Source organism: Danio aesculapii, chromosome 2 (assembly GCF_903798145.1).
Source record: "Danio aesculapii chromosome 2, fDanAes4.1, whole genome shotgun sequence".
Lineage (NCBI taxonomy): Eukaryota > Metazoa > Chordata > Actinopteri > Cypriniformes > Danionidae > Danio > Danio aesculapii.
Window position 1 is genome coordinate 22,458,441 of NC_079436.1, and position 72,089 is coordinate 22,530,529.

The 72,089-nt window shown below is 36.2% G+C and overlaps 5 protein-coding genes across 5 annotated transcripts in view; 3 read left to right on the forward strand and 2 right to left on the reverse strand.

The window, feature by feature from the left end:
* The first annotated feature begins 5,846 nt into the window (after positions 1-5,846).
* Positions 5,847-23,238, forward strand: septin2 (septin 2). The gene is made up of 13 exons (XM_056474832.1): positions 5,847-5,903; positions 6,010-6,051; positions 6,254-6,371; positions 8,047-8,133; positions 9,874-9,997; positions 12,631-12,765; positions 12,897-13,014; positions 13,094-13,195; positions 15,336-15,481; positions 16,182-16,304; positions 18,908-18,968; positions 19,041-19,120; positions 22,192-23,238. The coding sequence occupies exons 2-12, from the start codon at positions 6,028-6,030 to the stop codon at positions 19,110-19,112; spliced, it is 1,110 nt and encodes a 369-aa protein (XP_056330807.1). The 5' UTR covers positions 5,847-5,903; positions 6,010-6,027; the 3' UTR covers positions 19,113-19,120; positions 22,192-23,238.
* A 2,488-nt stretch (positions 23,239-25,726) lies between these two features.
* On the reverse strand, positions 25,727-46,275 carry stk25b (serine/threonine kinase 25b). Its single transcript, XM_056474813.1, has 11 exons — positions 45,915-46,275; positions 43,436-43,666; positions 41,971-42,027; positions 40,025-40,133; positions 39,767-39,924; positions 39,301-39,486; positions 35,090-35,235; positions 34,795-34,903; positions 29,651-29,722; positions 29,356-29,492; positions 25,727-25,996 (listed from the first exon to the last, which is right to left on the reverse strand). The coding sequence occupies exons 1-11, from the start codon at positions 45,942-45,944 to the stop codon at positions 25,957-25,959; spliced, it is 1,275 nt and encodes a 424-aa protein (XP_056330788.1). The 5' UTR covers positions 45,945-46,275; the 3' UTR covers positions 25,727-25,956.
* Positions 46,276-50,948: 4,673 nt separating this feature from the next.
* Positions 50,949-60,821, forward strand: bokb (BCL2 family apoptosis regulator BOK b). Its single transcript, XM_056474906.1, has 4 exons — positions 50,949-51,450; positions 53,142-53,270; positions 58,200-58,363; positions 59,966-60,821. The coding sequence occupies exons 1-4, from the start codon at positions 51,219-51,221 to the stop codon at positions 60,083-60,085; spliced, it is 645 nt and encodes a 214-aa protein (XP_056330881.1). The 5' UTR covers positions 50,949-51,218; the 3' UTR covers positions 60,086-60,821.
* A 1,125-nt stretch (positions 60,822-61,946) lies between these two features.
* Positions 61,947-68,774, reverse strand: thap4 (THAP domain containing 4). The gene is made up of 5 exons (XM_056474919.1): positions 68,634-68,774; positions 68,268-68,421; positions 64,263-64,372; positions 64,072-64,175; positions 61,947-62,568 (listed from the first exon to the last, which is right to left on the reverse strand). Exons 1-5 carry the CDS (start codon positions 68,656-68,658, stop codon positions 62,452-62,454), a joined length of 510 nt encoding a protein of 169 aa, XP_056330894.1. The 5' UTR covers positions 68,659-68,774; the 3' UTR covers positions 61,947-62,451.
* Positions 68,775-69,663: 889 nt separating this feature from the next.
* Positions 69,664-72,089, forward strand: part of zgc:161973 (uncharacterized protein LOC556635 homolog) — an 11,611-nt gene continuing 9,185 nt past the window's right edge. Inside the window, exons 1-4 of the mRNA XM_056474867.1 lie at positions 69,664-69,779; positions 69,874-69,975; positions 71,923-72,027; positions 72,088-72,089. The exon at positions 72,088-72,089 is cut by the window's right edge and continues 229 nt beyond it. Of these exons, the coding sequence (XP_056330842.1) occupies positions 69,670-69,779; positions 69,874-69,975; positions 71,923-72,027; positions 72,088-72,089 (319 nt within the window). The 5' untranslated portion in view covers positions 69,664-69,669. The remainder of the gene's footprint in view (positions 69,780-69,873; positions 69,976-71,922; positions 72,028-72,087) is intronic.

Sequence of the window (72,089 nt, forward strand, 5' to 3'; positions counted from 1 at the left end):
ATTACTCTGAGAACTGCAGCGTGTTAAAGAGTCACTGACACCTTCAAACCTCGTCCAGAGCAATCCTGCAGATTTCCTCTGCTCGGGGGATAAAGCTTGTGCTTATTTTAATCATATTTGCGAGCTTTGCTTTAATAGCTTTTGATGGAATATTGGTGGTAAAAAAAACTTGTTGGGGGAATGAAGGAGACAGCTCAAATCCTGAGAGGTGTCATGATCTATCCCAAGCCGCACTATTGGCCCTGTCAAATTAATACCAGCGATAAAGCTGGGCGACATTATTGGCTGCCTATCTGCAAGCCTGGAATCACAGCAGTCAGCAGTCAGTTAGAGACATTTGCAATAAGGCACTTCTGTGGGAAGCATTAAATACTGGCTAAAGATTTCAAATGTGCCACAGCAAATTAAACTGGGCTTTTACGTGAAAGGTGCCTTGTAAGCATTGCAATACTTACTCGGTAGGAGTTCACGGGATGTACAGAATGCAGTGATGCAGTTTGTTTGTTTTGGTCACATATCAGTGTCATATATCATTACGGTTTCATTTTAATATTTATTATTTTCAATACTCCTACAAGAATATTTGCTGCTTCAAAAGAAACTTGCTTGGATGCAAACAATAGAACATTGTCAGATGCAATTTTCTGTCAGATGCAATTCTCTCTCTCTGTCTCTCTCTCTCTCTCTCTCTCTCTCTGTGTGTGTGTGTGTGTGTGTGTGTGTGTGTGTGTTACTGGCTTTGATGGTTTTTAGAACAGAAATTTGTATAATGATAATGACATTGGTATGACCTAGTTGGGTATGACCCACCTACTAAGGTGGATTACAAGGACATGCCTTGTGTCCTCGTAATGTAAAACACTTAAATATCATACTTACCGGGGTCTTATCACATTCAAATTTTGCCACAGGTTTACTGTAGGGTTAGTTATAGGAGTACGGCCATATAATGAGTGTTTTCTTTTTTAGAATTATATTTTTTCAGGGTTTTTTCTTTATTTTATAGGACAGTAGAGAGTATTGACAGGAAAACAGAGAGAGGGGAAGGATCAGCATAGGACCATGAGGCGGAATCAAACTCGGGTCGCCATGAGCACCGGAGTTCATGTGTTGACACACTTACCACTACACCACCGGCGCTGTGTAGAAAGTGTTTTTTTTTTTTTATAAAATACATTATGCCTATAAAGAGTCTTTGTAAACCACCAATACCAATATGTGTGTGAGAAAGAGAAGGGGGGGGGGGGGGGGGGGGGGGGGAGTAAATAAGCAACTTTTATAAAAATGACTTTAAAAACACATTACTGTATCTTGTCTTATCTTAACTAGGATAAACATGTGTGTGCGTGCGTGTGTGTGTGTGTGTGTGTATTCTTGTATTGTCTTGTATTCTATGATAAAGATTTGAGGTATGATGTAATATTTGTTTATGTCACTTACAAGTTGCTTTAGTTCAGACTGCTCAAACATGCAATTTAGTCTAGCCTTAAGCCTTGTTTTGGAAACTGGAATAAATTCACAGAACAAGGTGCTGTTTTTATCTACTGTGTTTTCACCACTAGAGGTCCTTGCTAATCATAAGTTTTGTAAAAACAACAACACACAGGAAATGTATTCTCCTTATGATATCTCACCAAGCTATTTTCTTTTTTTTTCATTAATTTGTTTACACTAGGAACTAAGGGAATGGTTAATCTGTTTTGAAAGATCTTTATAACAAAAACTAAAAAAAAATGTGTTTATGTTATGTTTATGTATTTTATGTTAACACCCTCATAAACATATCAAAACGTAGATTAAAAAAAAAAAAATATATATATATATATAATTATAATTATAATTATAATTATAAATATATAAGGGGTGGCGCGGTGGCTTCAAAGCAAGAAGGTTGCTGGCTCGAACCTTGGCTGGGTCAGTTGGCATTTTCTGTGTGGAGTTTGCATGTTCTCCCCGTGTTTGGCTGGGTGCTCCGGTTTCCCCCACAAGTCCAAAGACATGCGGTACAGGTGAATTAGGAAGGCTAAATTGTCCATAGTGTATGTGTGTGAATGAGAGTGTATGGGTGTTTCCCAGTGATGGGTTGCAGCTGGAAGGATATCCGCTGCGTAAAACATATTCTGGATTAGTTGGCGGTTCATTCCGCTGTGGTGACCCCTGATTAATAAAGGGACTAAGCCGAAAAGAAACTGAATGAATGAATGTTTACACTAGCAACTGAGGGAATGATTAATCTGTTTGGAAAATATTTAGAACAAAATTCCCCAAAAATACTTGAAAAAAATATGCTATTGACAATGCCATTTTAGTTAAGACCCTCATAAACATTCAAAAACATGTAGAAAATAAGTAATGAAAAATTATAATTAAACAATAATTATATACAGTATGTATTTATATATATATAGATGCCAGAGGGAACAACTACATCTCTGACACCACACGCATGTGAAAAAATATTGCAAAACACAATTTAAAGAGCATTTGGTCTGGAAAATATTTTCTCTGTACAAAGATCTGAAAAGGGCTACGCGGTGGCGCAGTGGGTAGCACGTTCGCTCACAGCAAGAAGGTTGCTGGTTCAAACCTGGGCTGGGTCAGTTGGCATTTCTGTGTGGAGTTTGCATGCTCCCATGTGTTCGCTTGGGTTTCCTCCTGGTGCTTCGGTTTCCCCTACAGTCCAAAGACATGCGCTATAGGTTGCGCTAATTGAGTCAACTAAATTGGCCGTAGTTTATGTGTGTGAATGAGTGTGTATGGATGTTTCCCAGTACTGGGTTGCAGCTGGAATGGCATCCGCTGTGCTCTGGTTTCCCCCACAAGTCCAAAGTCACGTGGTACAGGTGAATTGGGTCTGCTAAAAATTGACTGTAGTGTGTGTGTGTGTGTGATGTTTCCCAATGGTGGGTTACGGCTGGAAGGGCATCCACTGCGTAAAACATACGCTGGATAAGTTGGTGGTTCGTTCCGCTGCGGCGACCCCAGATTAATAAAGGGACTAAGCTGAAAAGAGAATGAAAGATCTGATGAACATTTTAAAAATTCTGTTTTATGAACATTAAATTCTAAACATCTTAAAGACATATTGTAGATGTCTATCAGACAGGTGATGTCTAAGATGTAGGCCTATTAATGAAGATGAGCACATGCTAAAAATGTCTTGCAGTTGTAAATGCACACAATAAAATATAGATATCTCCCTACTTGTGCAAGACATAGCATATGCATCTACATAAAAAGTAGAGAATACTAAAGCACCAATTATAGAAAATTATACTAGACATTTAGCCAAAAAACATGTTGCAGCAATTCTATTACAGACCCTTTAAAATAAAAATAAAACTTCTGGCACAAAGGTAAACATTACAGTTGATTGTACATTTAACATACTAAGCTATATGACCAAAAATATATCAAAATGCCATATTGTTTAAAAGTGAAGCCAAAATATCTACGGCTTAGTACTATTTTACAAAGATTGCGTCATTTGAAGCCCGAATATGCGCAGTAGTGATCTTGAGCAGGGGGCGTGGTATTAAAATCCCGCCTAAACTACTGGAGAACCTCTTAAACGCGAACGCGCAATCATGCCTCACGTGACGTCCAATTTTTTTACATGACCATTTACACCTATACCACAGTCTCCCGCCAGGAGGCGACAGGACTTTTATTTTGAAACCAAGAGACTCTTTGATTTTGTACTTCACATTTGTACTCTGCTGTCGGCGTCAGTGAGAGTTCCGGAATCTCAGGAATTTGGGCTGTACGTCTCTTCAACCTCCTGCAGCAGCGACCCCAGGACTTTTCACGACTTAAAGGTAGACCTGATCAACATATTCTGTTTATTGCCGTGCCTCAGATCACAGGTCAGGCTTTATTTGATGTGTGATTTCTGCTTCTCAGAAGATTAGCGTGTCGCTCAGTGAATGAGCTCCGTTAACCGAGGCGTGCCGCTAATGCGAGAGAGAAATCAAACCACCACAGCCCTGTATCATCCGACGACCGTAATAAGCAGATTACTGAAAGTTTGTGTGTACAGTTTCACACTTGTCCCGCGGTTATACAACATGTTTGGAAACGTGTTTGTTTTCCCCCTTTGCAGAAGTCGGTTTCTGTTTGCATAACGTTACTAGAAGAAACAGAAAAGCTGCTTTTACATTTAGTAATGTGCCGATAAAACGAATTAATTTCTTTATATTGTTACAATTTAATTTCATCGTGGGGGGAAATTGGGGTTTTAATTATCCGAGTATTCACCAGAACAGAACAGAGTGGTTTTTATCTCTTCATCACCTGGAGAGCCGTTTTGTCGTGTTTCCTATGAAATTTTAAGACACTTGATAATCTTTGACTGCACATTTGATGTACAGTGATTACTCTCTGTCTTTCTTTGAGTTTTTATCATGTGGAATTGTATCAAGTTTGAACTTCAGACTGTCCTAAAATGTCACATATAAAATACTATAGTAATTTATGATAAATACTATAGTGTTTTGAACTGTACTATAGTAAAGTGTATTAGATCACTATTAGATCACTATATCATTTACAGCTCTATGCTTTAACTACAGTGAACTGATAAACCAATAATAAACACTGCAGTAGTAATGTTTTAGTTTTTACTACAGTAAACCGTAGTGTATTACAATATACCTAACTGTAGAACACTAAAGTGGTGTATTGGGTATTGTTGTTACTCTAATTGTATCACCACAGCAGATATAGAATTACCACAACAGATTCTAATTGAAGTACTTTACTATAGTATGGTTCAAAAAACTATATGATTTCTATAAATATCTATATTAATTTGTAACTGGGATTGTTTTACTTTTACTACAATATTATGGACTTTATGATATAAATTTCATTATCAAATAAAATTCAAATGTCAAGTTCAGACATGTTTGTGATTTACTAGATTTTAACACATTCTCCAGCTACAGTCTCTCTTTCGTTAGATCTTGACAGAACTATATGTATATACACACACACACACACACACACACACACACACACACACACACACACACACACACACACACACACACACACTACTTTTTAAAAGTGTATTTTTAAGACAATAACACACACATATACATCTACATGAACATTTTTTATAATGAAAATGCATCATTCTAGTTATATATATATATAGACTGTGTTTTGCCCCTGGTTCTCTTTGGCTTTTTCTGGGTTAATTATTGTGATCTTTCTTAAAATGCCAGCTGAATCACCTGTTTTGTCTCATCACTTTAGACATTGTCTATGACGTGTGTGAAGTAGCATCGGTTTCTGACATCAGCTGCAGATGTGAAGGAATGGCGGAAGAAAGTAGTTACGTTATCGATCTGTTGTATAAACGCAACATCACACGGGTAGCAGTGTGATATGGCTGTATGTCGTCACTGGTGGGACACTAAGGCATGCCTCCCACCTGTGCGAATGTACAGCTATATTGCACTGCTACTCGTGCGATGTATATAACTGTGCCTGGTTCTCCAAGAGTTAAAAAAAAAAAGTTTTTTACGTGGTAAATTTGAATTTTTATTATTATTTTTTGCTTATTTTAGTGTTTGTTTTGTCTTCTTTTATATCATGTTAAGTCAAATTGGAAGTTTGCAGAGGATCTCTAGTGGAGAACCACTGGTTTAAGTAAAGACAGTTGCACTTCAGTCAGCAAAAATATCCCAAATATCCTCTTAATTCAAATAAGTAAATGAGTAACGCTGCGTTTTGAGAGCTTCTACTAGTTTCTGTAAAAGGGCTGGTTTAGGTTTGTGGTGAGACTGATGCTCTCAAACAGGAACTGACTTCCTGTTCCTGTAGAGCTCTGAAACCTTCCACTAAATCGACTGCGATCTTGTGCGTGTAAATGTCAGTTGTTTCTCAACATCAATAAGGTACTTTTAAAAAAAACAAACAAACATTTTCTCACAAGATGTTCTGGTTCATGCAATGCGGTCACGTTTATGTAAATAACTCTTGCGAAAATGATTGTTTTCGCAGGTTTGCTTCAAGCTCAGAATGTCTCAAGCTGATAAACTGAAGGTAAGGAAATGAGAACATACGAACCCATGTTGCGCAGGGTTTTTGTATCATGTAAATATTTTTTGCAAAGAAATGGGAAGTGTTTAGGAAATAGCCTTAAATGTGTGTTTTTTTTTTTTTTTGATGAATAGATAAATAGTTCAGAGATCTGTTTATTAAGATGTATTAAATCAGTATGCTCATAGATGTGTTCTCTCTTTAGCAACAGGGACAGTTCACAAACCCTGAGACTCCTGGGTATGTCGGGTTTGCAAATCTGCCAAACCAGGTGCATCGGAAATCAGTGAAAAAGGGCTTTGAGTTCACTCTCATGGTGGTCGGTAAGTAGCATTTATGTGATGTTTTCATATAGGGGTGGGAGAAAATATTGTTATGGCATGGTATCGCAAAATCTTTTACGGCAATAACAGATGCCCATATTGATATATTACATTTACATTTTTATTGAATAATATAACTAATTTCTTTAAAGTTCACTAGATAGATAATCTACTAGATAGATTTTTTTTTTCTTCTTTTGATAAGCGGGGTTGGTAAAATAAAAATGACAGCATCACAGACAGGTGCATGTATTATTTATGACAGATTTTCATGTTTCATTTCAAGTGTTGGTCAGTTTGTTTGCTTGACAATTATATTTTGCTCTTCAGAATTAATACCGAAGTGAGATAAACAAAGTGGCTCCTTCTACATGGCAATACATTTAGGTCAATCTGCAAAATTTTAATCCAAACGACACAATTGTTGTTGTGCCCTGAAGTTAGTTTTTTCAATAACAGTGGGAAAACCTCAGTGGGAACATCACTGTACCGCATAACCAAAAGGAGGAGGAACCTTGCATGTAACAACAATGGTGGATTAAAAAGCTGTGTTTGTGCTGCAGGCGCTGCTAAGTTTAGCACTGTTACAATAAACACCTGGTAATGCTATTGCAATACAGATGGAAATGTTTCTTGCTGTTTACATTTTAGTGTGACTTAAACATATTAGGTTCACGTAAAAAAAAAATCACATGCAGAATTATAGATATGAATATTCTGTATATCTAGTTAGTAGTGTGTATAGTTGTAAATATCAGCTTGTTTAGTAACTGCTTAAAGGGGTAATGTGCTGCTAATGCCCAAAAACTACTTAAGTGGTTCTAAACCTCTATAAATTTCTTTCTCTGTTGAACACAAAATAAGATATTCTGATGAATGTTGGGGGAAAAGCAGCCACTGACATCCATACTAGGCACAAGTACTGTACAATGGAAGTCAATGGCGGTTTTTCTAGCAATTTTTAGTATTCATTTGTGTTCAACAGAAGAAAGAAACCCAAACCGGTCTGGAAGAAATGGAGGAATTAATGATGACCATTTATAGTAAAAATATTTTTATATATATCTCTATATCTCTTTAAAAGCCACAGTGTATTCCACTGTGAGATGTCACTATCTACAAACTTCAGTGAGAGCAGTTTTTAGTGTTTGGAGGGAAATCTTAATATTTTAGAGAAAAGAAACACAGTATTTCATGTTCGGAAAGGTTTGTATAGTGAAAGTGACTGTGGGAACAAAACTCTTTGGCAGCACCACAGGAAAGATGAATCTTTTTTTTTTCTGGGACTCTCCCATCAGCAATGTGTGTGTGTGTGTATACAGCTGTTGACACACACATGAGATCTGCCGTTGGGGGAGGGTGTCTGAGAGCTGCCCGCTCAGCAGAGCCCATTGTACAGTCATCCCATCGTCTTAAAATAAATCACAGAGGAATGCAGAACCTCCAGCCACGAGCCCTTTCACTGCTGCACAGCTTCAGCTAATGATGGACGACAGCTTGTCCAAGACTCAGAAATACAACATTGTCTAGATGTTTGCAGGAAACAATGAAGTCTGCAGGGTTTGCTTTTGACGTTATGTTGATTTATTCTTTGTGAAAATGCAGTGTGCCTTTTGAAATGTTTATTTGGTTTGATATGATTATTTTAGTGTCTTCCTCATTGTGTTGTTTTCAGGTGAGTCTGGTTTGGGGAAGTCAACGCTGATCAACAGTTTGTTCCTCACTGATCTTTACCCAGAGAGGGTCATTCCCGGTGCTGCAGGTGAGAGGTTACCACATGACATCAGATGTTTTTAGAAACGTTGTTCATGTAGAAGTCGGGGCCTGATATTTATTAGCAGAGCACAATATGCGTACTTGGTAAGCAGCATATGCTAGTAAAAATCTGTGTTTAACTCATAATTCCCTTATTATTGAAAAAAAAGTAATATTAGCACGTCACTTCACCTAAAATGTATTTCTTCCTTTTGTTTATTTTGTAGATAACTGACCAGCAAAAAACACATTAAAATAACGATACAAAATTAGTTACAAAAAAAAGCATTATTTCTAGAAAATTAGGCTAGATGAAGTCGTCTATTTTTTTTCAACGTTTCCTGTTGCTATTATGGGTTTTTTGATCAACAGAAACTCCATTGCTGTAGATGCTGAGAGTTGCTTAAAGCAGTGTTTCCCAACCCTGTTCCTGGAGGCACACCAACAGTACATATTTTGGATGTCTCCCTTACCTGACTAATTAACTTCAGGTTTTGGAGTCTCTTCTTATGTTCTAATTAGGTGATTCAGGTGTGTTTGATTAGGGAGACATTGAAAATGTGTACTGTTGGTGTGCCTTCAGGAACAGGGTTGGGAAACACTGGCTTAAAGGATAGTTGGTCACAAGTTTCTAGCTTTCTTCCAAATTATTCTTTTGAGTTTAACAGTAACAGATTAGAAACCAGGGGAAAATGAGAATGAGAAGGTGAAGAATTTTCATTTTGGTGTAAACAGTCCCTTTAAAATGTGCATTTAAAATTGTAGTTATGTGACAAACATTTTCCCAGTTGTAATGAGAATGATTTAAACATCTTTTGTTGGCAAAAATAATTAACAAAAGAAGTTTTCTTGCATTTTTGCTAATTTAAAGACTGTTAATGTTTGTCATCAAGGGGAAAAATAAAAAACACCATAAATATCAGGTTTGTATTTTAGGGTGTACTCACTCTTGGCACGGTTATCCTGAACCATGCCCGAGTGCAATTGTCCCCTCTCCCCCTGGGCCTATTCTCTCACTGTATTTTTAGCTTCTGAGCAGGAGCATGCTTGTGTCATTGATGCGACTGTTTAGTTAGGAAGAGAAGTGCTCTCGCTCAGGACAATAGAGATTGCTTTAGTTTGTTTTGTATTATTTTGAGTCGTTTGGGATGCGATGACGTTCAAATATTTTACTGAACAGATCCACCACTTTTAATGCTCGAAAGTTTTCATGAAAGTCGTTGTGCTGCATGTATTAAGAGGTGTGCTGAAGGTGCAGCTGACATGCAGTGGGGGCTTTGCATCTTTAATAAACGATGACAATTCGTGTTAATTGAATAGTAAGAATGAATAATAAATCCATATGAATCAGCCCCTTAAAAGTGTCATCGCCTCTTTAGTCTTTGCGTCTACAAGCATAACACGCCAAAGCCCAACCGAACTGTACTCCAGACCATCTCTTTCAACTGGACCAGGGCCGACCAACCTAACCATGCTTGTGCGCGATTCAAAGCACTCATACCTGTCAAACTAACTGGGAAATGGGGATCGAAGGAGCCAGGGCATGGTTCGGATAGCCTATTGTGAGTGCACCCTTAGTGGTGTTATAATTGTAATACTAATAATTGCAGATGTGGCTAAATGGTTTTTTGGCATTGGGAATGACACTTTTGCACTGAACATTGGACCAAAGTCTTTTTTTATTTATTTATTTTTATTTTTTTTATATAAGTCTTAACTGATGTCTCTTAAATGTGTTGTCAAACAGAGAAGATTGAGCGTACTGTTCAGATTGAGGCCTCAACAGTGGAGATTGAGGAGCGTGGAGTGAAGCTGCGTCTCACTGTGGTCGACACACCTGGATACGGGGATGCCATCAACAGCCAGGACTGGTGAGGAGGATTGCTATGATCATTAACCATACTATGAATGCTATTAAAATGCAGTGTAAACATACAGTCCTCATACAAGATGTGTATTGTAGGGCTGTACAATATTAGCATAACATCATAGGATGCACAATGTTGAGTAGGGATTATAGTTGACCTGGAGCTACAGATATTAGAACACGTGATATTTGTTGAGTCAGTGCTGAATTTAACCGCAATCAAAGTTTATCATTTGCATGTCTTTTCAAGGTCTGTGAGTGTACGAGCAGTTAGTATAAATTAATGTTTATTTAATTATTTTCCTTTGCTTTATTGTAATTATCAATGCTTGTAATTTGTTTATTAATTATTATTATTAGCATAAATCACTCCCGTACTGAATCATCCCAAATCAATCTACATTAATGAATTTTTTTCCAAATAGCGCTATTCAAGTCAACTGGAGAAATTGTATTTATATAGCAGAAAAACTAAATATCACGATGTCAGATTTATTCCAATATCATGCAGCCCTTGTGTTTTGTGTAATATGGGCTTTGAAGTTGTTTATATTTCAATACACTTAATTTAAAGAATTCACTCAAATTAAATTCTCACATTTTGTCAAAAACGATTACAAAAATTAAGTTCATTAACACTTAATTATAATAACCGTTCAATGCATAAATTACCGTTCAATGCATAAATTAAAATGATTTCAGTGTCACATGATACATATAGCATTTGAAAACAGCTTATTAAGATTATTGTGGATACTGTGATGTATATATTTTTTCATTTTGTGTTTGATGAAAGGTAAACTAAAAAGATATATATATATATATATAATTATGACATATACAGTTGAAGTTAGAATTATTTGCCCCCTTTTGAATTTTTTTTTTCTTTTTTAAATATTTCCCAAATGTTGTTGTTTAACAGCAAGGAAATTTTTACAGTATGCCTGATAATATTTTTTCTTCTGGAGAAAGTCTTATTTGTTTTATTTCCTGTTTTGTTTGTGCTGTGGCTGCCGTCGCATCATCCAAGTGGATGCTGCACATTGGTGGTGGTGTGGAGAGACTGTGATTGCATGATTGTAAAGTGCTTTGGGTGTATGGCCATACACTATAAATGCGCTATATAAATACACACATTACATTACATTACTTTGGTTAGAATAAAAGCAATTTCAGATTTTTTAAAAACCATTTTAAGGTCAATATTATTAGCCCCTTTGAGCTATTTTTTTCGATAGTCGACAGAACAAGCCATCATTATACAATGATTTGCCTAATTACCCTAACCTACCGAATTAACCTAGTTAAGCCTTTAAATGTCACATTAAGCTATATAGAAGTGTCTTGAACAATATCTAGTTAAATATTATTTACTATCATCATGGCAAAGATAAAATAAATCAGTTATAAGAAATGAGTTATTAAACCTATTATCTTTAAAAATGTGTTTATCTTCTCTCCGTTAAACAGAAATTGGAGAAAAAAATAAACAGGAGCTTATGTAGCTTATGCTAGCAGTAGCAATACTAATTGACATTGGCTTAGTTCTTCTTTTAGTCATATCAATCACATAGTTAATACATCTCTGTTACATCTCCATTATCACAACACGCAGTTAAAGAACAGCTTCAATCATGTTTTCCTCCTCCTTCAGGTGGTTGATTTTGTTGTATACAGTGCTTTATATTGCTGTTGGGTGCAAATGCAACAAGCAAAATGGTTCTTTGGGAACCGGTTCCTTAAACTGTAAAACCTAGAATGAATTAGTTTTGCAAATGTCTTTACTGTCAATTTAAATGAACATCTGATCAAGGATAGTTGGAGATTTTTTGAGGTGTAGTGAACTGTCTCTTTAAGAAACCTCTGGTGGCATTTAAGAACACTTTGGTGTGTTTAAGAGAAACATGATGGTGTAATCTGAGACCCGAAGATTAGAGAGAGCAGCAGGAATGAAGGAAGAGTTTTTCTGTGAGTTCTGGGAATGCTGCTCTGCTAGTGGAAGTGGTGAGACAGGAAACATGTGTGACCTCTTCCTGACTGCTCCCTGACCCACTTGAGCACAAAAACAGCAAAGAGAGGATATTGAAGCACTTGTGCCTCAAAAAGGAAATGTATGCTGTCACATAACTTTTATACAAGAGCTTTTGCCCTGGTTTTAAAACCAGACATCATATATCACTAGTAATGCCTGTTAAAATAATTTCAGCCATTTTTCTGGAAAGCCTGATATATTTATCATGTTTTTATAGTGGTGCTTTGCGCTAAAAAAGGTCCCACCAACATGTTCAGCTGTGTATTTTTTCCATGCAAAGATTCTTTTTTTCCTAATTGGGATTTCATATAGAAAAATGTATATGCCATGCCAATAAACAAAACCAAGTTGCTATGAGGTAAATGGACATTTTGAAAAAGGCTGTATATATATTCTAATGTATTTAATAAGGGAAAGAGCTACAATCCCATTTTGCATTGTGAATGACAATTTAATTAAAAGCAGTGGATAAATATAAGACCAGTAAATCCAAATGTTATTGTCAAAACAAAACAAAAAACGGTGGATTTCTAGCTTTTGCACTCTATATACTGTATTTCTCTCTGTTAGTGTTTAAAGACATGCTCTTTTCTTTCTTTGGACAGTTTTAACACCATTATCGCATACATCGATGACCAGTTTGAGCGCTATCTACATGACGAGAGTGGACTGAACCGTAGACACATCGTGGACAACCGTGTTCACTGTTGCTTCTACTTCATTTCCCCTCTGGGTCACGGGTGAGCGCTTACCTTTAACTAATAAAGCACATTTAGCACACCTCTACTATCACTGATGCGAGTTAAAGTGTTCACTGAGTTAGTGTGTGGAATTAAAAGGCTGATTGTTCTTGTCATATTCAACTTTCTAGCCTAAAGCCTCTAGATGTCCAGTTCATGAAGGCCATTCACAACAAAGTGAATGTTGTTCCGGTTATTGCTAAGGCTGATACACTGACACTGAGGGAGAGAGAGAGGCTCAAGCGCAGGGTAAATAATAAAAATGAACAGACATGATTTCAGAATTAGTTTGGTTTGTTGTCAATATGCATGTCTTTATGGGTTCTAGATTCTGGATGAAATCGATGAGCACGGCATTAAGATCTATCACCTCCCTGATGCTGAGTCTGATGAGGACGAAGATTTCAAAGAGCAGACCAGGATTCTCAAGGTATGTTGGGTTTATTTTTATTTTTTTTTTGGATAATTTAAAGCAGAGATTCTCAACTGGTGGGCCTCAGCTACCCTGCAAGATAGCTTAAAATTAACTTGTATATTATGCTATAATTATTTGATTTCATTAATAAATTGATAGTAGTAATAGCTTTTCCTGTTTTCTGTGATTGAACAGGCTAATTCGGAGTCAAAACAGCCTCACTGTTAATTACATAACTGTGGCTTAAATTTCCAACCGCTGCGCTTCAACTGGTACTACGTTCTCAATTGTATAAAGCAAACAATCAGGCAAATGTAAAGGTAACGATGATTAGAGTTATAATAACCAGCTCGCACGTGCCTCATGTCTGCGACTCGTACTGTATCAGAGTGGCACAAGTCCGTTGATTCAAAAACTATGCATGTTCTCTTTGTATGAACACTTTAAAATATCTGCATAGTTGTCCAAATTAACGTCTTGCGAGCGTTTTATAACTGATGCGCATCCGTACAGGAGGATCTAGTGAGACTCGATGGTGTTTCAGTAGTGAACAGCTGTTCACTTTTCCTGTCAGCAAACACCAGTAATGTCCAGCTACAAACCAAACCACCTTCAGATCAATGTGTTTCTACAGATTTAGAGAGTTTTTACTGGATTTTACATTTAGAGTTAGGGTTAGCTTGTTTATTTTAATGGATAAAGATCAATAGATGAATAGAAGTCATTTAAAGCAGCAGCTGTTTTTTTTGTCATCTCCTGTAGTCCTGAGACTCTGCATTTGTAAAGATTTGTTCAGGAGCTTTGAACCTGTCTGTGGGTTTTTTTTTCCAATTATTAAAATAGATAGATATATATATATATATATATATAAACATGCACAATGTTACGTATTTTGTTTTTTATAAAATTATGTAGAAAAATAAGGTAGTAATAAAAGGCAAAAGAAATGTTTTGCTAATAAATAAAGCTTTAAAATAAGCATTTTCTCTAGACAATCATTTTGGGCTTTCAAAAAAAAAGGTGGGCCTTGAAGTGGAAAAGGTTGAGAACCCCTGATTTGAAGTGTCCCACACCTTTGCTCTGATTGTTGAATGTGGAAAGAGGGTTAGGATTGCATAAAAAAGGGGAGTTTTATTGCACATAAAAGACAGCTAATTTGAACACCGTAAATGTGCACACACACGTCCAGACTCTGGTTAGATAAAAAGTGATGCAGTTTTCACAGTTGTTAGATGGATGCTTTAAATAATTAACACTAACAAAACCACATAACGACGTCCACAACTAGCACACTTGCTCACACTTGCTCATCAGAGTGACACACTCTGTTCAATGAAGTTCGAGCTGACACAACGTAGAGTGTTTCCTGGATCTCTTCCTGCAAATCGAAATAAAAAGTCAAGGCTTATTTGTACAACCAAAATGATTTACAGAAAAATCTGTAATGGGGCTGGAGCTTCACACAAAATATTTCATTTATCATCAAACTAAATACGGTGAGGGTATATTCACATGTTTAAAAAAAGATTGCAAATTCAAAAACGAAAGCACTGTTCAAAAGTGCATGTTTACAGCGCAGCATATAGGCTTTTAATATTAGCCTAAATAAAGTGTGCCATTAACCACTAAACTACAAACTGCAAATAACATTTTTGTGTGCACTTAAATTGATATTCACATATGTGGAGAGGGTTAAATCAACAGGAAGTGGGACAGTGTTTTTCCTCATAACAAGGCGATCAGCAAACCAGGCTTCTTCCAGTCCAAAATTCTCAAAGGTTTCTGGTTTAAAAAAAAATTCGCTACAAACGCACACAGCACTTTTGTTATTCATCTTCAAAACAAACAACCCATGTCTCTGTTCACAAATAAGGAAAGTAGAAGTGTCAGAAGTGACACTCTCTAGTAATAATCTCATGAATAACATTATAGTTACATCTCACTGTTAATAATGTGTGGTGATTGGATTTAATAAACTTTCCCATAAATAAATTTTCTTGTACACATTTAATTGGAGAACTTTTTGGCAATGTGTACCTAAAAATGTGTTTGGGGTCATAAGGATGGAACTTTTCAAATTTTAACCATTTGTGCATCATGTTATGATTTTTGGTGCAGCACCAAAGCAGAGAATCCTCTGGTCTTTCTGTCATAGGCCAGCATACCGTTTGCTGTGGTGGGCTCCAACCAGCAGATTGAGGCCAAAGGGAAGAAAGTGAGAGGGCGTCTGTACCCATGGGGTGTAGTGGAGGTGGAAAACCCAGAACACAACGACTTCCTCAAACTTCGCACCATGCTAATGTACGTCATTTAAACTGCCTGCTATTCAATCGTTCTAAAGTTCCCAATTTTGCATGACTGAAGAGGAGACCTTCAGTAGATTCCTGATTTAACAAAACAAAATGATCTATAATTATTGCAATATAATTTTCACTCAGTAAAATAGCAGTTTGCTAAATCTGTGTATGCCTGAAAGCTGAAATAATCTGCATTTCTCATTTGAGCCACATCGACTCTTTATCCAACATCGCAGTGATCACCACTATCATTTCAGTTGTGTTTGAGAGGGAAAAGTGCAGCACAACGTACAACTACTCAGTACTCCTGTTTTAAAGGGGACCTATTATGCCCCTTTTTAGAAGATGTAAAATAAGTCTCTGATGTCCCAAGAGTGTGTATGTGAAGTTTCTTCACAAACTACCATACAAATAATGTTTTATAACTTTTTGAATCTGCCCCTTTTAAGTTTTGATCCTAATTGTGCTATTTTGGTGACTCTCTTTAAATTTAAATGAGATGTAAATTTAAAGTGCTCTTTTCAAAAGAGGGCGGAGCTACAAGTACCTATTTGTCAGCATAGTGGCAGATTCCAAAAAAGAATCAGATAAACTTTGTTGTCGATTTATCAGGCCCTTCTGTTCCTCTCTGCCTCATTTTCACAGTGAGATGTTGTCCTGTTTGGTCAGTCACTGTATGTTGATATCTTTTGTGTCTTGTGCAGCACTCACATGCAGGACCTGCAGGAGGTGACCCAGGACCTCCACTATGAGAACTTCCGCTCAGAGCGCCTCAAACGGGGCGGCAGGTTGTCCTCCCATGGTTACATTCTGCCTCTGTCGCCTGCGTACGTACTGCTCTGCCTGTCTTTCCGCACCTCCTCCTCAACCTCCAGACAAAACCAGAGCTCTGAGTGTAGTCAGTATTTCATTTAACTGAAATATTTGAAAGAATACAAAATCCCTTTTCCCCTAGTATTGATACCTTTCATGATATTGATTCTATTTATCTTTATCCACAAAACCAATCTTATGTTGTAAGGGTATATTTTTGGGAGGAGCCAAAAAAACACTGTAAGAATCAGAATTATTGATTTTGATGTTGTGCCAAAAATCAATAGATTATTAAGTAAATCGTGTTGTATGGAGACATTTTGTAAAAAACAAAAACAAATTGCAAATCTATCAAAATCAAAATCAAATTCATTTTTTCTTCATTCATTTCTTAAATATTTTTTTAATTGTTCTATCTCTGACAAATATTGTCCTGTTCTAATGAAACATTGGAAATCTTATTTATTCAGCTTTCAAATTACGAATAACTGTCAATTAAATTTTATTTATTTATTTATTTTTTACAAATTTTAACCGGACTCGTTTTGTGGTCGAGGGTCACATTGGTTTAATGAACATTAATCAATACAAAAGACAAATCCACTGTTAGATGTACCCAATGAACATGAGATATAAGTAAGATCATAATGTGTATATTTCCACTGTATTTGTATTATTGGTAGTAATTAGCTTATTTTTTGACTGACCGTTTATTTGTCTTCAATAATTAACTTTATATAAAAGTTAGACTAGTATAATCAAAGGATTGCTGTGTGCTAAAGGATTTTAAATGCATGATGCAGAGGCAAAGAATGCATTAGGTAGTAAAAGCGGTAGTACAATTAGTTTAGTTTGACCACGTTTTTCAATTATGACTTTGGTCTCCCCACTGTGAATCAGTCACAGGCAGACAGAGCAAGAGAGATCATGTATGCAACACCCACAAATCTAATAGCTAACATGTATTAGTGAATATTTTTGAGCATCTTTGTGAGTTAATCTTCATCGGCTCCCTGGTGAAGTACATGCAGATGTTGTCCAGATTACCCTTAGGGGAAGCACGCTTGTTTCGAACTCTGATCAAAACTGACTGGAATTTGACTGAATCTGTGGATTAAACGATTTTATTACAAGCCCTCCAGCCAATCAGAATCAAGAATTTCAACAGTGCATGGGCTAAAATATCAGACAGTAAAAACCATTAAAGGGATAGTTCACCTCAATTTCAATTCACTAACCATTTTCTTAGCCACAAGTGATTCCAAAACTTTGAGTTTCTTTCTTCTGGTGAACACGAAAGAAGATATTTTGATGAAAGCTGTAACGTGACTTCTATAGTAGTACTAGTACTATGGAATGATACTATGTTAAGTAAAAAATAATATGGAAGTCAATGGTTACACGTTTTCAACATTCTTCAAAATACCTTCTTTGGTGTTCAACAGAAGAAAGAACCAGTAAATGATGTCAGAAATCTCATTTTTGAGTGAACTATCCCATTAACATTGAGTGTTTTAGTATTGTAATTTTAATTAATAAAGAATAATATTCCTTTATGCTGTATAAAATGGTGGATGGATATTTAAGGAATGAAATTGAAGTTTGAAATCACTCTACTATGAAAACACAACGGTGTAGCCTCAGATTATTTAAATACCGTCAGCAAATCTGGAATCATCAAGCAGATCAATTGACATAGCATATTTTGCATAGTCATTTCTCAGTTTTTGAATGCATATATTTAGTTGTATGATAGCAGGAATTAAAGCAGAAGCGCAGCACTGCTTTGCCTAAAGAGGTCTGGTGTAAGCTGGATGTGGTAAATTCAACAGTTGTGTGTGCAGTGATCTGCGTTCTCCGTGTGGATCAGAGGATATGAGGGGAGGTACTGCTCCTTCAGCCTGACTCTAGCACTGTTTCTGCTCCTCTTTTTCACTCTCGCTTACTCCAACACAGCTCAGCTCATCAAACACGTATATTATTAACTTTATTAACGTGTGTCTTTCCATCTTGCCTAAACTCTGCTTTGCTTTGCAAAACAGTTCTGCTGGTGCTTTACTAATACAGTTTTTGGCCTGTCATTTGTTTAATGGTGTATTCTAAAATTAGCATATGCAAATCTAGTATAATTTGCTGTCAATTTATTCACTTTTGTTTAACTAGCAAAAGTGAACCGTTCATGTCCCCATTTTCCTGTCATTTAAGCAGTTCAATCTCAAAAGCTAAACATGTTTTTATGATTTAAAAAAAAAGTTTGTTATATTTAGAAAGAAGTAAGGTCTTATCTACAGTCATTTAATTGACAATAATATTTTTCATGCCTTTCGTATATAAAACAAAATGTATATAATGAAGCTTCTTAATTTTTTATATATCTTCTGCTTCAATAGTTTAATATCTTTATAAAATTTTGAAATTAATTAATAATTTTAAACAAAATTAATTCACATTCCCTGCAAATATTTATAAGCATTTAATATTGATTGATTAATTAAATTTGACTATATAAAGAATTGACAGGCCTAATATTGATTCAATGACAAGAAAACATGAGTGATTATTTATTAATCAGTAGAGCCTTGTGTTTGTCTCTTCATACCTGCTCTGTGTCCTGCAGAAAGGCTCCGGAACCTGAGGAAATGGACAAGGACATGATCCTCCTGGAGAAGGAGGCTGAGGTATGGTTATAAGCTGCGCTTTAATAACACCACTGTTCTGAGATCACTGTATGACTTTTTTGTGTTTCTCAGCTGAGGAGGATGCAGGAGATGATCGCTAAGATGCAGGCGCAGATGCAGAAGCAGGGAGATGAAGATGCGTGAAAATCACGGTAGGAGTACAAAACACCTGACTAGCAAGTAGTAAACTCTATATTATTGATGTGGCAGATGGAATGGGGCCAATGTTGTCGTGAATGAATGGCTTAGCCTAGTTCACACTACAGGATTTTTAAACATCAGCAAATCGCTGTGCTGTTCACACTACATGACTTGATTTTGTGTCTTTTAATCGCTGCTGTGTTCACACTACATAAATGATACACAAGAGGGGGGTGACACACTACAAGACCTGACAACAACTAGTTTCCCAGCAGCTCAGTCCAGCTACCAAACCACAGCCAATGAAATGTTGAGGGAGGAGTCGTCAGAAAAAGCTGAACACTGCTTGGGTGCTGATGACATCACTGACAGTGTTTCAAGCTTTCAAGGAAGCATTTTAAAACATCGTCAGTCAGCTGATGCATCAGCGGATCAATCACTCATCTGGAAGGTTCGAGTGGATTGATTCACAGAGAGTTTTTAATTTTTGTAATTAAATAACTCTGAAATAAAGCTAACATATCTATAACACCCTGACGTTTCCTGAATATCTGTGTAGTTCTTTCTAACATTGTTATTTTTTAAGGTATAAAGCAGTAAAGAACTGAGCATTTCTACCTTTAATTACCATATTGGTTCTATGTGTTCTAGTGTCTTAACTACATATTTATAGGCTGTATTAGCAAAAAAGATAATTTTTTAGGGTAATGGTGTCATCAAATATGATGACAGACATTCAGAGCTTAATTTTATTATCTCAATAGAAGTTTTGAATGTAAATATGATGTGACAATATGACGTTTAATAAGAGAACGGTCAGATTGAGCAGTGTGGTCATTCTAATAGTTACAGAATTCTAGTTCCCCTGTTAATATAGCCTACTCTCGTGTCCGTGTTAACACAGAATGAGGCGAGTGCATCGATGCCCATTCTGGAAAATCACAGATGTTTCTGTTAATCTCCTGAGCACACAGGCATTCAGCTTATGCTGATATGCTCATTCATTGGCTGCAGCTTGTCACTACATCTGAACAGACATGGGGTCGAGTCGGCCAACTGCTCTGGAATATTCAGCATGCAAGATATTGGATTTCCGTTTGCGAGGTGTCGGCGACACTTCAGCGAGCCTCTTTGAGCGAGCGCCATGCTCCCGTAGATTTCTTCCCGATCACAGCCCGATCTGTCGGCGAGCTCGTTAACTTCCAAATCGGGCTCAAATCAGGCTTAAAATCCTGTAGTGTGAACTAGGCTTAAGTCACGCCTGGAGTTAAACAATTGAGTTTTGTTTGGAGCCAGATTGGTCATAAAAATAATACGTTTACAAAATATAATGCATACATCCACAATTCACATTTACAAAATCCAATTTAAAAGTTCAAAACTTAATTCGTAAATATACAAATCCAATTCATAAATTCAAAACACGATTCAAAAGTACACAAATCCAATTCGTAAATTCAAAACACGAATATAATTTCTGGGTCTGTCGGGAGCATTTTTAGCTTAGCATAGATCATTAAATGTGTTTTGAGAATAAACCAATCAAAGTCTCGTCTCCCATTCCCATGTCACACCATGGCACATTTGCTATTTACATGGCGGACTTTGTAAGTGGAAAAACTGAAGGGTTCACTAGTGAGAAAACGGTTAAACAGACTATCTGCAGGGTGAGGATAATGAACGAGCCTCCTCTATTTTGCCTTTGTTCACTTTCTCTCTTTCGTGGATAAGGAAACGTGTTGTACGCACAGACATTCATTAGCCTGCATAATTAATTTCATTTAAGTGCAAAGATTTGTTTCAAAACTATTTCTAAATTCAGGTCTAATTTCCAGCAAACAAATAAATGAACAATAATAACAAAGTCTGGTCAAAAAACTGAGTTCTATCCAAATACACATCATATGTCCCATATGGTCCAAACCTGGTGGACAAATTTTAGCTTGTTTTTAATAAAACAAATATAAATATGCATATAATAAATAGTAATAATAATAATAATAATAATAATTATAATAACATTATACAAAAGCAAGTTGTCATGAATAAACTGAAAAAAGCGATGAAAAAAGAGATGGAGGCAGTGGTTTTTATATTTATTTAGAAAATAATAATTTTTGTATTATTTTATTTCTTTAATTCTTTTATAAATTCTTTTTCATTTGTAAAGATATTTGTGTATTGCTGTACATCCTGTGTGTTTTAAGCAATGTGTAAGCGAGGCGCACAACTAACACGCTCTGCACTAAACTTTAGACCTGCTTTCAGCCGGTCTATTGCTCTGTCTATTTTAGCTTCTCAAAATAGCTACAATGCTCCTTAACACACCTCTTTTCTAGATCGAAACACCCATGAGTCCACAAAGTGGTGCAAATGAATTTGCTATTTAAACAACGTGGCGGAAAACGGGAAAATTAAGGTTGCGTTGGTCTGAAAATAGCAACACTTGGTGGAATCACGTCTTGCGCCTTATTGCGCCGGGTGTATGATAGGGCCCTGAGTCTTCTGTAGTTACATCGTGTACCAATACCAATGGAAAATTAAAGTTGATATTTTGTAGGCCAATATAGCGTAGTACCATTGCACCTGCTGCAGTCATGGTAAGGCAAGAAAGTTCATTGATTATTACGCTGGAATGAGAGTATAGTTCCTAAGCAGATAATTTTTTTTATTTATTTCTCTTGATAACAATTATAGTTTGCTGAGTGAGTTTTGGTACGGTTATCTTTCATACGGTTTAGGCCTTTCAAGGATGAATGAATCTGACAAAAATGCCAGTAGGCATCCAGTCCCTGTCTAAATGTGTGATTCAGTAAATGATTCATTCTCAAATGTCTCTTTTGTTTGGCAAAGCAGAAAAAACAGATAAGTGCTGAAAAATGTCCCTTTGAACTATTTTTTTCAGATTTTTGTCTTTGTAAATCTTTATGTAAAACTCTATGCAAACTGCACTTAACACATTTTTATGCAAAACACAGAGTAACTTGCATTTAAGAGGAAAAAATCCTCTTTGTACACTGAACCGTCCTTTATTTGTGTTAAACAAGCAGTTGTGGGCCTTTTTTGCATCTGTCTTTTCTAGATGCTGACTTGTTTGAGCTCGACCCATCTAGACACGGTTGGAGATGAGGAAGTGTTGCTAAATGTGGAGGAAGAGGAGAGACTTGGTCCCTACATCATCTTGCTTGCCATTTTCTTAGTTTCTTTCTCTCTTTTATAAATTCATTATGTTTGTTTGTTTTTTAAAACTGTATTGAGATTTGTTTTTCAAATACTGTTGCTAATATTCATCCAGTTATCTTTCCATTAACCTACAACGAAGAACCGCCATGAGTAATTAAGTAAAACTGTTGTTTTTTTTTCTGTTATGAAAGCCAAGTGCTGCTGGGAAGGACCATGAAGCACCTTTCAATAGTAGCGTAGCTCCAAAACACCTCAAAGGCATTTCTGTCCCATCTATAATTAAACAGACACTGTGAAAATACAAGCAGCTGTTGAATTGAGTCACCGTGGCGGATTTTGCACCTTGTTTTTGGAGAAATCATTTTATACTGTTTGTAAGTGTTGCCAGAGAGATTGCTGATTTCTGAAGTACTTCTCTCTTCCCTGCATGAAGTCTTGAATTATAAGTGCTGTTCCCCAAACGATGCAAAGCATAAAACTGTGACCCATGATTCATTCCCTGTGCCGTCTGATGAAGGAGACGAGGCTTTTCTCTGACCTTAATAGTCATATTGCTGGTTTTAATTGTAGCCGAGTGGATTCCGTCATGTATTTGCTGTCAGACATTGTTCTGGTTTGAGTGCAATGTGAAATTTCGATACATTTGTTGTGCTCTTTGACTTTGAAGCATGCTGAGTTTTTACCTTCTGTTTGGGATATGTGGATGAAAACTATTTTAGCGTATTCCTGTGGTTCAAGCAAACCTCCATATCATATTTCTGATTAAAAATGTTAAAATGATATCTGAAATGTATGTCTGTTACACAAAATCCGACTTGAAGAGAGTTGAGTGTTACTATTTGGTCATGAAATCTGTTGTCAACATTCCAGTCTTATTATTTTACTTGAGGACTTTCTATTAAACAATTATCTATCATCAAATAATAAACTTTTGTATTGAAATTGACATCAGGGGTTGGCTGTATTCATTTCATTTTTTTGGCGCTAAGGAACTCGATGGTATTAGATGGAACTCGGAATGACTTGTCAAAATGGTGGACTGGAAACAGGTGGACAGGAACTCGCGATGGCCGCTAGAGGTCGTGAATATACACCGATTGTACATGACAAACAAGGTTAAAGTATTGGCAATATTTTGAGATTTCTATCTGTATGTATAACTTTCACTACCACAGATACACGTTCTAATTTCTTAGTATATACAGCTAAACCCCAACATAGAACTGCATCATTTCATCAAACCGTGAAAAAAATAATAACAAATCTAATTGTCCCAAATTAGTAGAGATTTTAAATATAACTTGCTGAAACATAGTTCACATATATCAAAGCCTCGATGACAAAAACTATTTCAACAAAAATGTATCATTTTTGCTTAAAATATGTGATTGAACTGGAGTTTTTGTGGATATTTTTTTTACCGATAGGAAAAGTTCACCCTAAAATATCATTTTGTCCTCATTAATATGCTCTTTACTTGTTTAAAACTTTCATGAGTTTCTTTAAATACAAAAGAACATATTTTTGAATAATGTTGAAAACATGTAACCATCGACTTCCATAGTATTTGTATTTCCTATAGATGCAGTGGTTACAGGATTTTAGCATTCTTCAAAATCTTTTTTTTTTGTGCTCAGATGAAACTCAAGAAGGTTTGGAACCTGTGCGGGAGAGTAAAATTTCATTTTTGGGTGAACTATCCCTTTAGGGTCCTGAGTGTAAAATTGCTTTTGAATTTTTCTTTTTATGTGGCTCGGTGGTTAGCGCTGTCACCTCACAGGAAGAAGGTCGCTGGTTCCAGCCTCGGCTGGGTCAGTTGGCATTTCTGTGTGGAGTTTGCATGTTTTCCTCGTATTCACATGGGTTTCCTCCGTGTGCTCTTGTTTCCCCCCCACAGACATGTGCTATAGGTGAATTGAACAAGCTAAATTGGCTATAGTGGATTGATGTTTCCCAGTATTGGGCTGCAGTTGGAAGGGCATGTGCTGTGTAAAACATATGCTGAATAAGTTGGTGGTTCATTCAGCTGTGGTGACCCCTTATGAATAAAGGGACTAAACAGAAAGAAAATGAATTTTCTGTATAACTTAAAGAAAATGATTATTTATTATAAATGTTATGGTGTTAGAATTGGCTAAAATGATGGAAATGGAAATGAACCTAAAACAAGAACACAAGGATTAAACAAATACATTTCAAATTACACAAACCTTGATGTCAGGCTGTTTGAAAATGACCAGTAATAAAAAAACAAAGTAAAAAAAAAACAAGCATTTGTGAAAAATCTTGATCTCTGTGTTGTGAATATTTATTGTGCGGCTAAAAAAAAAATATATATATTGCAGTACAAGACAGAATAAATAATAACAATGCACATTTTTGTGAGTTGTTTTGTTACTTTATTATTTCGCAAACTTGCTGTTCTTCAACTACACACTGTGGTAGACCGGATCAGACTTTCAAATCAGGCATGAAAATTGCTTGAATATGCTACCACTACATAAATATGGACTCCATGAGGAATAATCATAATCCATTCATTTATTTTCTTTTCAGTTTAATCCCTTTATTAATCTGGGGTTGCCACAATGGAATGAACCGCCAATTTATCCAGCATATGTTTTTACGCAGCAGATGCCCTTCCAGCTGCAACCCAGTACTATAAAACACCCATACACTACAGGGAATTTAGCTTACCCAATCCACCTATAGCACATGTCTTTGAACTGTGGGGGAAACCCACATGAACACCGGGAGAACATGCAAACTCCACACAGAAATGCCAACTGACCCAGCTGAGGCTCCAACCAGCGGCCTTGCTGTGAGGCGACAGTGCTACCCACTGCAATCATAATTCAGTCTGATGTATTTGAGCTGACACTCGTGCTTCCATTCATTGGTGAATGGAGAATGGCCTTCTGCTTTCTCAATCTCATTTAAGATTTTAAGCAATGTTTCCAGAGGTGATCTAAAATAATGGCAGTCATGACATGGATATCACTTGACAAAATAAAACAAAATAATAATAAAAAAGAAATTAGCAGGATGTCCCATTTTCTTTTGGCTTACACAACTAACATTCAGATTTTTATGAAATGCTGGAATATAAATGCTGGAGTTTTCTTAATGTGCCTTCCTGATTAGGTTTCAAGACGCCCATTTACACGATTTCATAGAACCTGAAAAGTTTATATAAAAATGTGGTCAAAAGAAAACGTTTTTGATACAAAAGACTTCTGTAAAATAGTTGAGAAATCCAGCCCTTGTTTCCAGAAATCCACAGTTGTTTGTGTATGTTTTTAGATTTGGATATAGTCGAGTAAGTTCATCAAGCTATACCGTTTATTGATGCAAGACAAGCATTTCTTTATTTTAAATTCATAAAAAAAGTGTAACTATCCACAGATTGCTCCAATAACCACACAAAGACAATGTTTCCATAAACACTTTATAATAGGATTTTGATCTAACAGGTAAACACAGTTTGCTCAATGACATGGCTTTTTCTCTTAAATACTTTCCATTCTATAAAGAAAACTGTAAAAATATTGAATCATAACTAATTAAAAGATCTCTGGGCTGAGAGAGAGGGTGAGGATGGCCAGCTGTACTGTGGTCCTGATGGGGCTCTGATGGTTTGGGGTGGGACAGCGGAGGCGGAGCTTCACCGTGACGATGGCGTGGTGTTGCCGTTCAGAGCAAACCTGATACAAAACAAATGTAAATCAAAAAGCAGCAATCATGGCATGTGCTTCAGGCTTTCCAAAGGATACTCAGTACTTAATACTGCAGAAACAGCCAAATTAGTGAGAATTTTAAACCTAAATTTTGCCATTTCAGCTCTTCACTATTTGCCATTGAAATTTGGAGTTATTAAGCATTTGTAATTTTCAGTTGTCTCAATAGTTGACATTCCTGGAATCAAATTAGCATTTAATTTTCTGAGTTTTTAAAAACAGCAGGCATTTTAGAATATTTGGCCATGCACGCTTTGTAAGTGATCATGTTATTCACCTTATTCTTTGCGTACAAGCGGGCGCAGCCATTTGAATCTTTTTGGCTTGAGACTTTCGGTCTCATTCAATTCCATTCATTTTTAGAAGTTACAAACCGCTCGTTCTGCTGCTTGATGTTGCAAACTGATATTTTCTTATTATATGATTCTGCTTTGTCTGTATAATCATGCAAACACTTGTTTATAGAGAAAGTAGTCTGACCGTTTTCTGTTAATCCAAGTCATTTCTCCCATAAGTAGGCCCACATGAAATCTGTGCACACAGAAATCCACAGATTTCCGCAGATTTTTAGCCCATCATTGAGTCTTATTAATTTCTTATGTAAATGTGTGTAAAATTTATTCAGTTTTAAAATGAATTTCAGTGATATTAACAAATATCAAAATGTTCATTTGATTTATTTACAATACAGTTTGTAAAGTCATATTTCCTGTCTATTAGTAGATATGCTATATGTACACTTGAGTACATTTTTAGTGCTGTATTGGTACTTTTACTCCACTATTTTCTTCAACCTGCAGTCACTATTATTTTTTTTTTGTCTATGGGGATTTGGCTAAGTAGAAAAAAAATTCTGTCCAAAAAACAAGCATCGAAAGTAAATCGCATCATCACTGAACTACGTCAAGACACGGAGGCTTTATAAATGCAGCGGAGACCGTTTATAGATTGCATATCACTGATGAAAAAATGCAGGATGTCGACTGTATGATCATTGAAATCGCTAAACAGCCTTAAAGAATAACTAAATGCACTACAGAATGTTACGTGTACACATTTCTATATAAATTGCATGTAAACGCATTAACCTTTCACAGTGAAATACTCACTATTATTGCCCTTTTAAAAGCACTCAAGAGTAGTAAGGCAATAAAGAGTATTATTTACAACAGATACTTTAACTCTACTTGCACTACATTTTTGGGCAAGTAATGGTACTTTTATTTATTTTTTAGGGGCTTTTCACTTTTTATTGGAAGGGACAATGGAGGTTACAGACAGGAAAGTATTGGGAGTAGAGAGCGGGGAAAAAGGTTGGCAAAGGATCTTGAGCTGAGAAACAAATTGGGGTGGGCGTGAGCACCACAGTGCTACATGTCGGCGCACTTAACCACTACTGTACTGGTGCCGACAACACACTAATGGGTACTTTTACTTGAGTATGATTCAGTACTCTTTCCACCACTGTAAACTTGTTTTTGACAATGATGTAGGCAATCTAGAGATCGTTACAACACTAGCTCTCTTGATGTGGAGCGAAATCTAGTAGGGTTTTCAAATAATCTATAGTCTTATGGACGATTTCTTTGACCGTTGTCATCAAAGGAGCAATGTTGATAAGAATAGGTTATTTTTCATACTTGAAAAAAACATGGTGGCTCCAGAGACACGAGTCAAACAGGATCGACTGGCCTCCGCTATCATGGTCTGACTAACAGGTACTTCATTATATAATTTGGGATCATTGATGGATATACATGGCACCTTGGACAAAGTCCCTGCATTCCCAATTTTAAAGACAATTCAACTAATGGTTGTGTGGTTACAGCTGTCTTTATTTATATTCAGGTAGGGTCGTCACGATACTGGAATGCGGTACCTATCGGTAGTGATATTTAAAAAAATGTCCATTTCCCGCTAACATTTGAGCACTGTTGAACACGTTCTTAAACAGTGCTGACTTGCCATTGTGTTCATGTGCGCAACAGAAATAACTTTGGCCATGCAGGACATCAGTTCAATTAACTCACTGCTGTTTACTGAGTATAACCACAGATACAGGGACACTGGAGCGTTTTAAAGTCACGTCCATCAGCTAGTTTGTCTATAAGCTGACATACGAGCTGATGAATCGCAGCTTTAAAACGCTCCAGTGTCTCTGTATCTGTGGTAAACAGCAGTGTCTTCGGTGAACTGATGACCTTCACGGCCAATCGCAGTCATTTCTGTTGAGCACATGAACACAATGGCAAATCAGACGTGGATGAAGAGTCAATGGCGAATGATTTACATGTTAATTCAATACAAAAATGCGAAGAGACATCCTGCGGCGTGTTTGGCGCGAATGAACCGCTCTAGTTGGAAAATCTGAACTTCAGCCAGCATTCGTGCTGCGTTAACCAATCAAGAGCTTGCTCTTGTAGGGGAATGATTATGACATAGTGCCTGTTGTTGGTGTCCTGTGGGGAAATCCTCTTGTCGACGTTGAACAACAGTTCATCAAAGTGGGCTCGGCTCAGTCTGAAGCACCGCTGAAAGCCTCCATTATCCAGGTATAGTTTCTGGAGGAGTTGATGTCCTCACAGAACTGGTGCACCACTGAAAGGGTCTAGTGCACTCAGACACAACGCCGAACGAATCTACGCTGTTTTTTCAGCCTCCCTAAAGCACAAAGCACAGCTACTCTCTTAGAAAAAACCATGTTAGCCATTAAGCAAGAAGCTAGAGTCACCGGGCAAACAGAAGCCCCGGTCATGATGTAAATCCGCGTCTATTGTCAAGGGAATTTGTGTGTGAATGAAGTAAATTTAACGCTCGAACGAAGCACGTAAACTCAAAATGTTTACGCATCCATTTTAACGCGAATAGCATGATTTATCCAGGCGTGCCAAGTCTAGTGTGAACACAGCAATACAGCTCTAGAAAACTCGAAATAATGACCACAAGTCTCTCCTCCATCTTTAAAAGTCTCAGTAGACGTGATGACAATACAAACATGGTCACCTCAAAGGAAACCCCACCTCTGCTTACATTTGATTGGAGAATGAAAAATACGTGACTGACATAGCTTGCTTTTTCTGCTCAGAGTTGACTTTACAACATCAGGTTCACAGCACACAATGGCTATAATGTGAGCGGTTAAAGCAGCAGGCGGTTAAATCATGAGGCACACAGGGCGCATAAGCAGCTCACAAAAAACACCTTTGATTAAATCCCCCAGCCCTAACTTGAACCCTCAATTACAGTATAATGTGACAGATGTAGTCTTATAGAGTGCTCTATTTCCCAAACCACAGTGCTTTCCTTCATACAGATGTGTTGCTGACCTGCACACTCTCTCCATGATGTGTGTGACCAGGAGGTCAGAGATGCCCGGGCAGGACTCTTCTGCCAGATTGAAGGCGTTCTCCAGCTCCTCTATGGCACCCATTCCTCCTCCACACGCTCTCCTCTTCTCCTTCAGCTGGACAGCAGACACACACACTCACTTAACACTGCCATATATACAGCTTATCATACTTTACAGCTGCTTTATCTGATATCGCTTTGATAAAAGCATAAAGCTATCAGTGAGAACAACGCTCAAGCTGTCGGATTAGAAACAGGAAGAATGAGATTTACCTCTCTGAAGATCGGAGAGACCAGCGCTGACAGACATTGAGATTTGGGCTGTCTCTTTACCGTCTCAGCCGCCTGCAAACAAAACATTCGTGTTTATGTAGGGATTTAGAACATGCTGGTATTTCAGTATAAAGCTGATGCTGGCAAAAAAAAAGTAGCATTTTGATCATTTTGTTGTGTTTTTGACCATTTTTTAAATTGTTATTATCATTTATATTAAGTATAATTTTATAATTCACTGTTTCATAGTAACACAGAGGGTTGCCACAATACAATTAATTCATGTTCCGATACTACACCAGCTGAAGTATCGTGAGACCAAGTAGTATTGCGATACTGTAATTCATAACTTAAATCTATGATATAAAGACAATTGTCAGAAATACTATATTTTAATGTCATTTAAACAATTAAAAAAGAAATATAACATGACTAATAAAAAATTCTTTAGTTATTTGCAATTAAAGGATTCTTTAAGAGTCAAATTAAAAAAAATTAGCCCAAGATACCCAATTTAACTGCTATGGAGGAACTTGTTTTCTCTGATAAACCATTCCATAAAACAACTTCTAGAACATATGATGCTTTAATGCTCAGACAACCTTTGACTGACCCTAATAAGTCTACAACTAGATGGAAACATAATTCGGGGATAACGCTGAAAAATGACCTGTGGGGTCAGCTATGTAAAGACGGGGTTACCTCAACTTTGAACTTCAGATTAAGACTAATCCAGTTTAATTTCTTACACCAGCTTTATTATACTCCATCCAGATTACAGAAATTTAACAGTATTTCTCCCCTCTGCTTTAGACGTGGTAAAGAAGAAGGTCCATTTTTGCATTCTACATGCCCTAAAGTGAAGGTGTTGTGGGTACAAGTATGCAATATCATATCACAGATTTATGGAACTGATTTTTCATTGGATCCAGAGATATGTTTATTGGGCAATTATACAAATTCTAACCTCCAGCATAATCAGGCTATTAAACTTACTGAAATGTTATTGACAATAGCTAAAAATGTATTGCTTTAAAGAACAGTCACTGATGTACCAATTGGACTGTGGATCTCAGAAGTTTGCAACTTTATACCATTGGAGAAGATTACATATTCTTTGAGGAAAGGGTGAATTATTTAAAAAGATTTGGAATCCATTTTTGAACTATGTGAAAACAGTACTACATTATTTGATTTGACAAAATAGTTTTTCTCCATCATTTGTTTATACTGTCTCTCCCCTCTTTTTATTTATTTATTTTTATATACTGTTTTTGTATGTTTTACTTTCGTTTGTCTGCTGCTTAGTTTCGATGTGCTGTATTTAAATAAAAATTAAAAAAAGCTAAAAAAAAAAAATATATATATATATATATAATAAAAAATAGAAATACTACATTTTATATTTATAATAGTTCTACTTGAATTGAATTCATAATTCCCTTATTATTAAAAAAAATATATATTATTATTTGCACGCCACTTGCACATTTTTATGTATTTTGTAGATAACTGACCAGCAAAAAAGACACATTAAAGATACAAATGATACCAAACGAAAAAAACAAAACAAAAAAAAAAACATTATTCCTAGAAAATTAGGCTATATGAAGCGGTCAATTTTTTTAATTGTTTCCTGTTGCTATTTTGGGGTTTCCATCTATTGTTTTTTTTCTTCAGTCTTCTCAGGTAAGAATCCAAAGTAATTCAAAAAATTGTTGTGGTTGTTGTAGCTACTAAACCATATTGACAGGAACAGGAATGAACTGATTCAGATTTGAACTGAAGCGTCAGAAAACGTGCAATAGGCTATCATAAAAGGCATGAATTCTACAGTTTTGCCACCCAAAAGGGCTCCACAGACTATTAAAATAAATTTGTTTGTTGCACATGCGTGTGAGCATTTTAGTGACTTTTCCACGTGGAACATTTTGTATTGTTGATAGACCGTTAAGTATTTTGGCGGCATAGTATCACAATACGGTAAACCGTGCAACCCTAGTAACACAGTGCACTCACATGAAAAACAAAATTTAACTGGATACACAAATTATTTACTTGAGTAAAAGTACAGAAACCCTAATATAAAAAGGCTAACACTTTAGATCAGGGGTATCAAACTCGGTTCCAAGGGCCGCAACCCTGCAGAGTTCAGTTCCAACCCTGTTTTAACACACCTACCTGCAGGCCTGAAGCCTGAAGGACTCAATTAATTTGATCAGGTGTATTTAATTGGGGTTAAAGCTAAACTATGCAGAGCTCTGGCCCTCCAAGAACTTGTTAAATAACAAATCACACCATTTACTACTGGTTCATTACCTGCTTATTAATAAGATATTAACAGTTGATTAGAACTTATAAAGTATTATTTCATTTTACATCCCTATAACCCAATACCTAAACCCAAATATTATCGTACTAACTATTATTAAGAAGCCAATTAGTAGTTTGAGCTAAAAACTTAATTAAATTAATGGTTAATGGTTTGTTAATAGTGTGAATTGTACATTAAAACGGTGTTTCTCAACCACGTTCCTGGAGGACCACCAACACTGCATGTTTTGGATTGTCTCCTTTGGCGGTCACACCAATTACAGGTCTTTCAGCCTTTTCTAATGAGCTGATGATCTGAATCAGGTGTGTTTGTTTAGGTAGACATGGAAAATGTGCAGAGCTGGTGGTCCTGTAGGAATGTGGTTGAGAAGCACTGCATTAAAATAAAATTTTGACCAATAATAAAGTTTACATAAAGTTTGACTAATAATAATAAAAAAACTTCCATAAAAGTACTACTTTTCTACTTCTTTTCTATTTCAGTCAAAGAACAAAATTACTAGATTAAAGTAGTGTAATTAAGCAGTAAATTATTATTAATAATAATTTATTACCAAAACGTATTTGTTGATAAATACTACAAGAAATTAAATGATAATTCAAGTGTCCAAACTGAAAAGTGAAAGTAACCAAATAAACCACACAAATATAAAAAGGACTAAAACCAAAATGCCAGTAAAATTGCAGACAAACATAAACAACACAAAAAACACATAATGTTAACACTTTTTTTAACACTTAAGTAGAATGCCAAGCAAACATGCTAGTTTTATATCTGATATGTGCAACAGGAGCAGGGAAGATACAGAGGCATTCATTTGTGTTATTTGAACATTATGTTCCCTTTTTAAATAAATCTCTTCCCTTTTTAGACGCTAATACACATATATGGACATGTCCACTTCCAAGCACTTTATACAGATGTCTAAAATAGCTCACCCCGTTACAGCAGATTTACTTCACAAACAATACTGGACCTAAATTTAATCTCCATTTACAATAATACATCATAATTCAGCTTTAGCAACTTTTAAAAAAAGTTAAAGTCAGTAATAACGTTAAAATACTTTGTTACAGTCGACCATTGAGTATTATAATAATTAAGTGCAAAGTATAGTTTTAAAGTGGCTGAGAGAGATTAACGTGTTCCAATTTAAGAAAACACAATTACAAAAAATGCCAGCAAATTAAAAAAAGATCTTTATCTGTTTGACAGCACACGTACTGCAAATCCTCACAACACAAACACATTAAAAAACCCACGATGCAAACAAATTAATAAAACGCGCTGCATTTTCTCACAACGCAAACAATTAGCAAAAACGTGCTGCAGTTTCTACCAACATTTGCAAACACAACAGAACACAACGGAAATATTTCTAGGGGACCCTAAAGGGGGTCACACACTAGAAGCACCGCTCGGTTGCGCGCCGCGTAGCGCCATGCAACACCATACATTTCAGAATTCTAAACAGAAGTTTCTATCAGGGTACACACACCGGCGTCGCAAGTCAGCGGCGCCCAGCCATGACTCTGTTCATATTCCTGCCGCGCCACAGAGCGCCATCTGATTAGTTTCATGTTAAATATCATGCGAATGTGCGCGTCTGGTGTGCGATACTTTTAACTGTGATACTTTGACCTGCTTAAAACATAACAGACGCTGCTGTGCAATGACTATTACTCAGTAAAGTTGTAGGTGATCTTTAAAAGGCGAGCTTTTGTTTGTTTATTTTAACATCCTGATTCCCTTGTCTTTTGTATTTTATTAGCCTAAATAACCATAACCTAAAGTGTTGTGAGCATTAGCAGGCGTTTACGTAATTTTTTTTCATTGTGAGAAAATGCAGCTAATTTTTTTTAAATATGTATGCATTGAAACCATTTGCTGCACGTTTCCTAATTAGCTGGCGTTTTTTATAATTGCATGCGTTTTCTTCGATTGCAGCAGGTTAAGCTCTCTCGGCCACCGCAAGCTTGAGTCTTTTTTTCCTCTGAAACTACTAAGTATGTCTGAATTCAATTGGTTTTTTAGGACTTTAAAACCATTTAAGGAGGGAAGTGTGCAAAATTAGACACAAAGATGGTATTGATATGGTCATTTAGCGCAGCAGTGTAAATGCTGCTATTTAATGACATTAACAATAATCAAATATACTTTATAAGTAAAAAGACAATGGGATATCTTAAGTTTTAAAATCAAATTTAAGACCTTTACAAGCTCTAATAAAAAATTACTACTATGATTTTACAGAACAAACCTGTACAATCCCAATACAAGTCATGCATCTCAGACCATTTTCATGCTTTGCCTCAGATCATCATCAATTACGTTCGTTACCATTACGTTTGTGTCTTATGCAGCACGATCCCAAATTTTTAAGACGCAGTATAAAATTAATGCAACTTTTGCCATCCCCATCAATATCAGTTGCAAAGCAGTGGACCAATCAGAAGATGGGGCAAGCGTTGCAAGTTTCTCTTTACAGATGTGCACTTATAAACACAATATCATTAAAAAAAGTTAAATGCATAATGGCTGTGGGGTAATTTAAAATAATTCCTCTGAAGCAAAAAAAAAAAATTGGAAATCCATATTTGTTTTAAGAAAAATAAGTCACTTCACATCTATGAGTGATACATTTTGCTTGCATATATAAGGATTTTTAATGTAATATTCTCTTTGTTAAGGTATGAAAACAGTAAATATTCAAGGATTAATTTTGGTAATGTGTAATTTACAATGACAGATTAAAACCTCTGCTGACCGCACTTAAGTTTTGGGGTTTTAATGTTTTTAATGTCGTCACCTCTGAGTCTGTGTTTGTGTAGCCCTTCTGGAGCTTGTTCATGGAGCTGGGCCGAACTGTGGGGAACGTCCACACGGGACACTGGTCTCTATCATCACCATCTCCATCCCTGTTTGAGTAGAAGAGAAACAGAGAATGGTTTCACTTCACAGCTAGAACTCATGGGGATCAATATAGCAGAGCTCAAATTAAAAGGCCAGTGCTCAGGTAATAAGAAATGAATAATACATCATGATGAATTACAGCGCGGTTATTGATCATACAGTATATGCATTATAATGGATGGATGGCGTACATGTCAGAATCATCAGAGCTAGACTCGTCTCCATGACCCTCAGACTTCCAGCGGCGGTATCGGTCGATCAGCTCTGTCAGATAAGACGTTTTCTTGGTGTATCGCGTGATGAATTTGTGCTTTAATAACTCCTTGGCTGTGGGCCGCTGCAAAAAAACAGAACACAGTCATGTCATGCTCTGAATACAAAACAAGAAGATGGCCTCATTTAGGAAATATTGAGATGTCCAACTACAGCCAATGTTAATCGTGTAATACAAAATAGCCACACTACTGGTCAAAAGTTTGTCAATTGATGTTTTAGATCTTAAAGGGATACTTCACCCAAAACCTGTCATCATTTACTCATCCGCCACTTGTTCCAAACCTGTTTGAGATTCTTTATTCTGTTGAGCACAAAAGAAGATATTCTGAAGAATGTTGGGAAAAAATAACAGCCGTTGACTGTTTTTTTGTTCTCACTATGAATGTCGATTGGGCATTTTTTCCCAACATTCTTTGTTTTTTCCTCAGTAGAACATTAAAGTCAGTAAGAAATCTAAATTTATTATGCTAGCTCACATTATTAGTCTTAAGGTAAACAATTAATCTGTTCAAGTTAATCCATTGATAATACACTTTTGTAGTAGGTAATTTAAGAATTAATAGAAATAATTCTCATTTCTAGCAACCACTTGTGCATGCATTACCACTACATATTGGACCTGATCCAGTACGTCACTGTGCTACACACACACACACACACACACACACAATACTGTTCCCCTCTCTCTGCTCCCAACTTTTTCCCTTTTCAACTCAACTGTTCTATACAATAAAGGTTAAAACCATACCCGTCAACACTGGGATGTAAAATTATGGGATAATTTCCTATAAAACAAAAATGACCCCAAACTTCTTAATCTGTTCATTCAGAGGAAAAAAACTCACACCTTCCCACAACAACTCCCAAAATGACCCAAACTCCTTAATCTGTTCATTCAGAGCTGTTTAATTGTATATAATCCTAAATTAGCTTCACATTATAGAATATGTAGTATAGTTTGAAAATATAAAAACAAAATAAAGATACAGCCTCTTAAAATCAATGGCCTACACACAAATTAAACCAAGTTATAAAATCGTGCTCACTTTTTATTCACTGTATTTAAATATTGATTAAATTTATTTAGTGAAGAGCAGAGAATTTCTCATTTTGATCCATTTTTGTTTGATAACAGACGTGTCACTTTAAGAACGCACAAATCTATAATGAAAGCATTCGATTACTTTCATAATTGTTAATGCTCATTTAAGACAAAATTATTTGTGTTTAAAATAAAACACACCAGGACAGATATGTTTACATATTATTAAGTGTATTGGCCTGTTTAAAAACACACCCAAATCCCAAAGTGTCTATATTCGCTCCCCTTCAAATCGCGTGTACAGGAAGCTGATCTGTTTCTTTATTAATACGAACTGCATCCATCCGTCAGCACAGAGGTTGAGATCTATTCTTTTCACTTGTCATAGAAAGATCAAAAATACATGAAAAATATAGGAAAATACTTAAACAGGATGATAGCGGGATAGAATAGTATAATAGGGGAGAATGCAGGCAAAACTGTGAAGGTTAACAGGTATAGTGAAAACCAAAACTAAACTGATTGTAATCTTCAATCAAAACATGACCATTTGCTTCAGCGTTTGGAGTGGAAGCCCTTCTCTGTTGATGTCAGTTTGTTGGCATCAGCCATAATATTTTTAACCACGTCACTCTTCTCATTAGTTGGCCATGAAAACCCCACCCCCTACTTAATATTCTGTTTCAGTTGGAAGCACATCAACATACTGAAATAAAAGTCTAAATAAAAGCAGACTTAAGTAGATTTTTAACGGGGGAAAAAACAGACATTGACTCGAATGGTATTTTTCGTTCCAACTAGGGCTGGGCGTTTAATTGAAAAGTAATCTAAATCGACATTCAGAACTTATAATCGATCTACTTGGTCAATTTTTTTTCCGATTACTTTCCCTACCTTTGTGTGGAGTCAAGGCTTTGCAGCTACGTCTAATCTCTGCTCAAGTAGGACAATGGACCCATTCTTGAGCCTTATTTTGCACTACATTGACAATGATTGGAAGCTGCGCCAGAGATGCCTTAAGATGGTATATTATCATTTACATTAAAATATTTGTTTACAGAAGATGCAAGAAATGCACTGTTTAAAATATTATTTACAGGATATGCAAGAGTTATTTTATTTAGAAGAGATAATGCTTATTTTATACCGTTAATATAAAAAACATTGAAAATAATTAATTTTGTTTCCAAAAGTACAAGTTATAAGTTACAAGTGCTTTTTATAAGAAAAAAGTGACTGCTGGTTTCAGGAAATGTGTGTTTTATTTCAATTGTTCAACATTGATGTTCAATAAATAATCATAGATAGTAGATGGTGTGTGTTTCCTTCAATTATTTTAAAATCAAGTAATGCACCCTTCATTCCAAAATCTCTCACTTGTAATATGTGAGCATATTTACTGTACAAAACCTGTCAAACTATGAGGGCAAAAAATAAATAAATAAAATAATCGTTCATTAATCGTAATCGAGTTAAAATGTTCAATTAATCGAGATTTTGATTTTGGGTCGAATTGCCCAGCCCTAGATCCCACTATGAATGTCGATGGTTGTTTCTTTCCATTGTAAATATTGATTTTACAGACTTTAATCTTCCGCTGAAAAAAAAACAAACAAAAAATAAGTCGCCTACATCTTGGATGATTTGAGGATGAGTAAATTAACCAGGAATTTACATTTTTGGGTGAACTACCTCTTTAAATTCATGTCCTACTGTTTGTGGCCAGATCTTTCAAGAAAAAAACAATTCAACTTCTTCTAAGTTATGGCCAGTAATGTATAGGTTGTTTTCAATCACGTGGTTCTGGTGACAGGCGAAATTAAGATGGAGGGCAGGAAGTAAAAACTGAATGGGAGACAGAGGAAAGATCGTATTTTTGCAATTTATACCATATTTCAAAGGAGATATAAATAGAAAATAACCACATATGTTGAGCATGATCATTATATCATGAAGAGGGCTGAGTTTTCTACTGAACTAAAATATATTTGGCTGTCATCGAGGGGGTAGATACTGTATAAGCTTACGTTTCAATGAAAAATACTACAGTAAATATTACAGTATTTGGAAGCATACTATAAATAATTACTTGAAATAAACTGTCGTAGAATTTATATTGTTGCTGTGGTACAACACAACTGTAGTAATAAACAAATTATTCAATAGGCTTCAGTTTTCTACGTTATAATTATACACCATCACAACGCACAACAGTTTACACTAATGTCATTTATTACAGTTTATCAGTTTACTGTGCTACAGTACTCTGTAGTATTCATTAACAAATGTTGAGTTGTTCAAAAACATGCTCATTATGAGTTACTTTAGTTTTTCCCCATGCGGATATCCTCCAGACATCACGAAATAACAGATGAAAGCATACAAAAGCATGAATGCATAGTCTACATTATTTGTTTATTTTTGTAAGGGGTAAACAGTGCTCCACAATAATAACCGTCTAGTTTTGTCGCAAGGGCTGCATTTCTTTTTTACTCTGTCGATGAACTATCCATTGAATATTCACCGCTGCTGTGCATCTCGATGTTAACATAACGATTGTTTACTGTGCCGAAAGGCCAGTAAACACTTGGATTATAGCAAAACCAGACGGAGATTTCATTGCAGCGATTATGTGGCACGTTATTTATATTCTCCTGGATTTTGTATAAGTGTGGTGGTGTTTGTATCTGATTTTCATATAACACATTAGCATATTTATATACATAGCTAGGCCTGTATATAATAATTATTAGTGCTGCTAAACGAATCATCACGTTCAAAAACAGTTTGCACACATGGATGTATTAAAAAATGTTCATTACATGCTGCCTTTTACGTTTTTAAGCCAGTTTCTAGGACGTTCCCGCTTTATGAGCGAAAACTTTTGAAAGTTTATAAAAGCTGTTTGGCGTTTATCATTTTGGCGGATTTAAACAATTATAAACAACATAAAACAGAAACATTTTGATGTTCTGATAGCGAAGAATCACTTCCAGCTCTCCATCTGAGTCTCACGTGTTATCAATGACGTCATGTGAAAACAACCTATACTGGGAAATCCTTTCATATAACTCAAATACTCACAAAGCGAGGGTCTTTATTGAGACAAGCCTCCACAAACTCTTTGAAGGGTTTGCTGTAAGAGCCCTCCAGCGTTGGGGGAGTGTTCTTGGGAATGAGAAACAGAACTCGCATTGGATGCAGGTCCGAGTTTGGGGGTTCCCCCTTCGCCAGTTCAATAGCTGTAATTCCCAAGGACCAAATATCTGCCTGCAGCCAAAAAAACAAACCATCTTTGTTTAGGTCATGAAAAATTCCCACAAGTAAACGTTATATAAACATTGCAGAAAAAAAATAGCTGCTACTACGCTAAAATGTACTTGTGATTGGTTTCCATGCCTACCACTTTAAGAGAAAAAAAAAAAGCACTGATGAACAGTTTTACCACTCCAGCCTTTCTGCAGAACGTTTGCTTTCACAGCTCTGCAGCCTCATTAATATTCAGCTTGCTCTACTACACGCTCAGAATCATTCATCTGGATCTCCGCACCTTAAAGTCATACGCAGACTGTTTGATGACCTCAGGAGCCATCCAGAAAGGAGTCCCCACGAAAGTGTTTCTCTTGATCTGGGTGTCTGTGAGCTGTCCTGCCACCCCAAAGTCTGCCAGCTTCACGTCGCCCTGCTCAGACAGCAGCACGTTGGCAGCTGCGACGACAAGACATAAATGTGAATCATCGGCACTTAAATCAACTGATCAACCGAAAATGAAGCCTGATGGAGTAGGCAGACGTGTGGGTGATCACACCTTTGATATCACGGTGAATCTTCCTTTCCGAATGCAAGTATTCCAGTCCCTTCAGAATCTCCCTCAGTATAGTGGCGATGTACGTCTCTTCTAGCGGGCCTGGTTTCAACTGATATGGGTGGAGGAAAGGTAGAAGATCAATTTAGTTTCTGACTCCAGTTTTTTTTCTTCAGTAGAGGATTAAAGGATGTTTTTAGCTGAAACCTTTACTGTTAGCAGACACTAAAGAAGCATATACAAGCAAGAAAAATTAATACCCTTGGCTTCTGGCGATAATTTCTGTTATGTTATGAATAACCAGTTTCAGCTAAAATGTTCTACTGTAGACAAACAGATACCAACATTACATGAAGGGATAGTTAACCCCAAAACAGATGATTCTGTGATCATTTACTCTCCCGTCACTTGTTCAAAATCTATTAGAGGTACTTTCTTCTGTTGAACACAAAGCAAGATATGCTGAAAAATGCTGGTTGCCATCCATCCTAAATTGCATTTGAAAATCGACTCGCAGTGGCAAAGCAACAAGCGACCATTCACTTCAATGGAGATCGAGAGACTTCCAGCGACCTCTGTCTACATGAGCGACAGCGACCGCTGGCGACCAGATGGGCGTGTCGAGCGATACGGCAAAGTTGAGAATGCTTCAACTTTGTGCAAATGAAGAGCAACTTTCTTGACAGCCAATAAGAGCACCAGTAGAGCTAACGTAATCCTCTCAGATCGCTCAGAGGCTGGTTGTATTTGCATTGTATATACCCATCTACGTTTGACGCACGTTGCCACCCAGAATGACAGATAGCTACAAAGTCGCTGCTAGTGTGAATGAGGCTATAGTATGTCCCAAATCATAGCATATTGAAATGAGCATTTCAAATTTACCCTAAGGGTAGAAATTTGAAGCGCTGCTCAGTGCTTACTCTAACCACTATTATTGGCCGTACTATTAATACATTGCAGTTAGATGTGAATATGATTAGAACTACAAACATGGGTGAAAGTGTTTAACTACAAACATGGCGGACGTGCAAAGAGAACTGTTATGTGGAGAGTTTGGTAAAGATGTTCGAATGACTGTTACTTAATATTCAACCTACTGGAAAATATTAAAATCATGTTTTCCGCGTAATATTTTATCTGTAACAATTTTGCTTTTATAAAGACGTGTTTGGCTGTTAACTTCTGAATGAATAATTATGCAAGGAGGATATTTTTTTCTACATAAAATATTCGCAAATGGCAGATTAACCTGCTGATGCCTTTTCACAGTGGTGGAAAATAAAATATGAAAGGAATGTGGTTGATATGTTGAGATGATTGACGCGGCACCTAACTAAGTAACATAACGGTCCATTAATGATGAAGTAGTATGTCCCAAAGCTTTCATTCTCTTCTGTTGCACATTTAAAAAGTGTCTATTTGTCGGCGCCAATAGCCTAATGGTTAGTGCGTCAACACATGGCACTGAGGTGCTCATGGCAACCCGAGTTCGATTCCCGGCTCGAGGTCCTTTGCCGGTCCTACCCCTCGCTCTACTCCCCATACCATTCTGTCTGTAAATCTCCACTGTCCTATCAAAAATAAAGGTGAAATACCCTAAAAAAATATTATTTAAAGAAAAAAAAAAGTGTCTATTTTTTCTTCATGTAGTACATGTAGGCAAATTGGATTGCAGAAAAAAAAATACTATAGAAGTCGATGGGTCCCAGCAAGTAGCATTCATTAAAATAACTTATTTTGTGCTCAACAGAACAAAGAAACTCAAAAAGGTTTAAAACAACCAAATGATCATTTTTGGGTCAACTCCTTTAACCAAAATTTTTCACTTCTGGATAAACTATCCCTTTAATTTTACATAAAAACACACACACAATAATAATAATAATAATAACAGTAATAATAATAAAATACTCCAATAGGTGAAGAGCCGATGTAGTTCTACTTACAAGATCTAAAGCGGAGCCACCTCCTAAATACTCCATAATGATCCACAGCTTAGTTCCCTATAGACAATGGTAAAAATAACACAAGCACCATTTTTTCAAGTGTCACATGACATTTGTTGCACATGGAGTTCATATTTCAATATGACGAACCTTTAACATTCATAGAAAATTCCATTGCACACAAGGTTATTAATAGCACAAATTATAAATGGTTCTTTTATGCGTTTAAAACAGCCCTATTTTGGAACATTTGTTTTATGCTAACTTCCATTCCTGGAAGAGCTTATTAGGAAGTATGTAAACAGAGGAATGTATAAAAAAAAATCAGAAAATGTACTTCAGGCTGAAACAGGATATTTATTGTGATAAAATAAAATGTTATCAATGAGAAAGGGAATGGATTGCGGTCATAAAAAAAGTGTAATGTCGACAACAAATATAATCAAGATTTTTAAACAACATTTTGATTATTGTGCTTTTTGGCTGGTTTAGGTCTGTCATTGAAAAATAAATAAGACATTGCAGTCATACTACCCATTTCCCGCTAACATTACGTAAACACAGCAGATTGGCCAGTGTGTTCACATGCACCTGCTCAACAGCACTTAAATGTTAGCGGCAAATGGATATTTGTAAAATTACAGTACCGATTGGTACCGAACTCTGTAATCTTGACAACCCTGCTGTCAAGTACTAGATTAACTGAATCTTTCATTCAAAACAGCCAATTCATTTTTATGAAGAGATCTGTCAATAACTGGCTCAAATGATTTGTTCAAGAAGCTCCACCTTCTTGACATTGTGATTGTTTTTTCCTTTTTACATTATTTGTTTGACTTTCGGAATATGCTATATCATAGTTTTTTTGTCTTTTAATTATAGTTTGAGTCACATAATTTTCTGGACTATATACACACACCATGTAACCATAAAATATGACATTGTTTAAATTAATTCCAGTCTGTATGTTGTCACCCAGATGAAAGCGAGTTGCATAATTACACGTGTGCCGTTTTTAATAAACTAGCCATGTGAATAAAAAGGCTTTTTCACCACTTTTTCCAAGTGCTTTTTACTGATGATTTATTTTTAAAAGCTCCAGGTGGATTTATCTAGACAATATGATTCTCAATATTCTTTATTTTAAACTCTTTTTTGAAAATCATGACATTTGATTGTGGTTTAGAGAGAAATATTTTAAGAATTAATTCGATAAGACTATTGATAAGAATTAATAGAACTGTGTGTTAATTGGTTAAATGTATCCAATATTTCACAAGGCTAAAGAGGTAAGACAAGTAAAGCTGCTTGTGAAAAAAAAATTTTTAATTAACAGCATTTTTTTCCTTTGGGAAAGCATGGTGACAAATCATTTCAACAGGCATTAACGAAGTTCTTTCACAATGTCTTTAAAGGATGCTGCTGTATTATTAAATCCTGAGCCTCAAACAATGGTAGAGGGTACCTTCAGATATGAGCCGTAGTATTTGGTGACATAGGGACTGTCACACTGGCTGAGCACCGTGATCTCCTGCTGTATGTCCTCGATCTCATCTTCTGCCTCCTCCAGGTCGATGATCTTGATGGCCACCACCTCTTTAGTGCGATTGTTGATGCCCTTGTAGACCTCGCCGAACGACCCCTTCCCAATGCGCTCCTGCTTGGTGAAATACTCCTCCGGGTCAAGCCGGGAATTCTGTGTTCAGAGAGACAGTGCAGTTATGATTTGGGCGATAATAAGAAATATTCTTGCAAATCAATCAGGACTGCATCTAACAATTACATTTATAATAAACTTTTATTTCTTCCATTTAATCAGACTGATTTTATAGATTACATAAAAAGGAGATCAAAACAATTACTTGAAAAAAATCAAAAGCCAGGACTACAAGGTAGACCATACTCGTTCATTCAAAGGGCTGCATGAGATTGTAAAAATCTGACATTGCGATGTTTTATTTTTCTGCGGTAAATATTGCAATATAAATATTACGAAACATATGGCTACTCCACATAAATACCTTGTCCAGTTGTTGTATTTAAGAGATTAGTCAGGTTTTTGTGCTCAAACAACTCTTGTATGTGTATGTAGTTTCTTACACATCTCATTCAAAGCCTTTTGTTTTGATTATATTTTTCTTATGGAACTGTAATGTGGTCAGGACTTGTGAGAATATGTTTACCCTTGTGTGCTGTTGAGGATGTTTTTTGTTTTTATCCACTCTGGGGTGATTTAAAGTCATAATTTGGCCACAACTTTCTCTCTGTTTCAGCAAATGGAATCATTTTTGGTGACATCTTATTTTGACACATATTTTGGGAAAATGCTTAGAATTTTTTTAAATTCATCAATACACTCTTGGCAAATTTACTACCCTTTCATTATGTTCGTGGAACTTAGCGAAAGTGTATTAAATTTGAACAGTACACAAGGGTTAGGCTGTGTTTCCCTAAAAATAACTGCACACCTTAGAAAGTTCATCAGCCAATCAGAATGAAACTTTTAAAATCTGTGTGAACTAGAAGTTACTTTATTCATAATTTGTGTACAGAGAGGTCATAATTTAGTCTTCTTTTGGTCTCAAGCGATCCGTGATGTGAAATCACAAGAAAGACTTCACTAAGCTTCAACTTTGAAATGAAGCAACATGCAAAACTTATAGCGAACTTGTGTTTCTGGTCTGTTGCATCTACATTCGGCCTTACAGTAGGAAGGGTGTGGCTAAGTATATTTCACCCAAGTTGTCAAACTGACATAATCAGAGAAGCACTGTCATTCCAGAGCAAATGCTTTGATTCTGGTTAAAAAAAAGTGAATTAACTTTTTATTAATTAACTTTGAATTAACACCCTGACCCTTAGAACAATGTGCACTAGCAAAATAAATATTGTAAATGTTGATTTTGTGTGAACTCTAACAGCCCTGTCATATTTATGTATACACACACACACGCATATACACACATACATGCATGCATGCATGCATGGATAGACACACACACAAATACACAAGTATACACAAACATACATACATACAATTACATACACACACACAAACACACACATACATGCTTACATACATATATACACACACACACACGCATGCATGCATACATACATACAGACGTGCGCACACATACATACATGCACACACAAACACACATACACATACATATACATATATATATATATATATATATATATATATATATATATATATATATATCTATATACACACACACACACTCATATATACACATATATATTTACACACACTCATATATACACATATATATTTACACACACACACACACACATACATACATACATATATATATACATACATACGTACGTATATATATATATATATATATATATATATATATATATATATATATATATATATATATATGTATATATGTGTATGTATGTGTGTGTAAATATATATGTGTATATATGAGTGTGTGTGTGTGTGCGTGTGTGCGTGCGTGTGTGTGTGTGCGTGTGTGTGTGTGTGTGTATATATATATATATATATATATATATATATATATATATATATATATATATATATATATATATATATACACACACACACAAAACTACATTACAGATGTTGTTCATAAATCAATAGGCACTTTATAACACAGTCTACATCATATTTGCTGTAATGCTCTCTAGCACGTTTAAGCACAAACTAAACCTGCTTAACTAAATATAGTCAGTTTATCTATACAATTTAACTGGACTGAAACTGTAGCAATCAGCAGACGCTTCATTAAACGGTTATTGAGACAGCAGAAAGTCAGTACGGCTTTAATTACTAAAAGGAGAAATGTCATGACATGACAGCCTCCCCAAACGTTAATGTGATGCTACAGACAGCGAGATTAAAGCTCAGGGTGGATGCAGGATGAGCAGCCTCGGCTGGGCTGCGGATTTACCTGGTTCTGCATGTCGCGGAGGTGCGCCATCTCAGTGGATGAGAGCAGATGTAGCCAAAGGAGGGGTGCTGGAAAAGTCTACAACGTTTTACTCTGGTTCCCCTGCTTAGCTAGCTAGCTTTTACATACAAAAACACCTCTGCATGTCCTGTTCGTCTGCCGTGTTCTCGGCCTCCAATCCCCTGATGGCGGACCCCGCAGCCTGGCGAGAATGACAGTTATGTGTCGTGTGACTCCATGTATGAAAGCATCAGCGTGCGAGCGAACCGCTTTCCGCGTGTTATTGTTTTATAACGATCAACGCAGGCTCGGGCGTCTCTTCATTTATTGCTTGCGGGAGAACAAAATAATAGGAGCTACAGCGCATGCGCAGATTCTGATTCAAGGAATGAGGAATTGTGGGAGTTGTAGTTGGACAGACATTATAATCCAAATTACTTCCCCATTTATGTTGTACGTTAGACCCTATGGTTAGACCTCATTTGTGAATATGTTTCTGTGTAGTCATTTTACACTTTTCTTTATTTGTACTTTTAATTTTGATAAAGTACACATGAAATCAAAAGTAACATATTGATTTTGTTTGCTCACATTGATAGTTTTGTGGTTAAAAATTCATCTGTCCAAGTCATTAAGAAAAAATATTGCCCTGTTAATCTTTAATTAAAATCTGATAATGCACTTCCTGTTTGTTGCTCAGATCCGCTTGTTAAGTCATAACGTATGGGTGACGTATGGAATACTGTTTCCGGGTCCAAGCCACTACTTATTTGAATGGAGAAAATATGTCATGTCAATGGCCAATTTTTAGTAATGTATCACACTTTAAACTAAATTTTATATAAAAGCATTGTTTACACAACAGTCTCTGGACTTGCTGCTTCACAAATACCAAAATTTTAACAAGTATTACATCGCTTTGTAAAATTTTTTGTCCTGTCCATAGACACTGCATTAGAAACACCTCGCACAAGCAGTAATTAGTTTGTAATTTGAGGCAAGGATGATATAATAAAAATATAAATACATAAAATGTACATACATTTTTAAAACTTTTAAAAACATTAAAGAATTTAAGATTATGATGACCATTAAACATCATAACAGTCTTGTGAAAAGGGTTCGTTGGGTGTTGTTAACATACTAAACCACACCTCTCCAACTGTCAGTGTTCTGGACTTTAAAGAGCCCATATTATAGATGAAATAGGGTCATATTTAGGTTGTAAGGGTCTCCAACAACAGTCTAATATGCATGCAAGGTCAAAAAACACTTTGATGGTCTTATAAACTGCATTTATTTTTACCTAATTATCCCAGCGACTCCCATATGAATCGTTCAGCGATTCATTTGTTCCCAAACCCATCCTCAGCGCGAAGCTAATCTGCGCTGATTGGACCGATGACAGCCTGCTGCGATTGGTCGACAACACTGACAGGCTTCAGCACGAGGCAGAGTGAAATGCCCAGCTGCTAATCTACAATATAAAAGTAGTCACAGTGCACACACGCTTCATAGTGGATTTTGGCTGCCAGTGGTTGAATGTAAACAGACGATGGACTAGAAAATACTGACGACTATTTTATTGAGCAAAAAGTCCAAGAACTGGCGAGGAGGTCACAGTCTTCTTGCTCTTTTCTCACACACACACACACACACAGGGCCTGCGCGTCCATAGAGAAGCGGCTGAATAGAGAGGGCGCGGCGCTCAGTTATATACGCGAATACCCGTGCGTTACACACACGAGGAGACACAGACACACACACACAGGGCCGGCGCGTCCATAGAGGAGCGGCGCTCAGTTATATCCGCGAATACCCGTGCGTTACACACACGAGGAGACAATAATATTGAGCTGAAATATTTTGAAACTTGTCCGTTGCATGTGTGTAAGCAGCTGACGATCCGTAATCAAAGCGGCACGCGTCGCGTTTTCAACGTGGCTTTACACGCGATATGAGAATATAAAGAGTTAACCTGATACAGTACACGCTGTTACAAGTAACAAAACACAACTAAATACATCATGTGCAAGCTAGAGTAAACGAGGCAATAATTTTAATCGCACTTACTTACACTTGTGAAATGGGGGTAGAAACTGATTCATGATGCACTGATCCATCAGTCTATACTGATCCTTCCTTTAACAAACTGATGAAGTCTTCTTTGAAAGCATATAGTTTCCATAAGCACTCAGAACTGCTCAAGGCTGGGCTATATTGCTGATGTTTCATCTTTGATTAGACTGTCCATAATATCCATCTGCACAGCGTGACTTCATTCGACCAGTGTCTGTGTGTGTCTCTGTGTGTGTGTGTGTGTGTGACTTTTTTTTTCTGTTAGTGGGCGGGGCCGCAGGTTTCAAATCTCCCGGGTTTGCGCGCCCAACTACTTGTGTTTCGTAGCTGCGTCATCGCGAAACACCTAATGACTCGTTATCAAGACGACTCGTTTGAAGCACTATGAGTCGACTCTTTTATAGATGAATCAATAGTTTTAAAACACTGTACACTTACAGATTTAAGCCTTAGCTGGATATTTCACTTTACTTAGAGCTATGTTACACACTACAGGGAAGGGCATTTTCAAAAACCCATAATATGGGCTCTTTAACTTAAGCATCTGGAATTGCCAGTACACATCAGAGGAAAGATGTGGTTTTATTTTATTTTATTTTAATAACATTACAAGAGCACATAAATAATTCATCCTAAACAATAGAGTACTGTAAAAAATAAGATCTGTCAATACTGCTCTCATGGTGACTTTTCTGTCCACTGAAATCTACACTAAATAGATTCATTAGGTTTAACAGAATAATGCGACTACATGAACCAATACATTACAAATACTCTTTACTAAGCAGTGTCATAGCTAGTTATGTGGGGCCCTATTTGTGTCAATATTCAATGAGATCCTCAAGTCAAGATTGAGTTCTGGGAGGGAAGAGGGGACCGATTCTGGCCTCTGGGCCCAGTCTTCAGCATTTTCTGCCCATGTATATACTATACCCATGTAAGCCATAGTTGGCACTTGATGCATGAGCAAAACACCCCAGATAAAGTATATATGGATTTCTTTTATGCTAAAAATCTTTAGACTATTAAATAAAAATCATGTTCCGTGAAGATATTTTTGTGAATTTTGTAAAACAAAACATAATTTTGATTAGTAATGTGCATTGCTCATCACTTCATTCACACTTTATTGTTGAGACTTTTATCTCTAAGAAGACTTTTATCTAACAAAGTTGCTGAGACATTTTTCTCTGTATGTTGATGTATTTCCCACTATTGAGTACAGGTGGGGATTTCTTTTGTGCATCATCTGCTTGTTAAGTGTGACATCACGCGGCAGCAAATCGGCTTCCGGGTCCAAGCACTCCATCAAACTGAATGGGGAGACTGATGAAATGGTAATAATAAACGTTTACAAAGCGATGCAATACTTTCTCTCTCTCTCTCTCTCTCTCTCTCTCTCTCTCTCTCTCTCTCTCTCTCTCTCTCTCTCTCTCTCTCTCTATATATATATATATATATATATATATACAGTTGAGGTCAGAATTATTCGCCTCCCAGTTTTTTTTCCCCCAATTTCTGTTTAACAGAGAGATTTTTTTCCAACACATTTCTAAACATAATAGTTTTAATAACTCATTTCTAATAACTGATTTATTTTATCTTTGCCATGATGACAGTAAATAATATTTGACTAGATATTTTTCAAGACACTTCTCTACAGCTTAAAGTGACATTTAATGGGTTAACTAGGTTAATTAGGTTAACTAGGGGGGTTAGGGTAATTAGGCAAGTTATTGTATAATGATGGTTTGTTCTGTAGACTGTTGAAAACGTGGCCATAAACGAACATTTTCTCAATTCAACTGAGCAGTTGAATTGAGAAACAAACTACATCAATGAAAAGTTTATTTATTCAGCAAGCGATGTATACATCTTTCATTTTATTTTAAATTACACTTACGATGGATTTGTGGTCCAAGGTCATATATCATTCATTATAGGTCAACGCTGCATTGCTATACTGGATGCATGTATACTACTGTAACCCACTGTTTTCAGATTGCAGTGAGACATGTGATTAGGGAGTTTGTATATCAAGCATGATGGATATTTAAGTATAAGAGAGTGTCCCATGAAGTGAATTATCATACCTTTTAAAAATGCTATACCACAATGGCTATCCTATACTGATTCATGCACATACCAAACCACATAGAAGTCTATTAAGGAGTCAGACAGGACTTTAAACCAATGCATTGGTTTGGAGAGGATTAGCCTGCTAAACTTAGACAGATAATAACTTGCCCGGTCAACCACTAGAGCAAAGCATGAATGAACTTCCCGTTGATCCCTACAGGAAAGAATCATTGGTCTTCATGAAATAGGCACTTAATGTGAATAGGTTCCACACCTGGGTCGGTTTAGAAAATAAAAATTGTCTTTTTATTAAGAGCGTGCTTTTAATAAATTAATAAACTTATTTAATATTATGCGTAGCTTAAGTACATCTTAAAATGTCCAGTTTAAGCCTCTCTTAAAACATACATCTACATTAAGTACAGTATGTAAGCTGTTATTCTATAGTTTGTTGTAATATTTAATGTTTAACTTAATCTTTTTTAAATGATTTTAATTATTTTATTAAGGGGACCGAAAATGAGATGGTTCATGTCAAGGGGCTATCCTATAAAGAAGTCCTTTATAAACTTACTTTGATTTGATGTTGCATGAAGGTCTGTTTCGTGAAAACGATTCGAAGAGTTGATTATTGTACATTTGATTTGGTATAGTTCATGAACTAAAAGCATTGTGAGCACTGACTGTCAGGACGCCATTGACTGTTTTATATTTGGACTAAGCCGTTCATTTGCTTGATTAGTGGTTACCTAAGCGTTCCAGGTAGAGAGAGAGTGAGAAATGCTGCCAAGTGTGCGATTGAGGGCACACGCGAGCCACCTCAGGACAGATCTAAAATATGACAGAAAGTCTGTGTTCTCTTACAAGATTGAAGAGGAATGATAAAAGTGACCAGCGGAAGGTGATTAATCGATCGATTAGCCTAAAACCAATCGCTCAGGAGGGAGTTCAATGTGGGCTGACCAGTCGTCTTTGCGTCACCTGATTGGCTGTTTGACTTAGGGAAACCCGTTTCATATTGAAGTTATCCGAACTTTCGCCGTGGAAATGGGCTTCTTGTTATTAGCGGAGTCTTTGGGTTGTTTATGTAGGCTACTTGAGTTTAGCCAGTGAAGTTGCGGTGGTTTGTGCTCGTGGCAGACAAACATGCGGGACATGAACGTGTTCGCGCGCTCCTCCGTGCTCGCCGCCGAGATGATGGAGGTGTTTGATCGCACTCACACGGAGAAAGAGCTGGTCTTTCAGTCCAAGGAGCTGTGTAGAGACTTCATTCACTCCAGGATCACGAGAGAAGGACTGAGTTGGTCAAAAGTCGAGCTGGACCTGCCAGAACCACACGGAGTTCTTGTAGATGTGTCTGTGGTGCTGCTTAAACTGGGTAAGAGAAGCAGGAGTGAGTGTGAACTGAAACGAGTTCACCCAAAAATTTAAATACTGTCATCATGTACTCTCTCTTCACTTGTTCCAGAAATGTTTGAGTTATTTTCTTCTGCTGAACAGAATGATAGAAGATATTTAAAAAAATGTTGGACTTCCATGTTTATCGTTTTTCCTAAATCAATAGTTTCTAACATTTTTCAGAGTATCACCTTTTGTGCTCAACAAAAAATAGAAACTCATAAATGTTTGGAACCACTTGAGGGTGAGTAAATAGTGAGTATGTTTTTATTTTTGAGTGAATTATCCCTTAAAGCTCCTTACAGGTGTGTGTGGTGATGTTTAGTACAGTATTTATCTTCATAACATGACTGAAAGTCAGAGGTCAGCCTTCAGATCACTCAACTTTCTTCCAATTTTTTTATTTGGAGAAGTATATATTTTGCTTTTGATGTTATGATTCTGGACTTTGGAGGACCAAATGTTAATTCAACAACCAAAAAATATATATATTTTGCTTGAATGGCCACTATTCTGAAAATTGTGAGTTTCTGGTGAACACACACCTCTCAGTATCTGAGCCTATTTAAAACAGAATATATTTTTTATTGTAATTAAACAACAAAGGGCTGTTGAACAGCTTATGAGTTATTGCATACTAAAGACACACACCATAAACAGATGTAAGAATATATGAAGAACAATAGAAGCTTCCTAGAAAGATAATAAATTGAGTATTTTGTGCAATTAAAACAACAGTGCTGAACACAGTATAAGGTGTATATGAGCATACTATTGTTATAGCTAGGGCCAGACGGAATCTGCAGACATTTTTTGCTATTTCTGCGCAGAATTTTGTTAAAAATCTGCGGATTTGTGCAGAATGATTTTGGGAGTATCATAACTAAAACCTTAATATATGAAATAAAAAATAATACCTTTTTAACTTTTATTTAATGTTTACAATGCAAATCCAATTAGATCCACTTTATTTGATAAACAAAGCAAGTCTCTCGTATAATATATCCACTAAAAGACAGAAAATATTACTTTACAAACTATATTGTGCATTAATCATATTAATATTTTATATTAGTCAGGAATATTACTGAAATAAATAAAAAAACTGAATAAATAAACACATTTACACAAGTAAATAAACAGAATCAATGATGGGCTAAAAATCTGCGGAATTCTGCGCGCACAGATTCCGTGTGGGCATAGTTATAGGATATCAATGTATGTCAAGATTGTATTAAGGTAAAATGTTAATATTTGCTTTATTTTGCAGAGGTCTGATAACATTTCTTCCAAATTTCAAATAAAATTATATTGCCATTTAGATGAACAAATGTGTTAATTTTTTTGCATATGAATGTCAACATGTCTAAAAAACAGCACCTGTTTTGTTGTCTTGAGCCAAAAAAAAGTTATAAATGACAACATCATCAGTATTTTCTAGTATCAAACCAAACATATGTTGCAGATATAAATGCAACAATGCAACAACAATTCGTACAAACATATATGAAGAAATATGTCAAGTGTAAACTGAAAATGTGTATATCATGTTTGTGGTTTTGCACTTGCAGTTCTTGAGAGACAAGTTTTATGATGTACATGTTTGAGAGGGTAAAGAGGGTATAGGTACAGGATTGAATTAATGTTACTGGCTTTGCTTTTGTTTTACAGGTGATGAACTGGAGTGCATGCATCCATATGTGTATCGTAATATCGCAAAGCAGCTGAATATCAGCGTAGCGGTGGAAGCTGTGGTTTCAGATGCATTTCTCTCGGTAGCAACAGAGATCATGGCCATGGGTGAGTAGGATAACAATACAACAGAGGCCTGTTTCAGAAAAGAGGTTAAGTGAAAACTGAGTATGTTGACCTTGAAACGAGGGAACTCTTGAGTTTTCTGTCTCAGAATGGTAGGTATGTCAAATGCGAGAAAGAGGAGTGAGTCAAGGCTGTTTCTAAAAGGGAGGTAACTTATCCTGTTACCATAGGAACTTCCAGTCCCATCTTGCTTTTTTAAGTTCAAGCAATGTCTAAATACTTGTATTTATTGATTCATACTGCAAAAATGCTTTTCTCACAAAGTATAGTTTTCATCTGTGAAATTTTAATAGTAAGGATAAATTTAGTGGCTAGCCATAGATTACGGCTTTTTATATGCTTAGTAGGAGTGGGAATCTTTAGGGACTTTATGACCCAATTCCAAAACGATTCTTAACTTAAACTTCTGCAGTACATTTACATCTTTACAATGTTACATTTCAACCAGAATTAGAGTTTATTTGCTTGTCTTTAATGATTGCAATCCCTGTATGACAGAACTGCCATCTTAAAAATCATTTTATTTTATTAAAGAATTATTCAGGATGAACAGGCTGTGAATGTAAAAAAAAAAAAAGACCGATTACAAAGAGCAGTTATGAAGAACAAACATATTCCATGAAACCAAATTCATTTTCTTAAAAAAAATCAATTTTTTTTATTTGTTTCCTCAAAATTTACTTTAAGAAATTAATTTTAAGGAAAGAAATGTACAGTTGAAGTCGAAATTGGTAGCTGTCTTGTAAAATTTATAATTCTTTTAAAAATATTTCCCAAGTGCTGTTTATCACCAAGAATATTTTTCTCAACACAATAGATTTAATAACTAATTTCTACCAACCAGTTTTTGTCTTTGCTGTAATGACATTAAATAATATTTTACTTGTTCTTTTGTTATTTTAAGATATGTATATTCAGCTTAAAGCATAAAGCAAGCTTTAAAACATAGTAATGCTTCATTAATTTGCAGCACTGTACAGTAGGCCTAGATCACTCCCCATTCACAACCTATTTACAGAACACAAGCCGCGAGCCTTCACTCATAATGGAGTGTGCCATAATTTTGACCGTATCCTGTCCGACCTTTTAGTGATTTATAAAACCACTGACACACTGGATGAGTAGCACAGCTCTTTACAGTGTCTATAATGACCCAAGTTTTTGCTTTCGAATGTGTAAGGAATTTGAATAGTGTATTGAAGTCGCCCACATAACGGATTAGAAGTGCAGAGCTTCTTTTATTTTGTAATAATCATTCTGTCCAAATGATGCGAATTCTTCATCATGCATATGTGCATCAGTCAGTACCTTTTTTTCTGTTTAGAGCGCAGTCTAAGTTGAATACAGAATCAATTCTAAACTTGTGAGTCTATCCAGAATCATTAGAAAAAGAATCGTAACGCATTGATTTATTTATTTCTTCTCCCGCATTTAACTTCACTTCTTCAATTTACTTACTTCATTCATTTATTTTCCTTCAGCTTAGTCCCTTTATTCATCAGGGTCTCCACAGCAGAATGAACCACCAACTTATCCAGCACACACACACACACACACACACACACACACACACACACACACACACACACACACTACGTTTAGTCAATTCACCTGTACCGCATGTCTTTGGACTGTGGGGGAAACCGGAGCACCCGGAGGAAACCTATGTGAACACGGGGAGAAGATACAAACTCCACACAGCCAAGACTCGAACCAGCGACCTTCTTGCTGTGAGACAACAGTGCTAACCACTAAGCCACCGTTAACATTGATTGATTTAACTCAATTTAGCTGTTCTCTAAACCTGAAAACTCCCATTATGTTTCCCATTAAAGAGTAACTCAACTCAAAGATTTATCTCAGAGTTGGCTAAACCTCCTTATTGAATCGTCCCCTTGGTGATGTAAACAAAATAAACAACATTTTTTTTTTAATTGAATGTAATAAATATTATTGTTAGTAATTATTATCTATTAGAGCTAATTCTGTGCCTAACTGAGGCTTTTTTGGTGGGCAAAGAAATAAACTGCAGTTGCACGTAAGGCCATCATGACTACTATAAATGGAGTGAATTCAGTGATTGTGGGATGTGTTCCAGATATAAATTAAGCAATGTAAGCCTGAGCAGGGTCTGAGCTTCAGTCTTGGACGTTAATTTCATTATGTTTGTTTTATTAAATTACACTGAAATGGTCTTTACTGGAAGAGCAGTTGACTTGAACCTATTGTTGCATTTGAGAGGGCCACTCTGATCATCAGCTTCTCTCACGGTTTAACGACAACTTCTTTTTTCAGAACATGGAAAAAAGAAAATCCTAAAAAGGACATACCCACATTCTTCCCGTTGTGCATATTTGGTCGCATATTTTATCTTGGTTCTGCTTCTATTGATGCACATGGTGGTCCACAACCATGGTAACATCACTTCTTTCTGCCCACAGTGATCTTCTTGCAAACTTTTATATCCTCTATAATATACTCTAGTTCTGTGAGGAAGGATCTCAAATGAAAGCTGAGAATGAAGGAACGTAAACAATGGTCATTGCCTCTTGGCGCATCATTAGATGGATTTTGACTTAATGGTGTTGGCCTTCCTGTTACATCATCGGCACAGTCGAGCTGCGTCTCTTTGTAGTTAAGCAGGTTGCAGCTTAACCCTTGTGCACTGTTCAAATTTGCTACCCTTTTGTTATGTTAGGCATGAAAACATCCACTGAATTAAACTGCTGTAAAATGCACCAGAATAATATTTTTAACATTTTTGTATTTGCATAAATCTGTTAATAAACCTCAGTCCTGATCAAAACTACTAAATGTTTTTAAAATTTACAGGATTTTAACTCTTTAATTGCCAAATTCACAAATGATGTCACTGGTTTGGTGAAAAAAAACACGCACAAAATTACATATTTTTTAATATAAAAAGTATTTGTGGACTGGATTCATTTTACCTTTTATCATAGTCTTGGGCATGTGAATGATTAGTAACAACATTGGCTTTGATGCATTGTTAGATTCTCATTTTTTCTCCTTAATTTACTGTTGGTGGCTGTTTTTGCCCAATTGACTTCCATTATAACCACATTTGATGGTGCATAAATACACAGGCTTTGTTTTTATTTACTCCATGTAGTTCTCAGAGCTGAAATGTGTATTTTGTAAAAAAATCCAGTCCACAATTACTTTTTATATTGAAAAATAAGTCATTTTGTGTTTTTTTTTCACCAAATCAGTGACATAATTTGGTCACACTTTATTTTGATGGTGCCTTTGTTGAATTTAAGTTACATTGCATCTATATGCCAACTAATTCTCATTAGATAAGTAGACTGTTAGGTTGGGGTTAAGGTTAGTGTAAGCTGACATGCACTTGCAAAGTTTCTTATTGTAAGTTAAATGTCTGTTGAAGGAGCATATCAACAGATATTAAGCAGACAGTCTACTAAGATTCAAATGGGCCATCAAAATAAAGTTACACCCATAATTTTTTAATTTGACAATTAAAGAATTAAAATCCTGTAGGCAATTTAGTAGTTTTGATCAGGACTGAGGTTGATAACCATATTTATGCTAAGAAATTTGAAAAAATATTAATCTGCATTTTTACAACAGTTTAACTCAATGGATGTTTTCATCCCTAACATAACAAAAGGGTAGTAAATTTGCCCAGAGTATCATTGCTTTTTTGTCTCAAAATATGTGTCAAAATAAGATTTGCCACCATAAATCATTCTGCTAGCTGAAACACAGAAGTAGTTATGGTCAAATTAAGACTCAAAGTCACCCCAGAGTGGATGAAAACATCCCCAACAGTACATAAGGGTTAACTGTTTTAGTTGTACACAGTAAGCCGTAATATCCTATATAACAATATGTCAACATTAATAGATAAAATGTTTATAGCAAACAGTAGTTCAAATGACCCGTGTTAGATGAAAAATCATGATGAAATGGGAATGTTGAATTAATTCTTTGAAAATACATTTGGGTCCAAGTTGAAACGTTATATTTTGGTGTTAAATAAAATTTACAAAAGTGATTGTGAAGACAAGCATATTAAATGAAAGTAAAGTGTGTGGCTTAATGTTTCAGATAATATTTGTAAAAATTAAATGCTAAAATATGTGAGAAATTATGTATTTTCATTTAGCGTAAATTTATATAATTAAGTAGAATTGAAGGTACATAATTAATTATTGACTTGTACTTATCAAAATATGCAAAAAAATAATGAAATTATATTTTCAACGTATTTTAAATAATTACAAACTTTGTGCTAACAATTGGGTAAATTCTAGTTCAAAGTATGGAGGCAAAGATTTAAAACGATAGCATTTTGGGGCTGTAATGATGCTTATAGTCTTTTAATATGTTTTGAATACTTTTACCTTGTATAATTTTTTTTATTTAAAACTACTTCTATTGGTGCTATGTGTTGACGCACTAACCACTAGGCTATTGGCGCCGACCAATTCTCTATTTGATGAATCATTTACCCCTCTTACGTTTGCATACGATATGAACAAATCTAAGATTTGCGAAATCAAATATTTAGCATTGTAACTTACTGAAATGCTAGAGCATTTGAGATTCTAAGAGATAGTTCTCCCAGAAATAAACATTCACTTGCAATTTAATTACCCTTAAGTGGTTTCAAACCTTTACAACACCTTTGAACACAAAAGCAGATATTGTGCAGTAAGTTGAAAACTTGTAACTATTGACTTCCATAGTATTTGTTTGACCTACTATGGAAGTCAGTGGTTACAATTTTCCAGCTTTCATCATACAATCTTGTGTTCAGAAACAGTTTTGGAGTAAATGATGACAGAATTGTCAGTTTTGGGTGAACCGTCTCTTTAAAGGCAATGCTTTTCTGCCTCTGCTCATAGAATTTCTTTTACTTTGAAGGGATCACATGGGGTAAAGTGGTGGCCATCTACGCTGTAGCCGCTGGGCTAGCGGTGGACTGTGTGGGACTGGGCCATCCTGTCATGGTGCACACTATTGTGGACAGTCTGGGAGAGTTTGTGCGGAGAAGTCTTGTGCCATGGCTCAAAAAGAGAGGAGGATGGGTAAGTGCTCATCGTCTGTACTGAACCTAGACCTATCCTGACCTCTAGAGGCCATATTGGTGTAATCCATCAGCAGACAGTTCACCCAAACTTAAAAATTCAATAAGGATTTACTCATCCCTTACTCATTTTGAGTTTCTTTCTTCACAAAAGAAGATATTTAGAAGAATGTTCTAATACTGAAGTACTGGTAACTATTGAAATCCATACAGGGTTCACTTGGGTCATGGAATTTCTGGAATATCACGTAATATTAAAAAGGTCTATTCCAGTTATTGAAAGTCAGGGAATGTTTTTGTGTCCAAATCAACCAATGGAAAAAGAAGGATTTTTGTTTGTTGCTTAAATTTTAGTGTCTGTTTATGAAATTGTCATTTCGTCACCTCAGAATTATAAGGTTCTTTCTGACATTTTTTCAAAATTGAGTTATTGACATATTCTTATTAAATGACAACTTATTTACATTATGGGATGTTTTTTATAAGTTGTTTACATTTTAAGATTTTTTACATTTATTTAAACAAATGTTACACACAGTTTGCTATATGGAATGCAAAAACTTTGAAGCTCAATATCTTAAAATCATTCGGAACGCAGATAGAACCTTATAATTCCAAGGTGACCATGTGACAATACTGTATCATGCTTTATCATCACAAGGAAAATCCAGGAAAATCAATAAAATGACAACTTCAAAGACTGGGTGCTAGCTTCTTTTAATTTCTTTTCAAAATCTCAAATAAACTATCTATTGTTGCTCTCTCAGTGGCAATTAAATTCATGACAATTATGTTAGATATATAAAGATATTCTAGCTCAAACTATATTAATATTATGCAAAGCACAACAGTGCCTTGTTTTTCCTTTCATTATAGTCCATGGAAATTCAGCTTTTTAGTCAATCGCTTAGCTAAGAGTTTACTTTGCCGCTATGTAAGTCAAAGAAACTTGTTTCCAAAATGTAAAAACAAATCCTGTTTTGTGTTTAATTAAATAAACAAACTTAAGTGGGTTCATTTTTATTTATGATAATGATAATTTGCTGGTTTATTCCAACCAACAATCAGGTGGCCTTTTCCAGCTTGTTTCCAACTCATCAGAATGCAAACTGTAGGATAAACGGATTATATATTTATTCGGTGGCAACCCAAAGGGGCATAAGGCCTGTTTAAATGTATGTTTTGTTTGTTTAATGTGTATATTGTTGTGAAATGTGTCATGTATGTTTGAAATGAGGCAACAAACATATGTTCAAAACAATTCCTAGTGTTGGAAATGGGTCTGTATAATGGTTTCTGGAGAGTTAGGGTTAGGGTTCTACACTTACCAAAGCCCACATGCCTTCTACTTAGACAATAGAGAACAATTTAACATTGTATCAATTCATTCTGTGGCACATTCAAAGAAGGTTTGTAGCTAAAACCATGGCTCTTCATGAATTATTAAATGCGAATCAACAGCTACCCGCAAAAAGACAAGTAATTAAGGTAAAACGGTTGGCCTGTGCATGAAACAACATTAATCAATTCCTGCTTTCATTTAATAGCATTAATTTCTGTGATGATGCATTAATTGACTACATTTCTTTGTCTGTCTTCCCAGGTTGACATTTTAAAATGTGTGGTGAACATGGACTCTAGAGCTCATGTCCATTGGTTATCGACAGCAGTGTTAACATGGAGGGAATTCATAAAGACTATGTACATCTACCTGACGAAGTAGACTTGTGCATGAATTCATCGTGTTGACCAAGGACTCTATCTTTCCCTCCGAGAACTGTTTGTGGAGAAAACGGCCCCTCACAAAGGTCACAGCACAATCACTCAGATTTAAATGCACCCTAATCATCATTTACCTTCTTGTTTCTTTAATGCTATTCAAAGACTGAAACAATCACTATGATCTGACACTGTGTGGAGGGAAAGGTGCCATGGAGGGACATGATGTCTGTCTTCCTTTGGTTTAAATGAGCCAGAAATAAGGTAACGGGTAACGGAGTTGTGTGGATTCATCCTATACTGAGGTTTTATATTGAATGAATGGAGCGATGAGTGAAAAGCTGTCAGATTTTTATTTTTTACAAAACTGCGTAATTAAGATGACGTTTGGAGTGTCACTTTGCACTTTCAGTTTGTACAGTTTGTATGTGGTGTGTGTTTAACACTGTTGTCACCAGCTGTACACATCTTGAAATAAAGTTTTTAATGTGTGTACTGAGAAAGTGAATGTTTGTACAGAGAGATGTCTTCAAGAAATATCAGGGATATTTTGTTTAGCTCACAAAAATGGGCCACAATCAAATTTATTTTTCCTTTTGATTCCTTGGCTCAAGCCGATTCAAACGCACCATATGACGTCATTTTCTGTGATGAACATTTTTTCACTATTTCGAATTTTTCGTAAAACCTATTTGAACAAACTCGTCCTAGGCCGTCTGATTTTCACCAAAATTTAATCACGTGATCTTCAGACCATGCTGACCATAATGGAATTCAAGTTGATTAGACAAACCGTTTTCGATTAACTTGCAAACAAATTTAACTTTTACCTTGCAAAAATTGACTTAAGGTGTTATCTCCGTAATGCATTGACGTCTTCAAACCAACTTTTGACTAATTTTGCATATTGTTATGAAACTTGTCTTGATATATTCCTTGGGTTGTCCTGAGAATAATCGATACCAATTATGCCTTAATTAACTAAACTTCCTGTCCGCCATCTAGCCTTAAGTCAAAAACCTACTTTTTCTAAATCCTCCTACATTGTTTGGCTGATTTGGACCAAAATTTGACTTAGATCATCTTCAGACCATGCTGACAAAAATTATGGAATTTGCGTCGATAGGTGTAACAGTTTTTGTTTACTGCACCAACAAATGTGATGGCATGATGCCAAACTACATCTGAGGCTGTATCTCTGCGATAGTTAAAGATAATGACACCCAATTTTTAGGTCATTGTTGCCTCACACTGACCACTCCATAGAAATTTGGTGACAGCGCCCACTATGGGTTAAAAGTTAAGACATTTATTAGTCTTTAATAATGAAACTTACAAATTTGGTAATAACTTTTGACTACATATTCTTATTTTGATGAGTTCCAGTTGCTCTGTGTATGATGTGGCTGCTGGGCTTCTTGGCCCTGATAATTGTTGCTTGCAGCTATATTTATTATTATTAATTTAGAAGGGATAGAATTAAATTATTTTAACATTAAGAATTCTAAATACGCATTTATTTAATGTTAGTAAGCCAAAAATACAAATAAAAGTATAAATTTGATTGTTGACTAGAAATTACCCATGGAAAACAAATTTCAAGACAAATTTCTTTTAATCAAGAACAAAAAATAAAGATGTTGATACTACTGAAATAGTATTTTATAATGGTATCTGTACTTTTTAAAATTAAGAATACTCACTTTTTAAATATTTTCTTTTAATCAAATGTAAATCACCGCACTCTTCCGGATGGCTGTGGTGCTGTGATCAAATTCCTTCAAAGGACATTAAGGTCCGCACTCAATTTATTAAATGAATCACAGGAGAAAAGAAAATAACAAACATTTTTCGTTTATTGTCGTTTATTACTCTGTATATTTTCTTTTAGCAAAATGATGTATCCCTGAATTATTGTTAAATATAATAAACATGTTAAACATTCAAAGTTTCCTCTTTCATACACTTTTACTGGAGAGTAAATGTATTCCTGGGAGACATTTTAATAACACCTAATCTGTAAACCTAATCTTATGGAAACGGATCCTAAAACCAACAACATGCTCATCAAAAACAAAATATGCCTTAAACAACCTTAAAACAATTTCAATTTGTAAAGAGACATTCATAGGTTTATTCTGGTATCTCTAGTATACATTATAAAAAAAAAAAAAAAAACTTTATTTGTAACAACATTTCCAAAGCATATCTTTTTAAAAGACTGGATCAGTTCACATCTCCTACCTTAGATGATGTTGATAACCATACATATATCACTGTTACAATATATAAATCAATATTTGATGTCAGACTTGTACATAAACTGAAGTGCTCTTCAGAAACACACCTTTCCTTCCACATGACAGTGAGTTACTCAGTCCTGCGGTACGTGATGTGCAAATGCTGCGTTAGAGGCTGTCCTTCCAGAGCCATACACACAGTCTGCTCCAGACGTCCATCCGCACGCAACTGAATGTGCCTGGAGATCTAATCAAAAAAATAAAATAAAAAATCATTACTGTGTTTTTTTTAATAATTCTTTTTATAGCATCAAATTTGCATTGTTTCACCACAAAATAATAGATGTCTATTCATGCCAAAAGGGCATACTAATCTTGTGACTGGTAAATAAATAAGATGAATAAATTAATAGAAATGGGGCAGCACTGTCGCCTCACAGCAAGAAGGTTGCTGGTTCAAGTCCCAGTTAGGGAAGTTGGGAAAGCATTTCTGTGTGGAGTGGGCATGTTCTCCCTGCATTGGCTTGGATTTCCTCTGGGTGCTCTGGTTTCCCCCACAAGTCCAAAGACATGCGTTAAAGGTGAATTGGGTAAGCTGAATTAGCCGTAGTGTATGAGTGAATGTGTGAGCATATATGCTGGAATAGTTAGCGGTTCATTCCGCTGTGGTGACCCCTAATAAATAAGGGACTAAGCCGAATGAAAATGAATGAATGAATTAATGGAAAATAAAAAAAATTAATTAAAAAAAATGAATAGAAAAATATACAACATGGTATGCATCTTAAAAGAGCACTTTTATATTTACCCAATGAGAAGACCATATGTTTTTATGCTAATTAAAGTAACAAAAGGGCAATTTAAGGTAAATATACCATGGCAACAAAACGCATGCATCTTTTAAACAAACTATTCACTTTAAGTTTCAGTCAATACAAAGATGGGAATATATTAAAGTTAACATGCATTATTATAATTAAAGTGCGCCATACTTGCATCAAGGAAAAAGCTGCCAATTTTTTATTTAAAATTTACTCAAACACAAGTTTATAAATTTGAATGATTTTAAATATTATACCTTAAATTTGTGAAAATATTTTTGTAATATTTTGACAATAAAAGGGTAGCTTAAATTAACAATTAACTAGCTTTTCATGCTGTATAAGAGTAGTGGCCCTTCTTTTTAAGCTTCCATAAATAAGCACATAAATTAACACTAGCCTTTTAATTCAAAGTAATCTTAACTAAAACAAAGACAGGGTGGGGCATATAGTAGCTCCTCCCCTTAAACATACCCAATAGTGTCATATTTTTTAATCACAGCTCTCCCAGTGAGAGTGGTTGAGATCAAGGGCATCAACTGAAAAGCAAATGAGAATCGTCTTGGAGGCGGGGCATTTCAGATACTAGAGAGCATTTGATTGGTCAGAGGATTTGATGAGAAACTGAAGTATGAGGTGACGTCAACAAATCGTTAATCCATTTTGATGAAAGTGACTGCAAACTCACGTTTATACCTTCTAAATGTAAAATTTGTCAGTGTTTTGGGGCACACTAGCTTATAGATATTCTTAAGACTAACATACTGATACTAACATCTAAAAACATTATTTTAATATCATGAGACATATATTTTAATGAAGATATTTGGAACAATTGTTTAAATTTAAACTTCTTCTGCTACTACAATTGATGCCTCTTGTGAGAACAGTATGAAAGTGGGGAAGTCAGTGAGCTTGTTTTCTGAGACCTGCTGAACATGAGGCTGCTTGGCAAATGATGTTCTGGCCAGAGCAGTGCTGTGTAGAGTCAACTGCTGTCCGGTCAGTTCCCCCTCCTCGATCTCTACCAGTCCTGGAAGAGGCATGAACAGGGGCTTAAAAAGATGCACACTTACATGGATGAACCTATAAGATTTGGACATTTTCATAAGTCAAACACCTGAGTTCTGTGCAACGATGAAGGCCACCCTGTTGGTGCCTGGCTGCAGCCTGATGAATCCACACTCCCTATGGAGAGGCTTTTTGCTCTCGGCATGGAATGCATTAAACCTGAAATAAATAAACAAATTACAAACAATGTTATATTATCCCTTTATATGAAGCTCAAAGCCTGGAATGTTACTGGGGGTTATTACAAGACTTTGAATTCTGTTGACATATTTTTTAAATTAATGAAATCGTGCATCATGGTGGCACAGTCGGTAGCATGATTGCCTCACAGCAAGAAGGTCGCTGGTTCGAGCTCCGGCTGGGTCAGTTGGCATTTCTCTGTGGAGTTTGCATGTTCTCCCCGTGTTTGTGTGGGTTTCCTCCGGGTGCTCCGGTTTCCCCCACAGTCCAAAGACATGCGCTATAGGTGAATGAAATAAGCTAAATTGGCCGTAGTGTACGAATATGAATGCTAGAGTGTATGGGTGTTTCCCAGTGTTGGATTGCAGCTGGAATGGCATCCGCTGCGTAAAACATATGCTGGATAAGTTGGCGGTTCATTACACTGTGGTGACCCATGATGAATAAAGGGACTAAGTCGAAAAGAAAATGAATTAATAAATAAATGTCAATGAATTCACCATATGTGGTTCTTCCACTTAAAACTGCTCAGTCCTAGAACTACAATATGGCTGAATATTAGCACTGCTGGGATGCATACAGTTCAGGCTGATTAATACTTCTGCGCTGGTCGCATAGCCCTTGCCATGGTTGCTGGCGACTCGCAACTCTCAAAATTATGAAACTACACGTTGCAAAGACGCATAGCACAAGCTCTGTGATTGGTCGGCTTGGTAGCTGTGACCAGTGTGGGTGGGACCAAGGGCTGCGCGAACCCCGTGGAGGCGAGTGTTTACAAGTGTAGAGTCCTGTGAAGTAGCGCTAGATGGAAACTGTTGTTTTGCGTTTATCTTCTGATTAAAGCTGATGAACATTTGCTGGTTCCGGCCTCCGAATGAGCGAGTTTTAGCTATTTGTACATTACGGTAGCATTCTGAAAAAAACAAAACACCAGCGAAGAAACTCAACCAATCGGCAACCTCCTGCTCTCCCTCGTGAAACCAATATGGAAATAACTAAAACTGCAATTCAACGACATGTCTTAGGGAGCTGGTCCAAGGAAATCCAGATGATTTCTGACTGATTTGGTAAACTTGCCAATTTTACAGCTGATAAAACATGTTTACAGCCTGGTACAAAAGATAGCTTTGGTGCATACAGCTATGATTACCCTTCATGACAACTGTAAGGGGGGTGAATTTTTTTTTTTTTTAACTCAGCAGTTTCGTTTTTATTAAGTTATTAAGTCTGCATAATTAAGGGCGTGGCCACTTGAGTGACAGCTAGATCTTGCTGCTCGCTGTCTCGTCACCTTAGCTGATTCCGGCTGATTAGCCGCTGAGCTCGGCATACACATTGTATTTTTGTTTTGGTTAATGTTTCTTTACATAGTCATTTTGGAATTATTTCCTGCAATTATCAGATTATATGGCATGATGTGTGCACTTAATTGTGCACACAAACCGTTCAAGTTGCCTCCATATCCCAGGTGAGTGAAATTATCTACTTATATACCATATCTATAAATGTATTTGTTTTATTTAAGATCATTTATCATTTATAATTTTCTTTAGACCTTTAAAGCACTCCACAATCTGACAGATTGATTAGCTATAGGCTATAAAACAGTCATCTGAAACGTTGTCATACAGTGTTCTGACTGGAATTTCATAAATAGCCTTGCATTTACTAACACACACTATATTTGAAGTGTTTGGAAGTAATTCGCGTTTTCCGTCTGTAGAAAAACGTCATAAGTACTTAGTGGCTCAATGTATTACAGCAGTGTTTTTAAAAGACTGAACACTTTATTGATATAGTGTACAACCAAGCACATGTGGTCAGAACACAAACGAGTCACAGGTAATAAAGTATTAAGCGTTCTCCCAAAGAAAAGTCTGTCCTTAGCCATGTCTAAGCAAAATACCAGCATGCGTCTGTAGCTCTGCTTACGCTCCGCCTTTTTGCCTTTGTTTGTTAGCCCGCGGTCGGTGTGATGACACGCGAACAAAATGGCAACTGTTGGCTGCACCTACTTGTAGCTTCTTTTTCAGTGTTCAGAAACCTATGGGTGACTTCACACAGATACTACTTCCATATCTTTTACAGTCTATGAACTCGACACAGAGAAACATAAACACCTACTGCCAGCTAGTGTTTCGGAAGTGTTATTGCAGAGCAACACAAACAGCACGCAGAAGTATAAATGCACGAATATGTGCAAGGCAGGCACCATGGGTCACGGCGATCACGCAACGCAGAAGTATAAATTAGCCTTTAGCCTCCCAGCAGTGCTGATATACAGCCATATCCTCCTGAGACCCCGCCCATTGACTTGTGTCCTCTGTAGTGGACATTGCGTTTTCATGAATTTTCTTTGAATTTTTTGAGCTACTCTGTCAAGTTCTGTTGTACTGTTCAGAGGACATCCTGGGCTTTCTAGTGATATGTCATCTGATTGGGTGGCATGCTAAGAACCACTTCTTACACTGCATCCAAAATGGCCGGCATACAAACAAGCACATTGTATGGGAAGGAGAGAGATATGTAAAATTTTGCTTTTTAAATGCTTTTTTAATTATTATTACATATATATTTGTTTATTAAAGTGTCAGGAACAATACATTTAGCTTTCAAAGCTGTTAACTTGTTTGTGTTTCAAAATATCATCCTTTTTTAAATGTCGACTACAGTGGACACCAGGACCATCTCAATGTAATTAACGACTGCATGTTGTAGGGCGCAGAACTGAAGCAGAGAGGATTCTTTATAAGATAGTTGAGGGACACCCTGACTTAGAGTCTGACAATCAGACAATTAGAGAATGACAATCAGTTTAAATAGTTTTTTATGTTGAAATTGTTTTGGATTAGCATCACTTCTTTTTTTTTTTTTTTTTTTAGTTCGGCTCTCTTTCAGACTAACCTGTTAAAGGAATTTCAATACAAAAGGAAAATGGCTTTTGTTTTGTTTTTGTTACATTAATGTTGGATTAATATCCCTTAACAGCCATATCCTGTACAGTTTTGTTGTCTCAGTTTGGCGGTCGTTTCGAACTAAAATGGTCCTGTGGTCCACTACAGTGAACATGCTGTAAAATTTAAAATAAAAACAAAACGTAAAAACTCTAAATTGTAGATTTTTTTAACCCAAAGGATGTAGGAAATCACAAACAACAACAAAAAAGACACATTTTGGGGGGGGGGGGGGGGGGGGGGGGTCAGGAGGATTGCAGTGCTACAACTATGATATTGTGTTCATACAACCGTTTGACTGGATGTCATGTCAACAGTGTCACACTGTAAAAATATCGCATTTGGTTTCGTTTCGGACCATTGCCAAAACTACTAACAGTCACTGGCCAGTTTAAACATAACTATAAAAAATGCTCTCAAATTAAAATGTTCAAAATCTCAGCAAAAATGTTTATAATTCATGTTTATGAACATTAACCTATGACTGGCTTCGTTTTAAAAAAGACACTTGGAAAATGAAAGGATAAACTTAATTGTTTTTATTTTAAATATTTTTGAAGTCTGTTACATAATCAAAGTCAAATGTCTATACAAGTTATGTTGAACAAAACATACAAAACAAGGAACATGACTGTCAGACCTGTCTGATGACAATCTTGCCGAGATTAGGAAAAAGATTAGATTATAAAAGAGTATAATATATTTTTACATTTATTGTAGCTTATAGTTTGCACATGACTAATTGAATATGTTAATAAAAATCAATGAACTCATATTTAAAAGTTAAATATGAACTATACTACATTTCATTTCTAGTTAGCCTAACAAAAATTATTTAATGCTTCTAGTTTCAGCTAATAATTTTAATCCTGGTTTAAAGCACAATGCTTTAAAAAAATCTAAATTCTTTTGTTACTTACATGAAGTTGACGACAGGCTGTCCTACATGTGAGAAGTGAAGAGTCTCCGTGTACCGAAAGGGTGCGATGGAGGGGAATGACCCCTCGCCAGGCTCGTCGGACTGCCAGGTGCCTAGGAGCCAGTCCAGTGGCAGCACTGCGGGGTTTGGGTCCGCTGGGGACACACATATTAACCTTAATAGTATAGTTCATAAAATATATCCACAGTCACATTTACCTGCTGACTGTTTGGTTTAGTTTTAATGCTAATGCATTCGACGTTTGACCTACAAACGACAGCTCGGCAAATACACCATTAGAAAAATAAAATCTAGGGAGTCAGGTGTCTATGAACCTCAGTTAAATCGCCATGTTGTTCTGTCTTACCAGAGTGATTGAATGGGCATGACATTCCGCGTGAATATGGGCGAATAACAACGAAATGTAGCTATTAGTGAGACTTCATTTATTTCTAACTGCGGCTGTTGAACTACTATCTGTTTGTGTTTGCCATCGCACTGCGTTTCAACTTCCTGATTAGATGCTAAGACTTCTGGGAGATGTAGTTATTTCACACTTAAGTCGAATCTATAGAAGGGGCACTTGTCCTCCGCTCCCTACTGAAAAAAAACAGCCTAAACCAGCTTAGGCTGGTTGACTGGTTTTAGCTGGTCAACCAGGCTGGTTTTAGACGGGTTTTGGCCACTTCCAGGCTGGTTTCCAGTCATTTCCAGCCTGGTCTTAGCTGGTCTGGCTGGGAGATGACCAGATAAAAACTGCTTGACCAGCCTAGCCAGGATGGGAGCCCAGACAAAACCACTTATGTCCAGCTTAAACCAGGCTGGTTAAGCTGGTTTTAGCTGATTATTTTCCAGCATGTCCAGCTAAGAACAGGCTGGAAATGGCTGGAAACCAGCCTGGAGGTGGCCCAAACCCCTCTAAAACCAGGCTGGTTTAAGAAGGGCTTACTACAGACATATAGTTGAAATAAAGAATATTTGGATATTACATAAAATGAACGCAAATTAGGCTCATTTAGATTTGTCTGCAGATAGCTTGTAAAGAATAATGTCATAATAACAATACCAATACATCAAAATAAATACAGCTGTTCAGTCAGTATATAAAATACTTAAAATAATAATTAAATAATATATAATAAATAGCAATAGCCCATAACAACAAATAAATGATGTTAGCAATTTGAAATCCAGTTTGACATAATTTATATTCCTAGTTTTAAATTATTATCCTAATGTTACATTCATTCTAAAACCAGTTACATTTTAATTTGAAAATGACAACTTTAACGTTAAATTGTTTAGTTCATATTCAGCCAATTTCAGCATGTTATATTGCCCTCTAGCGAAGTTATCTTGTAAGGTCAAAGGCCAGCAAAGCAGGTTAGCTCATTGTACTAATCATGGCTAAACTTACTGGTCTTAGTGAGTTTCTCCGGACTATAAGACAAGGCCTCGAGCAAACTGAACAAACCGCTCGAGCGGAGGCTCAGAATGGCGACTGTGCACGAAAGTGAGTAACGTTAACTAATTGATTACGTGGTTTTAAACAACACATCACTACTACTTTTATTGATAGACTGAATTATTATTTTGCGTTTGCATAGACGGAAGAATCACGTGTCGAAGCCTTTGCAAACGGAAACGAGCAAAACACTGTCTGTGTTTGAAGAAAGCCCTAACAATTGGCAGGAAAATTATTTGGAGAGGTAAGTAATTCCATATTTAATAAATATTGAACAATGATAATATTTTATCAAAGCATGGGGGATAAGGGGGGTAAAAGGCCTGTCCATGGATAAATATGGCACTAAAACTTACAGTAGGTGGCGCTCTAGTAAGTTATTCTTTATTTATTGTCATTGTGTGTGTGTGTGTATATATATATATATATATATATATATATATATATATATATATATATATATATATATATATATATATATATATATATATATATATGTGTATGTGTGTGTGTGTGTGTATATATATGTGTGTGAAAGCCATGACTAGTAGTTACGGCAAAGGCTTGGGTACAAATCCTACCTTGGTGTGTGGATCACACCAAAGGAAGTGCGTACACCAATCAGGGCAGGAGTGCTACTGATAAACAATAGTTTTAGTGGGCATCAATGGTGTAGTGGTTAGTACGTCGACACATGGCACTCCAGTGTTCACAGTGACCTGACTTTGATTGGTTTTATGCCAATCCTTCCCCTCTCTCCTCTCCCCACGCTTCCCTGTCTATACTCTCTACTGTCCTATCAATTAAAGGTGACAAAAAGTTGAGTACACGGGAAAAATGAAAGAAAATAAGGATTTTGGGCATCACAGTGGCGCAGTGGGTAGCACGATTGCCTCACAGCAAGAAGGTCACTTTTTCAAGCCCTGGCTGGGCCAGTTGGCATTTCTCTGCGGAGTTTGCATGTTCTCCCTGTGTTGGCGTGGGTTTCCTCCAGGTGCTCCGGTTTCCCCCACAGTCCAAAGACATGCGCCCTAGGTGAATTGAATAAGCTAAATTGGCTGTAGTGTAAGTGTGTGTATGAGTGTTTCCCCGTGTTGGGTTGTGGCTGCAAGGGCATCCGCTGCATAAAACATATGCTGGATAAGTTGGTGGTTCATTCCACTGTGGCGACCCCTGATTAATAAAGGGACTAAGTCGAAAAGAAAATGAATGAATGTGTATATATGAAAAGTTCAGATGCAAAACCCTCTAAATCCATCACACCTCTTTTTTTTGGTAAGTGAGCATTTTCTACCAGGCTCCTCTGATTAGGTTCAGAAGTTTCATTTTATATGTAATGATAAGGTTATTGGCTGGTAAATAAAATACCTTTTTTTTCAAAAATGTCACTTTAGACAATTCTATGGTTTTTAACAAGGTAGAATTTCTTTTGCGTCAACCAGCTAAATCCACTTGTGCTTTTTTTTGCAAAAACCTCTAAATCCACCTATTGGGACAAGACAGCGTAACAAGTTGAAAATCACTGAAGATCAACTCTTCGTATTTTATATTTTCATTGTTTGACGGATGTCTGTGACCGTTTTTATGCACCTATACACTAGACCGTAAATTTTTATACACTTTTACAGCACCGCATTTTTTTAGAAGCTGTATGAAGATAAACCGATTTCAACTTACACTCACAGCAGGGTTCGTTTTTAATAAATAATGTCAGTTAAAGAGCAGTGGACACTCTTGAGCGCTGCTGTGTCACGGCTTCAGACACAAAGATGTGTTCTTTGTAAATGGTTCCTCAGTTGTTGCACTGCAATGGTCTTTCTGTCTAACTCCAGTGACTGCACATCTGGACAGACTTTAATCGTCGTGCAAGCACGTGAACAGAACCGTGAGCCTCGTACCGTTACGGTTCCCAATGAATAATGTAACACGCATTTTGTAAAATTTCACCTTAATAATAAACTAATAAATTACACCCCTAGTAAACTAATAAGCACCTCTATTTAATATTTCAAGAGCTCTAAATGTGTGTAAGGGATTAAAATTGTGGGTATGCTACTTTCAAACATTTTTCGACATTAAAATACTAACAAGATTACAAGAAAATGTTCAAGTATAACAAGTGCTTCTCAAAGTAGTATACCCTGCACTTTTAAAATGATCTCACCCCACTTACTTAATGTTTTCATCTTAGGTTACCATCTGAGATCATCCTCAAGATTCTTTCCTCTCTGGACGCCTCCTCTCTGTTCAATATCAGCTTTGTCAACAAGCGGTTTCATGATCTGGCCAACAGCAAGTGAGTTTATGACAGAAAGTGTATGAATAAGGAATAATAAATATTAACATGGATGTCCAGTG

Coding starts and splice junctions, on each gene's coding strand:
- septin2 (XM_056474832.1), top strand. CDS start 6,028: ATGTCTCAAGCTGATAAACTGAAG. Junction 9,998..12,630: donor GCCATCAACAGCCAGGACTG/GTGAGGAGGATT, acceptor TTCTTTGGACAG/TTTTAACACCATTATCGCAT. Junction 12,766..12,896: donor ATTTCCCCTCTGGGTCACGG/GTGAGCGCTTAC, acceptor TCAACTTTCTAG/CCTAAAGCCTCTAGATGTCC.
- bokb (XM_056474906.1), top strand. CDS start 51,219: ATGCGGGACATGAACGTGTTCGCGCGCTCCTCCGTGCTCGCCGCCGAG. Junction 51,451..53,141: donor TGTGGTGCTGCTTAAACTGG/GTAAGAGAAGCA, acceptor TTTGTTTTACAG/GTGATGAACTGGAGTGCATG. Junction 58,364..59,965: donor TCAAAAAGAGAGGAGGATGG/GTAAGTGCTCAT, acceptor CTGTCTTCCCAG/GTTGACATTTTAAAATGTGT.
- stk25b (XM_056474813.1), bottom strand. CDS start 45,944: ATGGCGCACCTCCGCGACATGCAGAACCAG. Junction 43,667..45,914: donor TCCGCGACATGCAGAACCAG/GTAAATCCGCAG, acceptor CTCTGAACACAG/AATTCCCGGCTTGACCCGGA. Junction 34,904..35,089: donor AGCTCTGATGATTCTGACAT/GTACGCCATCCA, acceptor CTACTCAAACAG/GGATGGAGATGGTGATGATA.
- thap4 (XM_056474919.1), bottom strand. CDS start 68,658: ATGTCATGCCCATTCAATCACTCTG. Junction 64,373..68,267: donor CAGCCTGTCGTCAACTTCAT/GTAAGTAACAAA, acceptor TATTTATTTCAG/GTTTAATGCATTCCATGCCG. Junction 64,176..64,262: donor CATCGTTGCACAGAACTCAG/GTGTTTGACTTA, acceptor TGCCTCTTCCAG/GACTGGTAGAGATCGAGGAG.